A 72089-nucleotide genomic window follows, 5' to 3' on the forward strand; every position below is an offset into this window, starting at 1 on the left:
TAAGTTTAATCCTTTCGTCAGGCACTCGCCGAAAAGAATATCGAAAGAAAACAGCAAATACCTTCCCTTAAGCAGGACCGGTCTCTGTTTTCCAGATTGTACATGACATGTTTAACCTTGATGACATCATTGTCCATGACAATTCTGCATTTCCGCCACCCTATCTCAGTTTGGTAATTTGCGTTTTGTAACAAAGTCAAATCTTGTTTCTTGTCTTGTTTTTTTCACAAAATATGAAAAACAAGATCAACAAGGAAAGGCGGCGTTCAATGAACGCAACCCCCATATGACCCAGCAACAAGAACCAATGGCAAGGAGCCCAGGCGGACCCCAAACATAAAAAGGACAGGGCAACGACACGTTAATCAATAAATGACAAGTCACACGCGTTTTGTTGTTCTTTTGTATGTCGAAACTTGTCCAGCAACAAATGTGAATGAGGCCCGAAAACATCTGTTCACAAAAGAAGGATACGTCTATTGGGTCTATCCCTTCCTCGAATGTTGCTTATCTTCAACACACTAAGAGGGTTGCTTACTTAACTAATTTCATTTGGGGGCAAGAATTACAACAATCTCCAGAACTTCTAAGTCCAGCAGAGTGGGGGTGAGCCCTTATCGTCTGCTTTCCAACAATCTGCGTTTTCATACCAAGAGCTGCTAAAGTGTGGATGCAATTCTATCATCGGCTGTTGAGCAAGATTTAATTGTCAAAAAGCTGAAATGCTTTGAACCGTCTTATGCAAGTGTGGTGATTGTCAGATATTGTACATGTATTGTAGAAGAGAGTCAGGTATCTCATGCGTTTGTTACCTGATATACTTTTGTCTGCAGCGTCATCTTTGAACTGATTTTGATGATGTTATTTTCCACAGTTGAGATTTCAATTTCTTTAACTTATCTTAAAAAGGTATTGTGGAATGTTATAGCCTTGAATTGACATCTTTATTAAAAATTGAACAGAATGCAGATGGACCAACAACCTCCTCCGTGGTCGAGGGGTTAGAGTCGATGACTTCTAATCCACTTACCTCTCTGGCGTGGGTTCGATCCCCTGATGATGCTTTGGTAGTTTAGCGCGGAGGTAGGTAGTCTAGTACTGGTGTTACTCTCCAGGAACGATGTTTAGGAAACTATCCGCCTATATATGACTGAAATACTGTTGGGAAAAGGCGTAAAATGAAACAAACAAACAAACAAGCAGATGGACCAATTTGTAAGTTATATATTTGAAACTTAAAAATTCAGTGTCTTCACTGACCGGACCAAGAAATGCATAGCTCACAATATAGTGGTGCAAAGGCGACAACATCAGCTAATAAACACAATACACAGGACATACCCCAAGCCATAGCATGTTTGTTTAAAACATGGCTACTTTAATCTGACAGTCGCATCATAATTTTTGTCAGGGCCTTGATCTACCAAATTCGTGGCGCATATCAGCAACAGTCCCTCACTAAAATAGTATGTTTTTTTTCCCTTACAGAGATAAAGATTCACCCTCAAAACATATAAAGTCGAAAGAAAAAAGGAAAGTATTTCTGTTTTTGACAAGTCAAATAGATCAGTTTCATAGCGTTTTGTCAGCGTAATATTGTTTTTCTTTATCGTTTTCCACCGTTTTACATGGTTCTATATTTTATTTGTATGGATAAACCAGGAGAACTTTCGTCCTCGAAATGTCACACAAGAGCAAGTCGCAAAAAGAAAACAAAACACTGATATATAAGTGATATTTGACCAAAAAGAAAACTGAAAATTATCCCCCATCCACTGAAATTCCCCCTGCTGATGGAAGCGTCCTACTTACCCAAAATTGGATTTAGGCTCTTGTTTGTTCAAGTGTGTTAAGCTATATATCTACTGCAAAAAAATGGTTTGAATTAAATAAAAAACTCTCCAAATGCTTGTATGAAATAAATATGGTAGTAAATTGTCCAATAAACGTGTTGGAATTCCTATGGGTACTAATTGTGCACCCCTGGTCGCCGATTTGTTTTTGTACTGCTATGAAAGAGACTTTATGTTGAGTCTCTCTGAAGATAAACAACAAGATGTTATAGTCGCATTTAATAATACTTCCAGATACCTTGATGATATTTTTAATTTAGATAATCCTTATTTTGATCAAATGGTGTCTGACATTTATCCGCATGAACTACAACTTAATAAAACGAACTCTTCAAATTTTAGTACATCATTTTTGGATCTTCATATTACTATCAACAACAATTCTATTCACACGAAAATCTATGATAAAAGAGATGACTTTGACTTTTGTATAGTTAATTATCCACATTTAGATGGAGACGTACCCCATGCAACATCTTACGGGGTTTATGTTTCCCAGTTAATTAGATTCGCTAGAGCGTGTAGCAACGTAAAGGATTTCAACGAGCGGAATATTTTTATTACCAGCAAGCTTCTAAAACAGGGCTACCGCTATCATAAATTACGGAAATATTTTACTAAATTTTACAATCGTAACTTTGATTTAATTTCCAAATTCAATAGTGATTTAAAAACTCTTCTGCGACAAGGGATTAGCCAGCCTGGTTTTTATGGCGATGTGATTTACAAACTTCGTAAGATTTTGGGTCATGGTAATTTTTCTGCTGTTTTTACTAAAATCATTAAACGTTTTATTAAAAGAGGTTATGACCCTACTATTTTAAGACATACTGCATGTTTAGTGTTCAACCCTTTTACAGTTGGACACTACGCTTTCCTCTTTTGATTGCATCTGACGGACCAAGTGGGAAACTCTATGATGGATAGTTCGTAAAGCCCTTTGGGACTGAATTGTCTTAATGTTCGTCTTCTGCCTTGCTTCGTCGGGCCCTTGTAGGTGATTTTCTTATTGCTTTGTCTTCCTTTAGGACATTGAGTACTTTTGTTATGGTCATTGGGTTTACTTTTATATGTTTCTACATGATCATTTTAGTGTTTTACTTATTTAACCTTTTGTAACCATGACAACTGTTAGAATTTCACTTGGCGGGGATTCATTTTATTTACACTGTCTCGTTTATAGGAACATGGTGGGGCTAAGAGCGAGGTTTGGTGCACCATTAACCGGTTTAAACTCCCCAGCAGTCATTATTATGCTGCTGACCGTTCCAAGGCGGCGCCCCACTGTGTTCCTCAGATGTATGTCTTATGTTGTTTCATACTGTTTTGGTGACACTTTTGCTTGTGTCCCTTGTTGTTTTCTCGTCTACGGTAAGTATCTTCCCCATTGCCTCTAGTTTTTATTTCTTTGATTACTCCCACCCCCTCCCCCCGGTCTCCTGTCCACTGTCCACTTTGTGGGCCTATTTTTATTTTCTTTGAATTCCTAATCAGTTACTAATTAATTATCATTTAATGATTAACCTGTCCGTGCTCTGTCTTTGCCCTGTCCTGTTTTTGTTTGGGGTCCCCCTGGGCTCCTTGCCATTGGTTCTTGTTGCTGGGTCATGTGGGGGTTGCGTTCATTGAACGCCGCCTTTCCTTGTTGATCTTGTTTATCATATTATTTAGAAAAATAAGACTATGAAACATAAAACCAATATAAAATAGAGAAAATAAGAATCCCTGAAGAAGGTTCAAAACGGCAAAATAATGATTCTAGTGTTGATAAATAAGATAAAATATAAGTATAGTGAAAACTAAAACCACTCTTGCTTTCTTTCAGATGTTTTGGATACCTATTATTTGTATATTTTCCACAGTGACGTCATTATTTGACTTGCTTTCAATATGTCATCATAAATATATGTTCATTAGGGTCTTCAATCTTTAACACTAATTATAGTTGTTTCTAAACAAATCTTTTGAACGTTAAGTAGCTCACCTGTTCCTCATCTTCATTATATTGTGTATTAAGCTTCGCTATTAAAGAAAGCACATGGAGCTATTGCCATGAATCTCTTGGTGGCATTTACAGTGGTGTTAGTTCGCCTTTTATTTATGTGATACCACGTGCCATTTTTAAGGTTTTGCTATTTTCCAAAGAAAACGTTGTGTCATTATGTCATTTGACCAAATTTGCTAACTGCTCATCCATAACGTTTCCCTACTAAAGGTAGGGACACCTGAGGTCATTCTTTGTGTAATTGAAGTTGTTGGTTACTGTGACATGTAAATGTGTTAGTCATTTTGACAAAAGAACATGATTATAAATAAAGATTTGGATTGAGAAATTGGTATTTGCATGTTTATTAATTTGTTTTATAAGTTACATTGTCAACTAAACGAAGCTTTATTGTGCCCCAACTTTAGTGGCGGGCATTTAGATTTACCCTTGTCCGTTTGTCCGTCCGTCCGTCCTTCCGTCTGTGTCGCACGTTACTCAAAAAGTATTTGACCTAGAGTCGTGAAACTTTACAGGAATGTTGATCAGCATGTGTAGTTGTGCACCTGCGTATTTTCATCTGGATATTATTAGTATTTTAGAGTTATTGCCCTTGACTTAGTAAAATTTTGAAATATTTAACTTGTGTCGCATGTAACTCAAAAAGTATTTGACCTAGAGTCATGAAACTTTACAGGAATGTTGATCAGCATGTGTGGTTGTGCACCTGTGTATTTTCATCCGTATATTTTTAGTATTTTTAGAGTTATTGCCCTTGACTTAGTACAAGTTTGCAATTTTCAACTTGTGTCGCGTGTAACTCAAAAAAGTATTTGACATAGAGTCATGAAACTTTACAGGAATATTGATCAGCATGTGTAGTTGTGCACCGGGTATTTTTGTCTGAATTAATTTAGTATTTTTAGAGTTATTGCCCTTGACTTATACATATTTTGCAATTTTTAACTTGTGTCGCATGTAATTCAAAAAGGATTTGACCTAGAGTCATTAAACCTTACGGGAAGGTTGCTAAGCATATTTAGTTTTGCACCTGGGGTTTTGCTTTTGGATTTATCCAGTATTTGTAGAGTTATTTCCATTGACTTAGTAAAAACCATTTCATTATTGTGTTATTTGTTCCTTGAGTGCTTGATGTAGAATCAACGAACTTTACAGGAATAATGATCAACATCACTAAATTACAGGAATAATGATTGACATCATTGTGAAGCTATGCACCTGGGACTTTGCATGTGGATTTTTTTCAGTTTTGTGAAAGTTATTGTGCCCCCACGTTAGTGGCGGGCATTTAGATTTACCCTTGTCCGTCCGTCCGTCTGTCCGTCCGTCCGTCCGTTCACTTTTGTGTCGCACGTAACTCAAAAAGTATTTGACCTAGAGTCATGAAACTTTACAGGAATGTTGATCAGCATGGGTAGTTGTGCACCTGGGTATTTTCGTCTGGATATTTTTAGTATTTTCAGAGTTATTGCCCTTGACTTAGTTAAATTTTGCAATTTTCAACTTGTGTCGCATGTAACTCAAAAAGTATTTTGACCTAGAGTCATGAAACTTTACAGGAGTGTTGATCAGCATGTGTAGTTGTGCACCTGGGTATTTTCGTCTGGATATATTTAAATATTTTCAGAGTTATTGCCCTTGACTTAGTAAAATTTTGCAATTTTCAACTTGTGTCGCATGTAACTCAAAAAGTATTTGACCTAGAGTCATGAAACTTTACAGGAATGTTGATCAGCATGTGTAGTTGTGCACCTGGGTATTTTCGTCTGGATATATTTAGTATTTTCAGAGTTATTGCCCTTGATTTAGTAAAATTTTGCAATTTTCAACTTGTGTCGCACGTAACTCAAAAAGTATTTGACCTAGAGTCATGAAACTTTACAGGAATGTTGATCAGCATGTGTAGTTGTGCACCTGGGTATTTTCGTCTGGATTTATTTAGTATTTTTAGAGTTATTGCCCTTCACTTAGAAAATTTTTGCAGTTTTCAACTTGTGTCGCAAGTTTCTCTAAAAGGATTTGACATAGTCATTTAACCTTATAGGCAGGTTGCTCAGCATATTTTAGATTTGCACCTGGGGTTTTGCTTGTGGATTTATCCAGTATTTGTAGAGTAATTTCCCTTGACTTAGTAAAAAGATTGACAGAACAGTGGCGCGGTGGGGGCACCCGTGTCCTATGGACACATTTCTAGTTGCCCTTGCAACTTTCAACTTGTTCATGCATAGCTCTAAAAGTATTTCACTTGTAGGCCTGACAGTTAACAAGAATGTTGGTCAGCATGTGTACTTATGCACCTTGGGGTTTGCTTGTGGATTTATTCAGTATTTGTAAAGTTCTTGCCCTCTACTTAGTTAAGGAATTTTAGTTCAGTCCTATGGACACATTTCTAGTTTTCAATTAAAACAGTCGTGGATTTATTAAAAGTAATTTAGATGGATTCGTATTGTTCTTAAGTGTTAGAATTCAAGATGGCAGCATATGTTCTTATCTTAAAATAATTTCTAGAAACCACGATTTCGATTTGTAATGTACAGTAATCGCAGTACAGAAAGCTATTGTCTGATACAGAGTGAGTGACAGAGGTATAATTTACAGAGTCTTATCCACAATTTGTATGTTTTTATATTTATTTGTCATTGTGTACATAGTTTGGAGCTACATGTATATTTTTAAGTTGAGCATATATTGTATATTGTTTAATAAGTAAATGATTAGGTGGTCACTAGATGCAGGTACAAAATGATGTTTATAAATTTTAATATGTATTTTATGTGTAAATGATTTATTTAGGAAAGATATGCAAAGCTGTGCCACTTTTAGCCCTTTTTATCCATTTTTAAACTAAAAAACTATTCACTTCAAACTTGATAGACATTGATGCTAATTTATGCCACGTTGATATTATGTTGATAAGGTCAAGAAAAATGTAAGTTAATCAATCCAAAATTGGAAAATCTAAATGATTTTTAAATTGCTGGTTAGTATTTTTATTTTTCATAGTAATGTTCATTTGTTTTTAATTTCATGGTTGACTTATTTGTTAAGGTACATAAAAAAATCTCTTCAACATATAGTACTTGTTCACTGGCACATTTGAAGTGCATTTTGAAGTTGCACATAATCCTGAAAGCTATATTCGCTCCTTTTTGACTTGGAATATTTGCCCTTTTCTAAAAATAAAACAACAAAAAACAAAACAAGTTTTATTTTAAACTTGATTTTTTTCCTTTGCACTTGAGCATAACCATCCCAAGTTTTAGTGTTGTCTTTTTTCAACTAACTAGTTTTGAGAAAAGCATGATACATGTCCCCCCTAGACAGACAGGACTTGTTAAGTACTAGCAGTAAACTGTTTTCAAGATAAATTTACCAAAATGTATCATTTGCCAAAGGTTTCAATAATAGAAAATGATTTCCTTATAATTATTAATTGGTAACTGAACAGGTCAGTGTTATTTCTGCCGTGTGGCGGCTGTAAAAAAGTTTCCCTCGTATTTAATCAAAGATGTACAGTGTTTTTTTCTCTATTTTGGGAATGGTGCCGGTACCAGACTGATTGGGAAAAAATGCGTTATTTTGACTTAAATTGGGAATTTTCTTTTATGCACTTTTTCAGCTACAAATAAAATTAGTCTTCATGAATAAAGAAAGCTAACAGCTTTCACTGTCCAGGTAGAACTATTGAGTGGTGATTTATATGAATATGTTGAATTTAAATGATTTCAAAGAAATTACTCGGCCTTGTGGGAATTTTGAACAGCCGTTTTGGGAATTTAAACATTGGAAATTGGGAATTGTAATGTCTTTTTTCTATTGGGAACAGTACCGTTTTAGGGTAGTAGTTATATAAAGAAAAAAAACACTGATGTAATATGTTCGATCCTTGAAGATCGTTCAGCACGACATTATTTTTGCGTAAACATGTTATGTCGTATTTTTAAATTTCTTCTATTCGGTCTTTTTCATATTGGGCGGTTTCAGTATTCCTACTTGAATACTGTGAAATTACCGTTAGGATCTGTTGCCTGCTTTTTAAATTTGTCTTTTGACGTCCTGTCTGTAATATACAGACATCATAACCTCAGAACCAGAACCTCTTTAATAATTCAATTTTGTTAGTTCTACCCATTGTTTTATCCTTAAGCTCACACACAATCTTTTACTTGGGGTCATACGCCGCTTTTCATGTAATGGCACCACTGTGTCACTTTGAAGGTTCCATGGTAACCGCCGTATGAAATCTGCGGGTGTTTCTAAATTAAAAATTTCATACATAGCACAGCATACCCACGATAAATTTGTGATATTTTCTGACTCGCTTTCTGTTTTAATATCCATTAAAAATAAAAAATCTGACAATATCATGGTAAAGAAACTTCTTTTGCGATTTCATGATATACTTAAAACAAAATATGTTAAATTATATTGGATTCCAAGCCATGTAGGAATACGAGGAAATGAAAAAGTAGATGCTTTAGCTAAACAATCATTAAATTTTCAAAAAACTGACTTATTGTTACCTGCTTGTGATTTTAGACCGGCTATAAATAAACTCGTATCATCTGAATGGAAAGCAAATTGGGACAATGCCGTTTTTAATAAACTTCACGATATAAACCCATCTCTTGATATGTCACCATCTCTATCTCTGTCAAACCGCCGTGATCAAACAGTTCTACTTCGATGCCGAATTGGACACACTAAAATTACCCACTCTTATCTCCTAACAAATGACAATGCCCCTTTCTGTGTAGGTTGTAATGAAAATTTTACCGTCAAGCATTTTCTTCTTGAATGTCATGATTTTTCACAGGCCCGTAATAGATTTTATTCTGTAAATTCACACAAAGAACTTTTTAATAAAATTCCATCAAAAAACATAATTGATTATTTAAAAGAGATAAACTTGTATTCTAGGATCTAATTGACTCATTTTTATTGTCATTTACAATGTTTTACATAATATTTTAAGCCTATTATAGCATTCGGCACGATATGGCCAGTTATGTGTTGACGTGCCGTAAAAATCCAAACAAAAAAACAAACAAATTTCCCTTTTTACATGTAGAATTCTGCTTAAGCCGGTGTTAGGGGGCGTTTACGGTTACTTGAACTTTCCAGTACCGTCCATGAATAGGCTTAATCAAACCGACCTTGCAACAATTTTCAATTTTGTCGTTTTGGGCGTTCTTTAGGGATTCTTATTATCTATTATTAACCCTCCAATTAAAACTACAATGACATGTTTCTGTTAAAGTTCTAGTAATTAATAAATTTTCCGAAATCAAACGTTTGTTTTTAATTCGAACCTTTTAAAAATAACACCTATTTCAATTAAATTTTAAGAATAACTACATTTTCCTGAATATGAAGATCTCATCACAATTAAACATTATTGAAATGGGAATAGCAAAATAGTGGCTATAACATAGATTGATTAATACCTGATTACAGACAAGTGCTTCATTAAATAGAAGAACATTAAGGAGTAAAATGTATCATTTCACATAGCCTTTACAAAACAATAATGTATAATTTAAAAAAAAAAATTAACCATGTGAGTAATATTATTTTGTCAATCGTGGAGTCCTTATGCTTTGTTTTAAGTCATATTTACTGATACAGGCCGCTAAAATGCTTGTATAAAAGGACATAACGCTAGTATTAAATGAATAACTGTCTTTAAATGGAGTAAAGGACTAGTCGAAAGTAAACGTGGTATAATACCAACAAAAGGTAAAGCAAATGTGGCCATACTTTAAATGATAAAACTGAAATGTCGTCTTGAAAAAAACAAAACAATATGATATTGTAGCCAATATTACAGTTTAAATCCCAATATCAGTTTGTCTGAAATAATCAACAAGAAGGCCATGATGGCCTTATTATCGCTCACCTGAATATGAATAAATATTCTCCATGACAATAAACAAGTAATATTGTTTACTATAAATCAGATCTAAAAGTGTCATTATGCTCATATTTTCATAATAAAATTGAGCTGAACTGATTATATATTACAAAATACTGACTGTTAAAATGGTCTGACCAACAGTTCATAATGGAAAATATTTTGGATAAAATTTAAATCTGCATAAAATATAAAAAAAACTACCCACTCTTTTTTATGAACTGAACCTGACAGACGAATTCAAATGGATATTTACGAAAACATCGTTTGGATCCATGCGTTGTTTATTGTTAAATAAATGTGAACACATACAACTATTTCTTGAAATTAATGCAGACAGCTGGATATGGTTTAGTCTAGTGCAGCAAAAGGTAGCAAAATGCACTTGCTGTCAGGGTTTTCTAAAATGTTCTTTTTGTACAGGTTGTGCATATTGTCAGTTAGCACTCTGACTTGTTTCATCTAACCATTACATTTCACACTGCCCACCTTACCTGTTTTCATACGACTGTCAACATCTTTTTCAAGAAGTTCGATTATCATTCTCTTAAATTTCCTTGTCACTTTGTTTGTCTGCTGGTACAGGAGTTGAATCAGCAGAATGCCTTGACACCGTGGTTTTGTTTTACCAACTTTGAAGCAATAATGCAGCGTTACAACTTTATTTCCTTAAGATTTGTCCAGCAACAAGAATATGCAGTGCATTTGTCGATCTTCTCTTTGACTCTTCTTTCTTTTCATGCAGTTGTTCAGCTATTACATAACCGAATTTAATCTCATTTCTGAATACTTGGCATACTTGTTTATCCCGTCTAATTCATGATTGCTCGCCTTAACTTTTTGGTACTCTCTGCTCTGTTTTCAACTTTCTAGCTATTTAAATATTGTTTCTCTTTAACTTCAAGAGTGTTTCTCTAGCACTTTTCTGACTTTACCATGGTTTATATAGTATCTATAAAAATAAAAGATAACAAGTTATGAAATTTTGTATTGTTCGATACTTTATGATGCAATGTTCAAGTTTACTTAACTGTTAAAGTTCCCTTTAACTCTCGCATGCAAAGATTGCTTAAAATATCTTAGGCATAACATTTACTACCAGAAAAAATGTTTCAAGAATTGTTTTTAATTATTTCAAGGTGGACGAGGGTGAAATCAAATGAAATAAAACCAATCACCTTCTTCGTTTTTTATATCAAAATAAAATTCAAGGGTCGACTAAATTTATTTTTTAATTTCGCGTTAAAAACAAAATATCTTAGGCATAACATTTACTACCTGATAATATGGTTCAAGAATTGTTTTAAATTATTTCAAGGTGGACGAGGGTGAAATCAAATGAAATAAAACCAATCACCTTCTTCGTTTTTTATATCAAAATAAAATTCAAGTGTGGACTGAATTAAATTTTTAATTTCGCGTTAACTTAAAAAAAAAAATCAATTGTTCTCAATGCTCTAAATGCTCTATGCAATCATTGCAAGGAGACGATTTCTGCATATGTAATATTCGCTACATTTTGTATCAGTCATTACACGTACATCAATACCACTTAACACTATCGCCATTACAAAGTAATACTAGCAAAATTGCATAATTTTAAGATATCAACGAATAAATTATTGCATTGTTGCATAAAATATATCTGTATTAGAAAAGAAAAAAGTCGCTTACCTTGAACTTTTTGTTTAGCTTCCTGTAACTTCCACAAGATGGCTGATAGACCGAAAGTGTTTTTTGACATCGCTGGAGATTCGTCATATTCGTCACTATAATTTTATTGAAATAATGTTTATTTAAGTATTGAGTTCTTAATTGATCGTACGCAAAAAACGTGTCGGAAGTAACAACCGCGTGCAATACTCACATCTTCTTTTCTTTTTTTAATTCCGGAAAAGACTTTGAGGAGATTTTTTATTCCATTCGGTCTTGTTCATACTTAAAATATTTGCCATAATTTGACGTTACAACAAAATTAGGATCGCGTACAATACAAGCAAAACCCATTTACGAACCACTAGTGTATCTGTCAGTTACAGTAACTAAATTTGTGTGGTTTAACTTGAGCAGTTCAGCTGCAAAGTTTATAGACTTTACTGTCAAATTTAAACTTTGATCTTTTTTAATTGTGTACAAATAGTCCGTTTTACCTGTATATTTTTATGGTTGCATACATTTCAGCGGCGTTCCAAATCCGGCGTCAGCAAACTTAGTCTCCAAACTATACAGATTCACAATAATCAGCTCAGAAGCGTGGTACAATTTGTAAAAGCAGCTACAAAAACATCAGAAAAAGTTTTTGATTGAAAACAGTAATGGCAACTACAAAATACTTTTATTATTTTTACAGAAAGTGGAAATAGCGAATGTCTCGAACTTTACAAAATATTGGTAATAACTGATGGACTAGCCTAATTTGAATACTTATAACTAATATTATTAGTGCAGGGGTTTAGTCAGAGCCAATGCTAAATACATTTTATAATACAACGATCGATTTAAGTGGAGTCCCTTTGGCATCAATATCCAACTTCTCGTGAGTATGATTGAGTAATGAAAACTCCAAGTCGAAACTTAAACTCTTATTGATGTAAGAAAAATAATTAAAAAACATTAGAAAAAAAAAAACTTTAATCTACTGCACTCTTCCTATGTGCAAAACTATTAACTAACAAGCACTCATTCTGACAAGCGCGTGTCGGGGATATTTGGCACTTGTGACAACTTATAGTTTTACTTTCTTGAAAAAAAAAATGTATTTAATGGCTGAATAATGATTAATTTCATAACAAATATAGTACCTGATATTTTCAAAGTTTAATAAAATCAAAACTACACGGATACAGTATTTAATAGTATACAAGATCAACCAATATACTTTAAAATAAGAATTAAGGAACTTAGAAAACAGACACATATTTTGGTAAAATTTAGGCACTATTTGAGTAAGGCTCTCGAAGAAGGAAAACGATCAAATACATGTTAAATGGGTGGGGCAAGGTAACACTGTACTTTGAGTAGAAAGAATAATTGTGCTTAATATGTGGATTGTTAGCTAAACTGTATTTTTGTTCTTTTCATGTTAAATGGGAAACCATTTTTCATAATCCGAAGATGATTTTGTAGACACCTTAAAGATTTCTTAAAAAAAGATTCTTTTAAAATTCAAAACTTAAGTTTAGAAAGATGGCCATAACTCGTTTTTCGTACGATAAAGTATGTTTTAATTTTGCATACAGGTGTCTTTTAAGATATATATCTGACCTCTGTGTGGTCAATTTTTCAGTTCCTTATAGTACACGTAAAGGTGGTTATACCTTAAGAGCAATGGTCTTAATAGGTTCCTGCTTGAAAAATAAAATTCAATGACTTGTGGTTTTTAACATCATCAATAAGAGTTTAAAGAATATATAGATTACACCTCTGTATCAAGTAATGATTGCAAGTGTACCTCTAAATTAAATTAATCTGATTCTGGAAGACACATATTAAACCCATAAGTTAAAAACCATAAACTGTTAGAACAAATTTATACTTAAATATGCTCATCCACTTAGTATTTTTAATTTCAGACACTTAAGTAGGGATAACTAAAAGTAGGGACACTTCCGTTAAGCGCTGTTCAAGTTGGGGTATATAGTCAACTGTAACGGGAGAGGGTTCTGTCCTTGGGCTATACCCACAACACTGTCACTTATGAACTAAACAAAATGATAAGCTCTATTGACAAAGTACGATTGATGAGAGATCTCCTTCCAACAAATCCAGATGGAGAGGCCATCCTTGTCTGGAAAAAAATGCTTTGGCTCTTGTGCTCAGGAAGAAAGTTTGTAAAAGATCATAACTCTAGAACCATAGATTCAGCATTTTAACTTCTTTGTTCAAAGTTCTTTCTCCTAGTTTTAAGAAAGTTATTCTTGGAAGTTAGTCACCACTAGAATCATTATTTATAAAGTGCATAACTCGAGCAAAATGTGTATACTTTTTATGTTTCTCGCACAACTAAGCTTTTGTTGGAATGCCAATATATTTTTTTGATACCCGAGAAAACATGTAATATAATATCTATATCATTAATTTAACTGATTAATGTAAAAGCCGGGTAATTAATATTTTAGCTCACCTGAGCTAGCTCAGGGTGACCTTTTAGGATCGTTGAATGTCCTACGTCTGACGTCCGTCGTTGTCCACACTTGTTTGTTAACACTCTAGCGGTCACAGTTTTGTCTAAATCATCATCAAATTTTACCAGGATGCTGATCAAGGTAATGGTTCGGATGAGTTCGAACATGGGTCATCTCGGATGAAAAAAAAATTGGTCACAGGAGCTAAAAATAGAAAAACTTTGTTAAAACTCTAGCGGTCACATTTTTGCCTCAATCATCATCAGACTTTGCCAGGATGCTTGTCTAGGTAATAGATCGCATGAGTTCGAACATGGGTCATCTCGGATGAAAAACTAGGTCACAGGAGCTTAAAATAGAAAAACCTTGTTAACACTCTAGCGGTCACATTTTTGACGCAATTATCATCAAACTTTGTCGAGATGCTTGTCTTGGTATTTGCTCGGACGAGTTCGAACATGGGTCATCTCGAATGAAAAAATAGGTCACAAGAGCTAAAAATAGAAAACCTCGTAAACTCTCTAGTGGTCAAAATTTTGCCTCAATTATCATCAAACTTGGACAGAATGCTTGTCAAGGTAATTGCTCGGATGAGTTCGAACATGGATTATCTCGGATGAAAAACGAGGTCACAGAAGCTAAAAATAGAAAAACTTTGTTAACACTCTAGCGGTCACATTTTTGACCAAATTATCATCAAACTTAGTCAGAATGCTTGTCTAGGTAATTGCTCGGATGAGTTCGAACATGGGTCATCTCGAATGAAAAAATAGGTCACAAGAGCTAAAAATAGAAAATCGTTGTTAACACTTTAGTAATCACATTTTTGACTCAATTATCATCAAACTTGGTCAGAATGCTTGTCAAGGTAATTGCTTGGATAAATTCGAATATGGGTCCTCTTGGATGAAAAACTAGGACACAGGAGCTAAAAATAGAAAATTCCTTGTTAACACACAAGTAGTCACATTTTTGACTTAATTATCATTAAACTTGGTCAGAATGCTTGTATGTAAATGCTCGAAAGAGTTCGAACATGGGTCATCTCGGATGAAAATAGGTCCCAAGAGCTAAAAATAGAAAATCCTTGTTAACACTTTAGTGATCACATGTTTGCCTCAATTATCACCAAACTTGGACAGAATACTTGTCATGACAAGATAATTTCTCGGATGAGTTTGAACATGGGTCATCTCTGATGAGAAACAAGGTCACAGAAGCTATAAATAGAAAAACCTTGTTAACACTCTAGTGATCACATATTTGCCTCAATTATCATCAAACTTGGTCAGGATGCTTGTCAAGTTAATTGCTCGGATAAATTCGAACATGGGTCTTCTTGGATGAGAAACTAGGACACAGAAGCTAAAAATAAAAACCTTGTTTACACACAGGTTGTCACATTTTTTACTTAATTATCATCAAACTTGGTCAGAATGCTTGTCTTGGTAATTGCTCGGATAAGTTTGAACATGAATCTTCTCGGTTGAAGGAAAAAGGTCACAAGAGCTACAAAGAGAAAATCCTTGTAAACACACAAGTAGTCGCATTTTTGACTTTATTACCATTAAACTTGGTCAGGATGCTTGTCTAGGTAATTGCTCGGATGAGTTTCAACATGAGACATTTCGAATGAAAAACGAGGTCACAGAATCAAAAAATTGAAAGACCTTGTTAACACTTTAGTGGCCACATTTTTGACCCCAATTATTATCAAATTCAGGATGCTTGTCTAGGTAATTTCTTGGATGCGTTCGAACATGGGTCATCTCGGATGAAAAACTAGGTCACAGGAGCTTAAAATAGAAGAACCTTTTTAACACTCTTGCGGCCACATTTTAACGAAACTTGACAGGAATGATCAGTTTTACAATTTGGACTTAATTATCATTAAACTTGGTCAGAATGTTTGCCTAGGTAATTGCTCGGATGTGTTCGAACATGGGTCATCTCGAATGAAAAACTAGGTCACAGGAACTAAAAATAGATAAACCTTGATAACACTCAAGTGGTCACAGTTTTGACTCAATTATCATCAAACTTGGTCAGGATGCTTTTCAAGGTAATTGCTTGGATAAATTCGAACATTGGTCCTCTTGGATGTAAAACTAGGACACTGGAGCTAAAAAATAGAAAAACCTTGTTAACACACAAGTAGTCACATTTTTGACTTTATTATCATTAAACTTGGTCAGGATGCTTGTCTAGGTAATTGCTCGGATGAGTTTGAACATGAGACATTTCGAATGAAAAACGAGGTCACAGAAGCTAAACATAGAAAAACATTGTTAACACTTTAGTGGTCACATTTTTAACCCCAATTATTATCAAACTAGGTTAGGATGCTTGCCTAGTTAATTTCTCGGATGAGTTCGAACATGGGTCATCTCGGATGAAAAACAAGGTCACAGAGGCTAAAATTAGAAAAACTTTGTTAACACTTTAGTGGTCACATGTTTGACCCCAATTATTATCAAACTAGGTCAAGATGCTTGTCTATGTAATTTCTCGGATGCGTTCGAACATGGGTCATCTCGGATGAAAAACTAGGTCACAGGAGCTTAAAATAGAAGAACCTTTTATACTCTTGCGGTCACATTTTAACCTAGTCAAAATATATTGACGTGCCAAAGCTTGATTCTGAGATATTTTCGTTCTGGGGCAGAATTTCGCTTTAACGTCAAAACCGAAAGGAGACCTTTCTGTGGTGAAACGTGGATTTCGATGTTAATGTAAAAATGCAGACAATTTAAACTAAGAATCTATTCAACAATACAATTTTAAGGAATCAACAGCACAAAAAGTGCTAGACTATCAACTTAGAAGAAAGTAAACCACGTTAGTTTCATTTCACCGTCTCGTTTGTTTACCAACGCCGCCATATTGTGATGTTGCTACAGTAATGTAACATGTACGCTAAAAATCGAATTAGTAACGATTCGCCACACTAACGATTCGCCACATAACAATTCGCCACAGAGTAATAACGATTCGCCACATATTGTTCGGTACCGTGCGTGAATGTTGTCATTTTTTTTGCGTGGCAAAAAAAATATGAAAAACTGTTAAACAGTGCTTATTATTCTTTAATGTTGTTATTATTAATTATATTTATTGCTACATTAGAATAAATCGCCAGGAAATAATCTTTAACTATTTTTTTCTAATGGATTGAAATCTTTAAAATGACGCGGAGAAAATTTTAATTTAGACCTCTATTTTATAAACATGTTTATTAAAGGATAAACAAATACTGTATTTCAATTAAAATTTATATTGTCACCACTCTGTAGTATTATCTATGTTAGAATAATTAATGTTAGTTACAAATTGCTGCGTATTAAAATCAAGCAACTCCTTTCCTAGAAAGTTTTTGTTTTCCAAAACGTGCATTACGCTATGAAAGATTTTTTGAATTCAAAGGTAAATTCTTGCGTAAATTTTTTCATTCCTCAACAGTTTTCAGAAAAGTAAAACTCGTTACGTTCCCGAGCGCCCATTTTTCGTTTGTCTGCGTGTACATGTATACCATTTCTTCCGTGTAATAAAAGACTATAATCATAGCATGCCCGTAATGGCCTGTATATTTGGGGTGTTGTTTAAGCGATGTTCCAGAAAAGTTTTTGTACCAGTATAGAAATATATTCAACCATGTATTTATTTTTGAAACGTTACGTGTCAACTTTTTCCACAACGCCGACATCGGTACGCTGACCAATATACACTTAGGAAATGTTGACACTGCGCAGTTCTGTTTCTTCCTAACTTTAAATTCTTTGTGTCAACTTAAAATTTATAAGATTAAGTTTTAGATAAATTTGATTTATAGATAAGTATTTAAATTGGAGCCGTGATTCCTATCCGGAATCAGTTAAAACAATTTTCCATGCTGACATGGTCCAAGTTGTAAAGAAAAGTTATTTTTTAGATTGTAATTACATGTATTTATTTTTCAATTTATAATTATAAAAATAGTTGATGAATCATTTTAAAGACGATAATCTTATGCTTAAATTTCTTTCTATAATTCATTTATGAAAATTGTTTAAAACGGTGGTAAGAATTTAAATGTGTTACGGCCACGAGTTTCCTCGGTATTTTTTCCCCCGGGCTCTGATTAACGCAAGATATACCAATTTTTTTTTTTTGAGTTGTAAATTTTTAAAAATTTTTTGGGAACAAATTTTTCCTTGGTTTTCTATCAAAATTCACCAAAAAATTTTAAAAAATTTAAATTGAAAAAAAAAAAAATTTAAAAAGGGGCGCCGTGTTTTTTTGCCGTTTTTTAGAAATTTGGGTTTTCCAAAGCAAAAAAATTTAAAAATTGGGGGCGGTAGCAATCTTTTACCCTATTTTTGGGTTTAAAAGTAAACGTGTTGAAACCCTAAATCTTATATTTTGGGGACAAAAAATTTAAAAGAAATCACAGACACTTTGGGTTTTAGCTAAAAACCTTTAAAATCCCCAAAGGAAAGGGAAAATTTTGTCAAAGTTGGGGTCCCAAAAAACGTTTGAATTTGAAAATTTTTTGTAAACGGAGTAAAAGCGGGGGGCATAATAACTCTCGATGTTTATTTCGGCTGTTGCGTTTGTTTATAATGATGTGGAAGTTTAAAAATTGACCATCATCATGAAGAATTATATCTTCTGTGTCTGTGGGCCAAAGGATTATGTGAAAATTTGGAAAACGGAATAAAATACATGGTGTTTTTTGACGGTAGGTGTGCGGATTTTTTCCGGCGAACATTTTTATCTTGTGTATTATTATAGACGTTGAATATGATTTTTTTTTTCAAACGGCTTATATTAAGTATTCTTATATATATATATAACATGATCAGTACATGTGCTGGGATTGACAAATATGCATTTTCTTTATTTTAAATCGTTTTGAGCTCCACATCCTACACCTCTGTGGCGCAGCGTTTTGTTTATGTAACATTGTAAAATAACCGCCTTGATTCTTCAACGTGTATTTTATAAAAGAAAATAATTTCTAAGACGGCATAAAAGTGAAATGTATGGAATAAATCTTTACTGTATACCAACATTATGAAAGTCTTTTGCAAAACAACAAACAAACAAAAATGAAGGGGGCACCTGTTTCATGAAATAAATTTCCGAGTATTTTTCCCTGTAAACCACGGTCATTTTAAAACAATTTCATACCTACGTGTGTGTGCGTGTGCGTGTGTGTGTGTTTTTCTTTCTATAATCATTTTTCAGAAAGCTTTTGCAATAAACTAGCAAGAATTATGGACCTGCGTGGGATAAGAAAATAATTTTAAAAAAATCAACATGGAATGTTGTTTCCGCACATACATGTATAATGTCGAGGGCACCGCGTTTGATATTTATTCGTTTTATACCGCGTTTGACATTTATTCGTTTTATTATTGATAAAAAAATATTTTGAACATTGAAAATATCGTTTAATAGTTAATCAACATAAATAATAAATAACAGACTGTCAATTCCCTTAAGAATGGCGTCCTCTCGTAGTCGCTAAGGCTCTAGGAATCCGTTCGTTGCTCTTTAAACATATAAACCTTGTGTTCCTGCTATTAACATATTCCTATTTTCATCATAATCGTGGGGAAAAATCTATAGTTACCAATAGGTTCCATGTCCTATATTTACTGGGAAAGCTGAACGAAATAATTTTTTTATAAACTAGAAAATATTTTGTGAGGAGTCCATTTACAGAGTAGCTTTTCTAAAAAGATAATGATGACTCTGATATTTCTAAGAACGCTCTGACAATAACGAATAAGTTTTGCATCTACCCCAAAAAAATATTATTTTTATCCTTTCATAGTTTTTTTTTTTGCATAAATAAATGTCTTAAATGTAACATTAAACTTGATATTTTACTAAGAGTGTTTCGGCGTTTCTCAGTAACGCAGTACCGCATACACACCAGTGTAGTAATCAACATGTTTTTGTCACGTGACATTAGCGGCGATGTCTTTATTTTGATGGTTCATGTCTTTACTTTTCTATCAAAATCTTTATGTTAGGAATATTTTCACAAATAAAACATGAAATTGATGTAGAAATGAATAATCTTTAAAGGTATCGTAACAAATTTATTCAAATATGAATTCTAATACGATTTTAGAACGGTCCAAAGCTTGCGCTCAAAATCCCGGCGCAAATTTCACCACAGAAAAGGTACTTTTTATGTTGTACGTAGAGGCGAGATATTGCCCAGACACGAAAATAGCACAATATCTCGTCGCGCAGTACAATTAGTTGGACTAATTTAACCAAACTTGACAGGAATGATCAGTTTTATGTCTAGTTGCGCATACCTTCGGCATTGTTAAGTTAAATGTTCATGTAAGAGTTAGCCCTTTAATGTATTTTATGCTTGTGCAGACTTCTTCTTTAATACCACTGATGAGTTTAAATAAAACTTGAATGATTGGTAGCACAGTATTTGTACATATCACTCGGGCTTTCAAAATGAATGATTTTTGGCTTGGCTATGGCACTTGAATAAAAAATAAACACTTTGGCTTGGTAGTTAGTTTTGTGTAAAAACGGTTAAACATGCGTAAACAAAAAAAAATGTCTGCTTGCTCATTGCGTCACATAAGATTATAACCATGCATATCGAAATTTGATGTCTGATAAATTGTTTTGTATGTACACAATGTTAAATATATACGATTAAACTGGGTACAAATCTAAGACAGAAAGGATAGTTCCTGAAACTCACAAATTCCCCGTACGTATTAAATTGAAAGAAAATTAGCGAATCTTTTTTCACGATATTTTATTCATGCGAATAAAGCGACAATTAGATACTCGCGAAAAAATCCTGATAAACTGTAATTTTACTATTCCTTAAAATATACTGGATCAATTGCGTTTTATTTAAATAGGAATGATCAGTACCAAGTTTAAAAATGCAAATCCTTAGCATTTTACGGTATTTAATAGGGTATTTACAAGAGCTTATCACGTTTTGGGACAGGGTCTGACCCTAAGCGTTTGTTAGTTATCACTGTATCTTTAATTTGAACCTTCAAGTTTATTTTTTTCAAAAGGGAGATAATAGTTTATGAATTTATTTATATGTTTCCTGAGTTTCCTCCTATTTGATAATTTTTATATTTCCTGCTTTTATAATATATTACAGTATTACGTTTTGTATCAAACTTTGTATTTTTATACATTTTCTGTTAAGAAGGGTTTACATGAATGAATATTTTTGAAATAAAAATCTTAAATATACCGAGCTTGCTTTCGGAAAATCTAGTCAGGTACCCGCTTTAGTATAAAACAATGCACGAATGTGGTTAACTGAGATTTTCTGTCAACAGTAGTAAAGCTAAACAGTTGCCATAAGATATCCTTGACGAGGTCAGTGTGACATTAAATCAAACAAAACAGCAGTTTGTTTTGATAGGACAAATTCTGCTGGTATTTTCCTGTATATTTGAATTTTTGTTCTGGGATGTGTTCGTTAAATGCCGCCCTTCCCTGTTGATGTTTGTTTTTCATTTTCTACAACATTTTGGTAATGGATTAAAAACATGATTGACGATTATCACTGGAAAAAATAAGCACTTGGTGTGAAAGGTTAATCTTAAAAGAAAAGTTCATTAAATGCAGCCCTTCTTTGTTTTTTTAAGTTTTAAAAGAACCAAAAAGTAAATGAAGTTACTGTAGTTTTTCGGCTTACAAAATACTGAATTACAATAACTGTATTTAATACATGTATGATATTGTAAAAAGAACCAAAGAAAGATTCAAATAAATGTTCAGTGAGTAACAATTTTGAAACCATAACAGGACACCAAAAAATTATGTTTCTGCAAAATATTTTTGGCTAAATGGGCCTAAAAAGTATGATATTTATGTTAATATCATGTTTATAGCCGGATAATACTGCGAAATACACGTAACCTGATCTTATAAAGTATTAACGAATAACTTTACATAGTGTTATAGTACATTAAACCTTTATACTTATTTTCAACGACGCTTGTCTGTACTCCTTCACATTAAGATAGAATTGCATAATTATATAGATATGTAAATAAGTTGTAGTTTTTATTTTAATGGTTAAAAAACTTTCATTGTCGCACAATGAATGTATGATTGTCTTATTTTTATAGTGCACCATATTATAATTTACCTAACGTTTCTACATATATAATTTTAATACTTTTTCATTTTCAATAGCATTTTTGCTAATGTAGAGCCATCTTTAGTTTGACCCCGGTTCACTTTATTTCATGTTTTACACAAAATGATGTAAATGTTTTTAATATAATAATGTAATTTACAATGATGATGAAGATGAATTGGACATTTTTAATTATGAGTACAATGATAATTGTGGATATTTATATTTTATTCACACATACCAGAATTTAGGGGGCCCTAAAATTTAGAAGGCAAATACTATATTGTATACAATATTGTATACAATGAATATATATAGTGCATTTTTTATCTTTCTAGTTGAATGAGTTATAGCGTATATGTATACCAAAAATAAAGGCCCCGTATTTAATACAGATTTATATACTTACAACCAACTTGTGCACATTAATTTCTATAGCCTTTAAACGGCCTGTCGAGCCCCCTTTACAAAATTAATTAATATCTTCTACATGAATTCCATATATTTAAAGACTTAGTATAATAAATAGTCGCCTGTGATCGGCGAGCCTTTTTTGTCTCGGAATCAAGTATTTTCATGTTTAAGACTTATTATTATCGTGTTTAACAACATCATGTTTAAAATGGTTATTATTAAGGCGTTGTTGATGGTTATTACATGTACAATGATGATGGAGGTTGCAGTGTCATTTTGGAACACAGCCAGAAATTGACGGAAATACAGGTCCAGTGACGGTTAAGTATAGTTCATTTTGAAACTTAAACATTGTTTCTTTTTACCACATTTCCCGTGAGTAATAAGGATTATTATTATTATGTTTGTATACTTAATACAGTCAATTGATACGGTTATAATTTCAAACTTTTTACATAGTAATTTTGAAATTGATAATAGTGTTACCTTGTCCTGTGTGAAACATCTACCGGCTTATTAATAATGAAGTCAAACAGAAACAGATATTGTTTTAGTGGTATGTTACCAACTTACTCCCCCACTGTGTGTTTAATGTTGTAGGAATTGAACACACACATGGTAAAATGTTCTTTTGACTCCGGCCTTTGCACTCACAATTTTCACTTGGCAGGATATAATTTGACTTTTATAAATTACCATTCCTGAATATTGAATGTTTGGCTAACGGATTTTTATAAAAGTTGGTTTAAAGTACAATATTACTGAAATAATGTATTGTCTAACTTAATATTACTACTTTCTGACTGTAATTCAAATTATCATAACACAAATATTAAAGTAACTTTTCAATTTATACAATATGTGTTATTTCTTGCTTCAGTGGCCTTGGAATATAATTTCCGATTCTTTGTTGTGAAGAATCTCCCGTGACATTTTACATGGAGCATTGTGTGATTCATTACATTTGTTTGTTTATTTCTTTCTTTAATTCTTCTTTTCTTTCTTCTGCTTTGAGACGATTCTGTTGGCAATGCAAGTATACGCTTCTGTCCCAACCTGACCATATTTTAATACACTTCACTGTAAGAACATCTTTATTCAGACCCCTTCAAAGAGTTGTCGCCTATGATAAATTATCTCACAGGAAAAAACAATATGATCTGTACCTTTTGATAAATACATTTTATGTTGTTTTTGTTTGTTTGTTTGTTTGTACTTTTGTCTGTAGCAAACAGTACTAAAACGACCAAGAGAGGTAAACATATTTCTTTTTTTTCAAATACAGCATTTAAATAACATAAATACGTTCTAATGAGTAAGATTTGTACAGAGTTTTGGCTCTTTATCAATCTATTAAAAACAAAGAATAAATATAAAATACAAACCGTCTAATATAATATTCAGTATGCAGTTTTATAATAGACACGGTGGAGAACTTTGACCCGTAAATACAATTTCTTAAAGCTACATTAAATAAATATTTAAAAATATTTTTGCCGTCGGCCTTAAAACATGTAAAACCAAGCATTCTACAGTTTCATGAACATCTTTAACACTATCGTTGTAAATATCAACAAATATTGTTCATAAATAAGGATTTTAAATGGAAAATCCCACGGTAACACTAAAGTTCGTATACGAAATGAAGACTGTAATCAGCTCGTGTATGCGTTACGTCACAGTGTTATAGTTGCTATCCGGAAAACAGCAAATATAAGATTTTCTTGTACAAACACACTTTACCGTTTAAGTTTCAAGGTGCAATAGGCCTGGGGTTCAGAAAAAAATCAGATAAAATTTGTATGAAAATATCCGTTACAATGCGGAAATATACCGTTAAATTATGACAGCTACTTAAAGTCATATTTGTTGATGTAACATTGATGAACGGATGATCTGAAGACGGAGTTTTTCATGCAAACAGAAAATGTACTTCCGAATTGGCCATTAGGGGTTGCACATTTTTATGTTAATAAAACTCATTTTGGTTGTCTGGACAAAAAAAATAAGATCTGGAGTCGATATGAAACCCAGTTTATTAATGAAATGTCGCTATTTCTGTTTTTATGAAATTTATTAAATGTAACTTTTATATGTATTTTGTTTTGTTTTCAAGTGCCTGAATACGAGAAATAATAAAAAGAAACCAGTGAAAAACAATTTAATTTTTATATACAAGTGTTGTATTATAATTTATGGTTTTTTTTTTCATGCTTGTATATCACTCAGGGGTTTTCACGTTGCGATAAATCTACCGATGTATTGCTGAAATAAGCATAAGAAATAACATTAATTATGATAGCAAATGTTCATTTTTAAATTGGATATAATTCTGGCTCATATGAGCATTTTAGTTTGGAACCAACATCAAAATCAAGCTGAAAACGTTTCTTTCATAACATATGTCAGAGCACGATATTGCAACTTATCAGCAGCCCTCACCACTCGCTTTGTTACTTTAATATTTGCATTCTATAAGTATTGTATAACTTGTTTGGTTTTGTTCCTTAAATTCAGATGTTCTACTTTGCGAATGATAGAGGAACATTTAGGTCAGTTGTCAGCAGAGGCGATCTTGTTCTTCGACACATTCTTTTAGAACATTGGGATGCCAGTATGACATTTACTTATCCATACATGCTTTGTCTGCGGAAGCGCAGCAAAGACTGCAAACATTTCGGATTAAATACAATTGACGTAAAGAAATTCAATTCTCTTCAAAAGCAAGATCGTAAATTCTTTCAAAATGTAAATTTTGTATCAGAACGAAAGTCAAAGTAGCATCTCCTGATTGGATCTAGTATACAAAATTCGATATCGCTATTTGTGAGTTTTCATTGATTTTTCATACAGGCCGTTCTACGTTCCCATTTGTTACAATGTAAAATACATGTTGTATCGAATTCAGTACTTGAAATGAACAATATAATATCCGTTGTTTTTGTTTATTTACCTAGGCATAATTGTATTCTTATATTGTGATTTTAATGATGTTTGACTGTTATTTTTCTGTTTGTTTGTTGTTATAACCAGTTGCATATTATATGCCTTGGTTTAATAAAAATACTGAAACTGAAATATTATTGAATATTCCCACGGAAGAAGGTAACCTTTAAAAAATATTTAGTACTTGAATGTTCGAATATGGTATTTCCTCCGATCAAAAGTATCAATTGTAAGCATTACTTGTGAAATAGGAAAGTAACGAAAAGGAAAACGGCTTGCTCAAAAGAACATTATAAGTACAAATAAGTAATGAGCAAACAATCCTTTGTTTGATTTTTGTAGACATCTAATGTATAGAATGCGTACTTTTGATGAATATTATGTGAATTAAAACCGTGCACATTGGTTACATTCCCATGTAAAAATAAAGCAGGTATTGTGCAATAGTTACACCAAATCAGTGCAATATATAACATAATAAATGACATCGGTATCACATACATAGACATAGAAATTCAATGGAAGAAAAATACTCTCTCAACGATGCTTAGACAGTAATTTGATATTTCAAGCCTTACGGAAAATCTTGCATTTAGTGGTAACATTTGGGGATAGATTATTAAAATAACATGAATGGTATTACGGGTTTTGTTTTAAAAGTTACTAAAGTTATTTTCAATGTGAAAGTCAAAAATTCAAATGCAAAGGTCAAGCGTATTCTATTTATTTAAATGCTTCACTGATAAATACTGATGACTGAGTTGTGCTGCTTGAATTCTTGCCCTAGTCATACAAACAATGTACACAGCAGACTCGAACCACCATTATATTAAAACGAACAAGCAATTATTATAGTATTGCAAGCAATCCGTAAGTCCCCTACCGGTATGAAACCCAACAACATTCTGCAAGACCATTGGTGATTGAATAAAAGAATGAAGGACATGAATGAACTTAAATATTTTGATTCTTAATTTGTCTATATCATAGTGATGTCTCCTGCCTAGTTAGAAAATTGTGTTTCTACAACAAATAATCAAACGATCCAATTTTCTCAAAATGAATATAATTATATAACTAATGTTTCAACTTTTCGCCATTTCAAGTAGTCGGAAAAGTTCTTTAAATTGATCTCAGGAAACGGTTTTAGGAACGGACAGACAGGCGGAAAAAAACTGAAAGACACCCTGAGGGTTAATCTTTACCTGGTTGTTACCAGAAAATAACATTTTTAAAAGCAAACTTATTAAACCTAGGGGCGATAACTCTTGAAATAATTATGCTAGACTTATGAACATTGTCAAATATGATGTGAGTGTAAAAAAGAACAATTTTTAGTCACAAAGAAGAAAAGTGAAAAAATAACAATTTTTAAATTTACCTTTTATAGTTACAAAGAAAAAAATCAAATAGATTTCAAGTACAAAATTAAAATAATCATATAAAACCATGACTTTTAATCTAATCACATATGATGTAGGTGTTGATAATAAATGAATAATTTAGATTTGAAGTAAATCAATTGAGAAATAAGAAAGTGTAAAAATGAATAAGAAAAAAAGTCAATGTTAGAATAAGAAAAAAAGTCAAAGTTTAAGGAGGAGATAATTCTGGAAATATGAATGCTAGATTCATAACCCTTGTGATATTATGATGTGGGAATTTGAAGTAAATGCTATAAGAAATGATGAATTTTGAGTAAAAAATAATAATTTCTGGGGACATAATTCTGGAAATAGTTAAGCTAGAATATTGAACTTTCTTTCAAATGATATGAGTGATACTAAGAAACAGATATGTGCAGTTTGAAGTAATAAAGATACATTGAGAAATAAAGAAATTGTAAAAAGCATTATCCTTTTCACTTAGATTCTAAGTTTAAGGGTGTAATTTAGATATTTTTTGTGCTAGAGTTGTAAACCTTATCACATATGATGTGATGTGAAGTAGATACATTAAGAAATAAAGAAATTATATAAAAACATTATCTTTTTCACTTACATTCTACAGCAAGTTTAAGGGTGTAATTTTGATATTTTTTTGTGCCAGAGTTGTAAACCGTATCACATATAATGTGGTTGATGATCAGAAACATATATTTGAGGTTTGAAGTAAATACCTTAAGAAATAAAGAACGCAAAGTGTAAAAGCGTAAAAACTTGAATCAGAATTCATGACAAGGACGCCGACGCTGAATGAGTAGGACAGCTCTCATTATACTCCTTATAGTCAATTTTAAAATCATATGCTGATCTGCATCCTATCATAAATCAATAATTTACGTTTCAAAAAAAGTTATCAAAAATATTGTTATGTTTGCTACATTTCAACTATATGTGCCATAGCAACCACATTTTCAACAAAGGAAGAACAGAATAAGACATGCGCAATTTCGAGACTGCCATTAAACATATTTTAAGTTTCATTAAAATATTTTCTGTTTTTGTTGCGTTATCACTGGATCCATATTATTTGTTAATTTAGCCATATTTTCAGCAGTCTATTTGTTGTCATAGCAACCAAAGTTTTCAACATAAGATAAAAAGAATAAAAGACGTCCATAATTTTTATACTGTCATTTATGCATTTATTAAGTCTCATAAAATATTTTCATCACTTTTTGCGTTATCACAGGACCTAGTTTTGTGGACGGACGGACTCACGGACCTTTTAACGGAATAGTAATAATGTGGCTACTCTATTGTTCTCTCTATTGTTCTTTTTAGCCACACAAAATAAAATAACCACATAAAAGCATTACGGAATAAATGACATCAAAGAGAAAGAACAAACAGTTACCTATTGTCCACATTAGCTACATTTTACAGTTACCTATTAGCTACATTATTACTGTCCTATGAGAGCGGACGGACAGATAGACGGACAGACAGACGGAGGGTAAACCTAAAGTCCCCTCCGGTTAAACCGGTGAGGAACTAATAACACCACCAATATTTCAATCTCTAATCATTGATTCGTAATTGCTGTTGAGCAATATTTACCAATATTAAACTGAGATATTTCCCTTCAACGGGTTTTAGTAAGCTTTGGAAAGAAATAGGTTAAAACGTATTACATGTATGCTTTACTAGAAGTACATATATTTTAGTTTATAAATGACATAAATTTCCATTGAAAATTGTTTTATTAAGGAATTTAAAATACTCGTATGGTGGAATATGGTAAAAGAAATGCAAGAAAAAGTATGTGGCATATGTTTGCCCCTCGGATCGGAATATCCGTGGCTCAAAACGCCTCGTTACAGCCCACTGGGCGCGTCCCATCGGAACGGATATTCCGATCTGAACCGCAACATATTTCAAATATTATAAATCCATAAAAGCATTCATGTACACAAGTGTCCTGCGTTTCCATTCACGATTATCTAAAGAACGTTAGATTTCTGTTGTTTTTCGTCCGTTTTTGCAAAAGGCTGAAGTGACTAACAGAACAAAGGAATATTTGCATGTTCGTAAAGAATGCTTAGAATATCGCATTTACATATTTAAAGACAGTTTGTTGTGAGCCAAGCTGATGTATATTGTTCAATTTTGCAGTTTATATCACGGAAAGAGAAGCCATTGGATACTGCATCCGTACAGCAGACGATAAGATGACAGAAATAATCGAGTTTTCGACTTTCCCGGTTTTCATGGCAATACAAGCATTGAAGCCGATATAACAATATCTGGTAATGAAAAAACTGTCAACTAATTCAGTAATCATTTTATGGTTATTTTCAACATATTTGTCAATATACAAAATATTATAAAACAGGCATGTCAAGTTTGCTGATGTTCTGTTCTCTGTTTACTCTTACATTTTTTTACGTCAACTTTGTACCTCAGACAAAATTTTATAAAGATATATACGAGATCAAGGGAACGATTTTAAATTGAAAGTATAGGTACAGAGTAAGTAATAAAAAATACAGCGAGAACATTTGTTCTTACATTTCCTAATTTCGTGATAATCTCCCTTTCTGTAATGTTCATGTTCTGATAATGACTCGTAAGAAAATTAAACGGATTTTTTTATGGTAAATCATTAGCAGTTCAAGAATAATAACATTTGTTACGTATTTCAATAGTCTTCATTAACATTTTGAAGTTTTCGTGTTCATTGTAGCATTTTTCTAAATCATTTAAGCGGTTGACATGTTAATTGAAATATTGATACACTTCTAGACACTTCTAGACAACAACAATGTACCATGTTTAATTATCTCATCTTTTGCAATGTTTGTCCGGAGCATAATTGAGTACATTGCAAAATGTTTTCGTCTTGAAACAATTACTTTTAAGCTAGGTATCCTGCAAGTACACGAAATTGCAGATTTGTAGTAGTTTAAAATTTAAAATTAAAACTTTTTATTCATAAGTTAAGGTGACTAACATTATCCTTATATCAAGTTCTTTGATCATTATTATAAGTTTAAAACTAAGCCAAACAATGTTTTTTATAATTATATATAAATATGAATTCCTTTTATCTACAAATCTAGGTCACGAAAAATATCCTTATATCAGGTTCTTTCCATGAAATCTATGTTTTCCAAAAACAAGCAATTGTCATAAATAGATAAATATAAATCCTTTTTATCTACAAATCTAGGTCACGAAAATTATCCTTATATTAGGTTCTTTCCATGAAATCTATGTTTACCAAAAACGAGCAAGTGTCAATGAAATAATATAAGTGCAGTTGTGGTAGTATTTCATAAAGTGATAATCTCAAAAGACAATACCTACCTAATGTAACATAATACATATAATGTGAATAAAAGTAAGTAAAGGTCGTCGCTAATTTTGATATTGTATAATTATTATGCGAATCGTAAATGATACATGTACAAGGGATATCAGAGGTAATTTTACTCTTTCATTTTTATAAAGAAGATCATATTTTAACATAATTCTTTATTTTTTACCACTCTATTAAGCTGTCATTTTGGTGTCGTATATGTAGGCTAGCATATTACTTTAAGACAAACTGGTATCAACACAAAACTTGTAGATGCAGTTGTGAGAAAAGATTTTAAGATTTTACAATTACCGTTCCTTTTAATAAATCTGGATCGGATCCAAAGCTTAGACCTATGATTCTCTGTCATTTTGTCAGTTAAAAAGTAGGAATTAAGTCATAAAAGTATATAAGTGCAAAAGTTAGGTGAATGATACTCTTTATGGATAGTATATGGAAAGTATGCATGCCATTTTTACATCTGTTTGGCTGTTTATCTGTTATTTCGTTCGTTTGAAAACAAAACTGAACACTTCATCTTAAAAAGAACAAAAGATAGAATGATGAAAGATGTATATGGAACGGAACAGTTTTGGTGCAAAAATTACATGGGTCCTTCTGACATTCCACCTTGCCTTGTTACGTGTGGATTTGTCCATCTGATTTTACATATTGCATTGTTACGTGTTTATTTCACTGAATTCGTTTTGTTGTCTTGCAAAATGTTACTATTTTCCTAGGTAAATTTCGAGCGAATTTGCTGTATTATTCAAACTGAGATTCATAGTGTTTTAGCGATTATTTTGCTAAGTTTTATTTGAAAATGTGTTGGTCCTTCATGTCTGGCATGTATGTCTTTTATACATTGTGACATGTTAACAAGTGAATTTGACCATTATGCTATTTTGTGTACTGATAACTGTCATGTTTGAATAGTGTTTGGTGTTGATATGACATTCATAATAAGCTAATCTAATGAGATCGTGATTAGTTTATTTGATAAACCTGTCTACGCAATGGCCAAAAGAAAATATTTTCGTCTGAAAAAATTCTAGTTTTCTGTTTCAAGGGGAAGAACTCAAGTTCCCAATTTTACGGAGATTCACGATGATGACGTCGTTCCGTGTGCATTCCATTCGATGATTACGTCTTATATGTGCTTCATATAAAGTGTCTATATATATATATATTATCATATATCGTTTTGAGTGACACTGCAGTATTTTTGACAAGAATATTTTGAATGGAATACAATGAAATGATGTTCGAAACTAGGTCTACGCATGCGTTTTCCTTATAACTCCATTACCCCCCTTTGAAATGAAAACGACATTTACAGACACCGAAAATAAGCGAGGGAAGAAGTAAGTAAGTGAATAAATTCTATATCTAATCTGAAATTTGGCGTTGGAATTTTGTTAATGCCTCAGAGTAGTGTGGACAGGTAGCCCAATAAATTGTGCGCCAGGGCTTTTTGTAATGTACGACGGTCGGAATTACGGACATTTCGGACCACGGACGTTTCGGACTAGACACTTCGGACCAGATTTTAAGGTCATTTCGGACCAGATTTTGGGACATATCGGACCATAAAATGGTCATTTCGGACCATGATGGGGGACATTTCGGACCAGAAATTTTTATTTAATTGACCTTTTTTTATCTTTTATTTTTTATATATGATTATTTGTTATTTCAGGGTGTTATTACAAGATTTCCTTATAATAAATGCAACAAATATTTGACATTTTTAATTTTTGTGACATTCAAAATGCATGCAGAAAAGACCGGTCTGACGAGATTTTTTTTACATTTCCTGACAAGCTTATAGACCTCTATTATTATATTGATTATCCATGTAAAAATTTATATAATTCATTTATGAATTTTTATACGCTGACATTTTTTTATTATTGAAAAATGTTAAAACGATAATAGAATACCTTTGGAACTATATTGGTAAGTGCGAATGCCCTTCATACAGAATATGGATAATGATACGCTATGTTTAACTTATCTTAAAGAATTGAAATTTATTTACATACCTGTTTAATCAACTGTTTGATAACGTGCACTTTAATATGGAACAGAATTCATGCATTTATTCTATCTTGCTTGATGACATTCGAACTTGCATTGTGCTCGATTCCATCTTGCATGATCATATTGGAACTTACACTATGCTTGCTTCCATACTTCTTTCTGATAACAAAAACCTACCGTTTCCTGAATGACATCATGCATAATGAATACTGAATGCACTATCATGCAATTACAACTGCATGTGTTCATTTCTGAACTATCTAACTGACCCAAGGCGTTGTAAACTGACCCCATGAAATAATGACCCCCGGTCAATATTTAATTTACATAAAACAATGACCCCAGGTCATAATATTATGACCGGGGGTCATTATTTTATATACATTAAATATTGACTTTGGGTCATTATTTAATGATTTAGAGTCAACTCGTCCCGTGGTCAACTCGTCACCTTTTTGGTCAACTCGTCACCTTTTTGGTCAACTCCTCCCGTGGTCAACTCGTCAATTATTCGTCCCCTATATTTTATTAATATTATTGTTTTGAGGACGAGTTGACAAAAAGGAGGGGACGAGTTGACCAAAAAAGTGACGAATTGACCACAGGACGAGTTGACCACAGGACAAGTTGACTCATTTTATTAGGTCAGAAACATACAGAAAAATGACCCTCACACAGATTATCGACCCCTGTAGAATAACGACCCCCCGCCAACCCAAACTATAAAGCCCCTATTGGACTCTTTCAAAGATACACTGTCAATATTCTTATCCTCAGATAAGATATATTGTGTTACATGTGTTATGTCACTTGTGTCTGTCGTCTGTGCAACAATTTGACTGGATTTTCTCACTGCTATTGGACAGAATTGTTTCAAAATCTTGGGGATACTAGATCTAGTAGGTACTATAATCTAAGCCTAGTCACACTCTGCAGGAAAATATAAATGGATTTGATCTATACACAAAGAGTAATATCATTTTCTATAAATGACAATGGCTTTGGATATGCCACTCAACTGCAGCCGTTGTTTGTTTTTAATTTTGACTTGTGATTTATATGCTCAAAGTAAGGCAATCCATCTCATCAGTTCACCTTATTTAAGGGGTATATGAGTAGATTTTTTGACATCATTTCCATATCTGCCATTAAACATAGCCCTTTTCCATGCCTTATCAGTTGCCTTTAAAGGGCATTGAGGTTTAAAAGCCTCAAAACATAACATTTGAATTTTCTTTCAGAAGTGACCTGGGCCACATTTAACAGAAATATATCAGAGTTCCAGATATTTTTTTTACACTTGGGGTATTTACCCCAGCATATGGGAGTAAATTTAGATATATCGTAAATCTAAAGGGTAAAATTTAATGACTTACTTTTTTGCTGCACCACAGGTTTATTACATTACAATTAACACACCATTCTCTAACTCTGTTTATTATATGTATTTTTCTCGTAACATTCAATTCAAAACCTTTATTTTACAGTTTTTTCTTAGTCAATAATCTAGGTTTGTATGCCTCTGTGAGCCTCTTGTTCCTTCTATCTCTTCTTCTTAGCCATGTACTCACTGATTTTGATGGGTTGAAGTCTTTGACTGAATGGCCAAGAAGAAATACAGTCATAAGGGCTTCAAGAGATCTAAGAAATTGCAAGACAATATGACAAAGTTACTGTCAACAGTAATAAATTACCTTTAAATTGAGCAAAATTATTTCACAATAGCCCTGGTTACAATAGAGTTATTAGTTATTACTTAAACACTTCGTAATTTAATAAATAACAAATACTCATATAGTCAATGGAAGGTTCTTTTTATATGTAAACTGAAGAAAAGAATATTCCCAAGAGGATGATATTAATCACAGAGATTGCACACACATGCGCACACACACTGATGCTCATATACTAATATATTGATGTGTTTAATATAATAATACATGTACACATATTGCATTAAATATATTTTCAAGTCAGCTACTGACGTAAAGACTTAGATCAAACTGTTTTTTGTAGGGGTTTGGTTTACTTATGCTTTGATAAAACATAAATATCCTTAAAAATATTATCTTTAATTTGTTTTCACATGATCTTCTTTCTGCAACACATTTTAATGAGTGTCTAAGAAAATGTCAAACTTATTTCTCAAATGGTATAACTTCTCTTCTAAAATTAAAAAAAAATCCAAAACTTTTAATTAAATCTGTTCCTGAACTGTCATTTTTTATTGTTTGATTTCTGATTTCAGATTTCTTGTTTGGCAGCTATGGCAGAGAATAATAGGTATGAAAACTTAACTATTTTCAAATTCATAGTAAATATTTATTCTGTACAGCTCTTTAATGTTTGTGGTTGTAAATGTATCATTTTATCAAGTATAACTGTAAATAGAGTTATCTTGTATTTGGATATAAAAAACCTTCTGTAACAGTTTTGTCATTAATCAATACTGTATAGATAGTATTTGAAAAAGTGTGCTTGTCACATTTGGTAATTTTTGTCAGACACCAACATGAATCATTACAGCCCTACTATGAGTTCAAAACAACAATTTTACTGAAGCTATAAATACCGGTATGCCTTTGAATGCGACTCAGTGTATATCTTTTCTTTTCAACAAATAATTACATTCTGGAATGCTTCCATGAAATGATTACTATTATCTAGATTATTTTGTTGCAGAACATCAGACATTTTGGGTTATCTCTCTCAGAAATTTATGAAAGTTGCAAGAGATGTTGGGGAATACAGAACAGAGAACAGTGTTGGACAACTTGATCAAATAGTGCAGATCCTTCTGGAACTTGAACAAATAGATGGGTCATGCCAGTATGAAGAGGTTATTACTCTGATCATGACAGCAGTTAAGTTATTATTTTATTGAAAATAATTTCACAACTACCGAAATGGCTAATTTGATGCATGTAAGTACAAGGACAATAGCAAATAGAATTGAAGAGTATGATTTGTATATTAGAGACTCATATAGCAAAATGAATGATGCTGAATTGGATCAGATTGTATCCAAAATGGTGCAAGAATTTCCAGATTCTGGGTACAAAACAATATTGGGACATTTAAAGGCTGGTGGTTTAAGAATCCAGGAGAAGAGGATACAACAATCAATGAAACGAGTTGATCCATTTGGTGTGATGGTTCGAAAACTCTTCATGCAGAATCATAGAATCCAGCGGCGTCAGTACAATGTTAGAGCACCTATGTCTCTGTGGCATGTTGACTCCAACCATAAGCTGATCAGGTATGGTCACAAAGTTAAGTTCATTAATCAAACTAAATGCATATTTGTTAAGAACTTCTGGAGTTTCTATAACCCCAAAATTTACTGGAAAGTGAATATTGAATGATGTTATTGTGTTTACAATTGATGGTAACTTTTCTTAAAGCCTTAGCCATTTTTGGGTTTGATGTTTGTTAAATCCCTCTTTTAAAGCTGCACGCCTCCAGATGATTCACATTATTTCAAGACAATCAATATTGAGGGAATTGTACTAAATCTTAAGAAAAGTAAATATAATCAAGATCCAAGTAATATTTTACATGTTATGAAAAAATCAAAGCTGATAAAGATAAAAACGTTTTATTATGTTATCTCCGTTCTTTATGCTTGTTTCCAAAATAAATCGAAGAATGTCTTGACAAGTCACAAAAACAATTTTTCATCCCTTTGGACAGTTTTTATACGCCCATAAATGCCGTTGCTAGAACTTCTTACCAATAATCTACTCGTGTGTTTTCTTATACGAGGAGACTTATCTACAATATCAAAACATATTGTTCATTGAATAATGCATGTTATATTTCCCAAATTCCCCTTTGGCTCTACACAAAAATAGTTCATAAAGCTCAGTTAAAAAAAACAACAAAAAACAAACAACATATTTTTTGGGATAAAATGTACAGCCAGCTGATTCTAATGATGAAACGGTTATTTAAATGAAAGAGAAACTAAATGTTCCAATCTGAGATTTTTCTCAAGTCAGAAATTTAGAGTTTTCTCAGTTTGGCTTTCACTTTAATTAACAAATCTCAACATAAGATTTGAAATTTTTCTCAAATGTATTTAGACAGGTGTTTGGCTGTCTCGGATAAGGCTTCAGTGTAGCTATATATTATTTCTTAAAGGTATATTTCCTTTATGTTTGGTTATTGTAACATTTAACCATACATTATCCTTGTTGGGGGGGGGGGGGGGAAGGGGGAAAAAATAAGTGATTAAGACTAAATATTGGTGCAGTAAAAGCATAAGCTCTGCTTTATGACGTCAACAAATCATGACGTCACAATGTTTATGAACAAATTTAAATAATCGAATTTTGATGCATTTTTAAAATACTGAGGGCAAAAAAAAATTTGCTTCGCGTAAGAAATCATGCATATTTATTTTAAGAGGGTATAGTACTTATGCAAATTATATTCATTCTGGTTCAATTATTATCATCAGCATTCGGAAATAGTTCACTTAGAAATTGTCTATAAACAACAACAACAACTGTTGCCTCGCCTTTAAGTCCATTTCGCAAGTTTACATTGAATTAGCAAAGATCTACATACTTCGGCATAAAATGTATCTGTAGCATAGCTTAATCATATGGTTAAATATGACCATCAATGCCCATTTGAAGATAGCCGCTTATGTCTTTGTGAAAACAAAGTCTCAGTTGAGAAAGATCTCATGTGTTGAGAAAAAGTTAAGCGAAATTCAACTTGAGATTTTTCTCAGGTTAGAATGTATCTAAGTCAATATTATTTGAGATTTGTTTGTAAGTCACTAAAATACAAAACATAAAAAATGGATTTGGAACAATGAAATAAGTTAGCAATTCGATATTGTAATCAAACTTGATGTATTATTATAGCAAACTTATGTTTTGACACTGGTTTGTTATCCCCCGCCGATGGAATCGGGAGAGGGATATAGTTTTGGCGTTGTCCGTCCGTCCTTCCGTCCTTCCGTCCATCCGTCCGTCCGAATTTCGTTTCCGGAGTAGTTCTCTGCAACTACTGGCTGGAATTCAACGAAACTTTATGGGAATCATCAATATCAAGAGGAGATGCGCATATCGTCGGCATGTTCCGGTCCGACCCTTTAACTCATAGTTATGGCCCTTGATTAGTTATGTAGTATGCATATAGGGTAAAAATCGTTTCCGGAGCAGTTCTCTGCAACTACTGGCTGGAATTCAACGAAACTTTATGGGAATCATCAATATCACATATAGCCAAAAATCTACATTAAATCTGTATGGTAATTGTCTAGCCTCATTTTTATCAAGTCTTTTTTATACTTAAAACTAACAAGGTTTTGTCAAAATGTGTAATTATAGTGATATTACTTGAGCTAATGACACATTGTTAAGTAAAAAACTGATTCTTTTAAATAATAAATATTTCACAGTGCTTCAATATTTTGCTCCAACAAAACTATGTGTTTGATTTTTTATTACAGAGATAACGTTCCCAATTGAGAAGGGAATGAGACGATATACAGTTATAATATAACTCGTGAATTTGAACATTACAATATATCACATATGAAATAGAATGCATGCATTTTTTTCATTTTTGGTTGTGTTGTATGATGTGTTCTATTCCAGTTTTTAATATACTCTTAAATCTACCCGAGGTTACAATGTGATCTACTGTGTATTCAAACCAAAACTTAATGTTACATTTAATAAATTTCATAAAAAACTAAATAGCGACATTTCATTAACAAATTTGGTTTTATATCGACTCCAGGTCTTATTCTTGTGTCCAGACAACCAAAATGAGTTTTATTAGCATAAAAATAGGTAACCTCATTGTGGCGAAATGAGAAGTACAATTTTGTTTGCATGTGAAACTCCGCCTTCGGATCATCCGTATTATCCAACAACATTGACCTGGCACTCTTGCATATGACCCTGTAGTCGGTATATTCCGTAAACGTGATATACTTGTAAATCGATATGAATGTAAATATCAATTTCGTTAAAAGGGTTTATATTTAAAATCATTAATAGCGTAGTTGGTAAAGGAGCTTCACTTGATGAATGTTGATGTTAACTGGTAGGTTCGAATCCTTTTTCAGGGATTTCTTTTTTATTTTTTATTCTAATTTTAAAATTGCCATTCTCCTTAAACTATTGCAAACCTTTTGTTGTGTATTAGTGTGTATGTGCGTGCGTGGATACGTGTGTGCGTGCGTGATATCTGTGTAGTATTTTTAATTAATAATTGCCTTTATATGCGCTAAAGGATATACGACTGCATAATAACACAAAGAGAACCGTTGAAAGATACTGTATTTAAATAAAAATATAATTGTGTATTCTAAAACCAGGTGAAGAAAAACGATTTCAAGTTAATTCTTGCAATTTGATTTAAAAAATCATAACATGGTTTGGGGAGGAATCGAACCAGAGACATTCAGATCGGTAGTCCGACATCTATACCAATACACCATACATCACTGACGAGTTTAGTTAGCAAATATATCGATATATTCGTTAGATATTGGTCAGTGTTTATTCAAATGACCTTTACGAAAGTTAATGATGTGCCAGGTCAATGTTGTTGGACAATACATCAATATTAAATCAACAAACATGACAATAAGTGGCAGTCCTAATTTAACGGTATTGTCCATTGTATATATTTACGGATCGTATAAGATATAGAGGAAAAACTAATAAATTATATTTGTATTGATTATTGTCGTAATGAAAGGACATTAAAAGTTAAGTTTTTTTTTTGCATGTAATGAACGTTAAATTAATCAAACTTAGGATATAAATATATTTAGAGGTATTTATTAACAAACTTAAAATGCGGAAATCCCAATACTTATAATTATATGCCTAATTAATTGGAAAAATCAAAGACTACATTCTTGAATTGGTCAAATCCCGGGATCCCTTTATGTTTTAATGCGATCCCAGCTTTTCTGAAAACTATATTCTTGAACTGGCCAATTCCTGGGATCTCTTTATATTTTAATACGATCCCGGCTTTTCTGAAAACTATATTCTTGAACTGGTCAATTCCCAGGATCCCTATTTGTTTTAATAGGATCCCGGCTTATCTGAAAAACATCTTAGACTGGTCAAAATCCGGGATCCCTATATTTTTTTAATAGGATCCCGGCTTTTCTGACAACTTGTGTTTTTTTTAGGACTTGTGTCTGTCACTCATTCCAATACTAAATAACATTTTACAACTTAACTTCGTATAAAGAGACATCCCTATGAATTCTACCTATCTAAGATTTATTTGGTCAAGGTCAACAGGCCATACAGTAAATGTGCATAGACATATGGACTTCATTCTATCTGTTTACATGCATCTTCATATATACTCATATTCCTCTTTGTTAAACTTAGAGAACTGGCTTCCATAACTTTATTTCACTTTTATTTTGATGTTCGCTGAAGTCTCTTCAGCTAACAGAACTATCATTTTTACATTTAAACGCACCCCTGGAAAAAAATTACGAAGCGAGTCGCTACTAGCTTTTTTAAAAGCTAACCTTGTTTTGGTTATTCTGGTCAGCCGAAATAGCCAGTTGTCGTGGTGATAAGTAACATGAAACTCTGTGTCGCAGCTCTAACGAAACAAAGGGGTCGTTGACTCTGCTGTGAGTTCTGGACCTGGGGTAGAGGGGTCTGTAAAAAGACAAGTATGCGCTACTCAAAATATTTATTCTTCCCTACAACAAAACCGTGGCCTGCGCCAACAATTTCTCAATTCAAGTGCAAAATATGAAAATCACAATAATCGGTGAATGGCAAAATATATATGAATAATAATAGCATCATCTGCAAAATTCTATTTACCTGTAAAAAGACAAGTATGCGCTACTCAAAATATTTATTCTTCCCTACAACAAAACCGTGGCCTGCGCCAACAATTTCTCAATTCAAGTGCGCATGCGTTGTGCAGATTAGCGGGGAAATTGAAATATTAGCGAGAAAAGTTAATCGAAGATATTGAAAAGGTTATAAAGTACTATTATGTATAGGTAACGTCTATTGGATATGAGATATGAGCTATGAGTATATGAATTAAAGAAATAACTACGGAAAACAATAAGGGACATGGACATTAACATATAAATATAGACAGGCATGGTCACGAACAGACCAAAAATATACAGCACTTGGCAAGACGGACAATATATACTTGACCCTGTGACATATGTAACATGTACATCATGGAATAAACTAATGGTCTTTTGTACAGGTTTTACTGTATCATCCAATTCAATGTGTTACAGCTGTTCTGGCTCCCCCAGCTGTCTGGCTTACTTCCCGAGCAAAACTGATTCTATAATGTAATGTTACGGGTTTTTTTATGTTTTTATATTTTTATTAGATGTTTCAGTTTTCTTCCTTCCAAAGAAGTCATATGTGTTTATTGTAATTAAATGACTATAGGGACCTCTCTTTTATTACTGACATATGTGTTTTGTGTTTGTTTTTACTTCTGAATGTTTATAGATAATAATATTTTTACCTACGAATGTGCTGCGTCAGTTGCATAACATGTATTAGATTTACGAAGTATGGTCTACTTGCGTTAATAAAACTGCTTTTTCCAGTACAGAAATTTTCAAAATTGAAAATAAACGGTAACGAAAGCGTTTTATGGGTAGTAAAATCAGTTTTTTTTTATAAAATTCGTCATAAGTTTATAAAATTTCAGAATATTCGATGTGTCAACAACATGTTTACAATTTGCTTTTTGAAATGTGAAATCAGACATAATTTAAAGATAATAATGTTGTCGTGTTATCCTGCTACAATTAGGAAAAGAATATACAGAACCACTACTGCAGAGCAACACTACGGTTGCACAGCGGTGACATTTGTACGTTTCTATTTATCTCGTGCGCACAAGATACTATGTCGTGTCCACGAGAGACCTAGTGGTACGCAGGGAATAATTAAGTGGTGCACACGAGATACTATGTAGCCACGAGTTACTAAGTCGTGACCACGAGTTACGTAGTCGTGTGCACGAGATTATTAGGTAGTTTCATAAGAGATACATGTCGGGCCCCGTTTTTCCTGATTTAAATTTTTTTCTTTCTGGCACGACTTAATTTATCGTGGCCCCAAATTAGTATTTTCTGTTTTGGCCACGAAAATTTTTGTATTTTGTGCGCACCACTTTATTATTTCGTGTGTACCACTTAATAACTCGTGGTCTCGACATAGTATCTCGTGCACACCACTTAAATATCTCATGCGCACGACTTAGTAAATCGTAGCCACGACATAGTATCTCGTGCGCACGAGATAAATAAAAAACATACACATGGCCCCCTTTGTGCCACCGTATAACACCTTTTGAGAGATAAAGATTTTGATGTTGCTTAGAGGTATTGCTCTAGAGAGGGTAAATTTATGGTAATGTCTTAATTTTAAAAGATGTGACCACTTTTAAAAAGTCAATGCTCTGAAAAGAGCCATAGAGAGAGCCATTTTGCACAAGTTAACTTGGAATGTGTATATTTAACCTCAAAGCAGATTTTATAAAAGATAAGCATAGCTAAAATGTATGTAAAATGAATTCAAATTCGTTCCAAATATCAATTTAACCACACTCTGGTATACATATACAAAGTAACTGCTCTAAGTAAAGTAATGTAAGGAAGGGACATTATCACAAACATATCATATTTAGGAATGTGTATGAATTTTGTACTAATAAAGGCCCTTAATTTCAAATGATAATGTCATCACTGCAACAATCTGTCATCACAGCGCTCTTTTTTAAATTCAATGACGTATATTTTCCTCACAATAATAGATAAACATTGATATAATCTTGCGTTGAATAATAATCATACCATTTTAATGACATTTGAACCTTTTCAAACTTTCGGCCATTGTCCGCATATACGCAACGTAGTTTTGTCTTGGCTGACATTTGACATGTTCTATTTGCGACTGTTTTCCTATCAAATATGACTTGTATGAAGTTTAAAAATTATCTTTATAATCGTCATGGGATATATACGCTAGAGGAAAATTTCATTACTCAAGTATTTTGTCTTTTCGTAGATAGCGTTGCAAGAGAGACAAAAAAGGTTCGAAACAGAAATTTGTCCATTTTTAAAGCCTTTATTTTTGTATGTGTTCAGGTTTCTTCGCAGTACAAACTTTCATCAAAATATGTTACTAAATTTTATCAGATTTAAAGATTCGTTACAGATACTACTATTCTACCCTTCTTTATTTTCATAGAAAATACAAAAACGACTTTACTGAAAACTAGAAAAACAAAAAGAGTAAAGTGGGTTACAATTTTGTAATATACATATATAAAAGGAAACTTGACTCCTGCAAAAAAAACGATGTTTTAGCCACATTTGTAAAGTAGATTATTGTATCTTGTTTTCTAACTATAGGGACAAAAATCTTTGGCAAGCCTATTCAAAGAAGAAATCTTATTATAGGAATTTTTTTTTCATTTTCATGGAAAATGATGTAACAATTGATAATATAAAGCTGAGTAGCTCCTGATAGGTTGTACATTTCATTCTTATTGGACTTTGGAGAACACACGAGTCTCGTTAGGACCCATTACAGGTACGTGATAAATATTTTGTATATGTAGATTATCATAAATGTTTGTTAACTGTTGAAAAGTAATTAATTCATATAAATTTATTATTAAATTTTAATTATTTAAATCATTAAATGACAAATACACATACGGTTGGATAAACATTGAAAAATATCTTTAAATTTTTATTTTTCCCTAAATAGCTGTCTTAATATACGGGATAATTTCCCCTTGCATTTTTTCCCTTTTTTATTGTTTTCACAAAAAATAACTTAGATAGATTTTAAATTGCAAAGCAAAAGGTAAAAAATTTAGTAATTTTTGAAAAAAACTATTTTTTCTAAACAAGGGAAATTTTAATTTAAAGGGGTAAAAAGCTAATGAAGGGATTTGGTATTTTTATTTTTTTTTTATTTTATAAACTTTAAAACCCAAACCAACACATTGGGGGGGCCCCCAAAAAAAAAAGCGTTTTTCGTAAAGGGTTGAAAGGTCAAAAGGGTTTGGGGGGCTTGATAGTTTTAAACATATTTTTGGCATATATTATTTTAAAAGATTTTCAACATACGAAATATTTCCAAACCCTGCGGAAGCCCCTAGCTTATAAAAATAGGTTTTTTAATTTTCCTTTTTCAATTGGGCTAGGGAGAGTCATTTTGTAAAATTCATAAAAATGTTTGGGCTTTGGGACAAAACTGGTTTTCACGTTTGGGGTTAATGAAAAACAATAAACACGAAAGGGAAAGGGCGGGCGGTCAAGAAAACACCCAAAAATTCCCCCTGCAAAACATTATGTTTGTTTGTTTTGTTTGAATTGGGTTTTTTCGTCACACCCAAAAAAAAGTTTTAAATCCCTTTGGGGACAGGGGGAAGACCTTCCGTGCATTATTCAGAAGGCCCGATGGAACGATCGATGTTCCGTAAACTAGCTTGGGGGTAGCTTTTTTCCCCAAAAGGGCCCGGGGAAACCAAAAGGGCCCTTGGGCGGGGTTGGGAACCGGGGACCCCCTCGGGGGGGGGGCAAGTTTTTTTTGAAAGGGGAATGGCCCTTTAAAAACTCGGGCGCCCCAAAACACATTATTTAAGGGTACAAAACCCCAAGCATAGAATTGGGGTGGCATGTAAAAAGTAATTTGTAGATTCCTACAAAATTTTTAAACTATCATTTACACTCTGGAACAAAAAATTTTCCAATTCCCCTTTTGTAGATTAAGGAATTTGAAACCTATGTTATATACTAAAGCCCCTTTTAGTTGGCAAAACATTGCCCAGTCGACACCCAAAAAATTTTTTTTGAATTATTTCATTTAGGGAAAAAAATGCCCCCAAACCCTTTGGGGCAAAAGAGAACATAAGGTAATAAAACAAAAAAAATGTTAGACAAATTTCTTTTATTGAATCTCTTTCCCTTTTTAAAAAAAAGTTTTTTTTTAATAACTCAAAACCCAAATTTTCAATCGGGCGAATATTTGGGCCCCCCTTTGCAGTGCTTTGTTTTTTCCGAAACTTTCAAAATTTATTTTTAGCTATGTATAAATTAATATGGTACTAAAGATGGAAAAACGAAAGGTTACTGGCTTTAATGCTTATAAAACTTTTGATAGTGATTTATTAAGACTGTGTAAATTCGATGATGGTTTCCCCATGATTCCTGTAATAAGAATGATAAAGGCATATTTAATCTTATATTGAACTGTTTCACGAGATATATGAAAAAAGAAATGATAATTATCGAAATGCGACGTACACTGACCGCAGCATCGGACAAAATCCACAATTGAATTAAATCCCTGACATTGAAGGTTTCTATAGTGCACCATACTACAATAAACTTAACGTTATTTTTTTCCTCTATGCATTTCCTGTATTAACATATATAATTTAAATACTTTATGTAACTATCAATAGCATTTTTGATAATGTAAAGCCATGTTTTAGTTTATTAATTTATGCAGTCTTTAACGGCCTGTCGCACCAATTTTACCATCCATAGCATTCTAAAGTTAATTAATATTTTCTATATACAATCCATATGTATAAAAAAAACTTGAAGTGAGTATCTTAGTCATTTTTGATCGAAGAGCCTTACTTAATATTGTCTTGGTATACAGTATTTACATGTTTAAGAAAAATTTAATAAAATGTTTTTTAATAAAATGATATTTACAGACATGGAAATAATGACAGCAGGAGACAATTTTTCAAATAGAGCTCAATCTGGAAATGGAAGCCAAGAAACTACCAGAGGTAATGATGGCAATGGAACACTGCAAGAAGACGACACAAATGCTGGTAAGCTAACGTTCATTTTAAACTTTGTAATCCAAACACATGTGTCAATGGCATAACTTCTCCACAGCTGATATAACACCCCGAAGACTTTTTAATGCTTCCGAGAGATCTTTTTTCCAGATATTTAGAGGTAAACGGTGTCATCTCCTTTTACATACTTTGAGAAATATTATGTAAAAGGTTTAGGAAATCAGGACAGTAAATAAGACAAGTTCTGTTCCATAAATCTGCTGCATATGTAATAGAATAGACAAAATAAGAATCCCTAAAGAAAGTCAAAAACGGCAAAATTGAAACTATTGCAGGCTCGGTTTGATTGACCCTGTTCATTGACAGTATTGTTAAGTGCAAACTACCGTGGCGCTCCCTAGTACGTACCGACTTATTTAACATTTTAACTTAAAAATGGTGAAATTCTTAATTAAGAAACGTCCGCAGGTGTGTTCATACGGAGGTTATCATCAAACCTTCGGTGTGACTCTGTCGTATGCATCCATACATGTAGTAAAAAAAGCGTCGTGTGATCCCTAATAAAGTCGGTTCCCTAAACGGTATACAATATGAAAGGAAATTGAAACTACTTGGAAACAATGTTAATCATAATGAGACGATATGTACATCGCATGTTTTAGTTTAAACATATTCATTGAAACACTAATGTAATCAGATAACAACATACAAATATTTTAGCAACCATCTATCATAATACATGCAATTGATTTTTGTCGGAAGCACTAGGGCGCTTATTAAAGTCAGGTTTTGAAATTCATTATGTTAAGGTCTTACATAATCATTTTGTCTACATTTATAAAATGTTGTTGGCCTGAACAAAACTATTATTAATCTTCTCATAAAGCGATAATGTGTAGAGAAAAAAAACAATTTCAAACAAAGCTTATCTGTCGGTTTTAAGATGGAAGAAAATATATGTATGAATGCAAATTTCAAAGCACTATGAATTGTATCTTAATAGTGCGTTGCATTCCAAACATCATTGAATTCCACGTTAACTGTTTCCTAAATAAATAAACATATTAACATAAGTTTTTGAATTTGTATTTGAGGATAATTTATCAAGGTGAGATTTTGTGATGGCCCATTGTCCGTCGTCCATTTGTTTATCCGTGCGTCAACAATTTGTTTAAACAACTTCTCCTCCTTAAGCACTGGGCCAAATTTGTTAAAACTTGCAAAGGACGTTCCTTGCATGAAGCTCTACAAAGTTGCTCAGAAAAATTAAATTCCATAAAAAACTCTGGTTGCCATAGCAATAGAAAAGGTGTTTTACAAAAATGTCTTTAAAAATGTCCAGGTTAAGAAAAAACCGAAGATCTAAAGCTAAGATATTTGGAATGAACTATATTTAAGTGAATTTCTATCTTATACTCATAAAATCTTTTTTGGAAAGAAAAAACATTGAATATACTCTGATATTTACTAGTTATTTTTACAAAAAATTACATATTAACCAATCTTAGAAAAGTCAATTTTAAAGCTATTTATAGATCATACAGTAGGGTAAACGTTTGGTTGTCAAAAATATCGTTTTTGGTGCGTCCGTTTTTCGTGTTTTGGCCGTGCGTATATCGTGCAACATGCGTTTGATGAAAAACGCTTTCTCAAGCGTGCATCGTTTACAAGCGTTTAACGGTTATCGTTTTCGGTGTATCGTTTTTCGTTTATTGTGCGTTTGAGAGCGGTGCGTATGCTATCGTTTTTAGCGTGCGTATGCGTCCGTTTATCGTTTGCCCAGAACGTTTGAATTATAAATAGCGTGCGTCTGCGTCTGTCATTAGTTTAGAACATATAGTCTAAGCGAAATGATGGTAAACTTTATATTGATAATATTTGACAGTTTTTGGTTGTTGTTTTTTTTTCAAGTAAATAACATAAATTTTTCGTGTTGTTAACTCTAACATTCGATCTAGTTTGTGACCCTATGATAAAGTTATGAACACCGGATCATTGGACGCGCTCACACCGGAGATAAGGAAGATGATATTTTTTTACAGACGCCAAGGTCAATTGCAAAATTTTGTCATTAAAACATCCTGCATTAGAAGTAGCAGGACAGGGTGTAAGAACATTTTTGCAGAACTATCAACAAAAGGGGAACGTAAAGTTTACTTAAAAGTATGATTGTTTTCGTTTGTTTTGAAAAGCTATAGGCAACTGATATGATTGTACAGTAAAGTGACAGTCTACTCTTACTTGTTTTTTAGTAAATTTAGCTTGAGAAAGTTACAAAAATATTTTTTTTGTCAATTAGGCCGCATTATACACAAATAAAGACTTCAAAATATCCCCCTCGACATTGTTTTTTCAGACACGCCTTTCTTATTTGTGAAGGGTAATTAACGGCCGGTTTTACCCTTATCGTAAATGTGTGAAATTCAAAGGACCAATTAAACCTTTTACATTACGATCAATTGATCAATAAAAATAATCGCAAATATAAAGTTTTGATGTTTAACAATCAAGACTATTAATTTACTACCTTTATTGTTATCTATGAATATAATAGGCAAAATATTGCTGTTGAACGTTTTGAAACGTTTAGAAGAAACGTTTTATTTTGCGTGCGTTTCAAAGCGTTTCGATAGACGTATATCGTTTAGTGTATATCGTTTTTCGTTTTGCGTGCGTTCGCGTATTTCGTTTGGTAAAGCGTACATGTGCGTTCGTTTAGCGTTCAACGTGCGTGCATTTTTTCTCGAGCGTGTGTTTTGCGTGTAAACTGAAACGTTCACCCTACTGTATAATAATTTGAATTATCTAGCAAGATTTATAATGTATCGCGATCACGTATTTTCTTCCACAATTTAATGACGATGTGTTGATATAATGATAAAAAAGAAATTGACATTAATTGCTATAATGACGCTAGCTATAATGCTATATACTGTATAATAATTTGAATTATCTAGCAAGATTTATAATGTATCGCGATCACGTATTTTCTTCCACAATTTAATGACGATGTGTTGATATAATGATAAAAAAGAAATTGACATTAATTGCTATAATGACGCTAGCTATAATGCTATATACTACTGGTTATCATGATGGTGTTGTTGTTGATCCCATGATGGTCCGTTGTTGTTTTTGGTGGTTGTTGTTGTTGTTGGTGGTGGGAGTGATTATTGTTATTATGATCACCATGATTAGTATTGTCCTTGTTCTGATAATATTAATACGTATCAGATATTGACATCAAGAAAAAATGGACCTAAAAAAGGTGCATGGTAAGTATACAATTCATATTCTACCTTAATGTCAAACATATGGTGTTTTTTTTTTTCAAAATATTACCAACGGTATAGTATCTCTGCAAGTAATATATACTATGGAACCTTTATATCCATTTTAACGACGATTGTCTGTACTGCTTCACATTAAGATATAGTTGCATAATTACATAGATATTTGACTTATTTGAAGGTTTTATTTTAATGCTTATTTTATTTGATTGTATGAATGTCTTGTTTCTATAGTGCACTGTAACACCGCACTTTGGGGTCAAACGTACTTTGGGGTCCGACCCCAAAGTGCGTTAAACTTCGCACCGCACTTTGGGGTCAAACGCACTTTGGGGTCAAAATCGAGAAATTGACCCCAAAGTGCGTTAATATGCTACATATCAACGCACTTTGGGTTCCAGAGGTCTTAAGGTGTAATCTGATTTCTGCTTAAATGCTGAGATCTGACTTATTTTCGATCTTCGACATTGAAATATTTGAGGTGGAGTTCAAGATGGCGGTCAATACTTTGATGATGCTTAAGTGATAAAAGTTTCATTAATTTTACCATTTAAAATATCCAAAAATAATAATAATTGTTCATATAACAAAATTACGGTGGCATAAAAGTGACATTTGCATTTATTTTTATTTAAGTTTTGCATACATATTTTTATTTAAGTTTTGTATACATATTTTTTTCAGTTTTGCATTCATATTTTTTTTTTTTTGAGCTTTGCATTCATATTTTATTAAAGTTTTTCGTACATTTTTTATTTTGGATTTTCGTACATATTTTAGCCAATCAAAACAGCCTTCACATCTCATAACAGCCCATAGTTGAGTATAAAACTAGCACAGTAGTTTGGTTACATTTCGGCCCATTTTTGGAATCGGCCCAGTCGTTTTTGGCCGCGCAAGTCTGGTTTCGGCCGACCTTTTTCTGCCCATTTTTTAAATCATATGTATTTTATATAATTAGTGTATTTTTTTCAAATTATTATCTACTATCATATTAGTGTCTATTTGGAAAGGGCTGTTGATTTGAATGAATATGCATCACTCAACCCAACCCCCTGAGTATAGCGGAGGGAGGGGCATTGACTTTAAACCAAGCCGACCACTGGTAAAATCTTCGCCCTGCGGGGGATATTCAGATAATAACAGTCCTGCCTTATGCCCCGGAAAAGCGTAGACATCACACGATTCTTTTTTAACCCGCACTCCCCCGGGGGCAAGGGAGGTGATTACAAATGACTGGTGTATTACAATAATGCACAATGAAAGATCTAAATAGGTCCTTATATTCCACTGATTTAGAAAATATATGTACATGTATATATCAGAGACATAGATAATATCCAACCCACGTGGGTCAGGTTAGAGCGTTAAAAGTTCACAAAAATTGTCATAGTTAACTCTGGAAACGTTAAAGACTTGTTTCAAACATACAATATCCACAATTCTGTTATTGTAACTTCCAGGATTTGTCTGAGTCACATGGCTTGTTTTAAAACTATTCGGGGATTCTGTCGGCGTCTAAATTTTGTTCAACATGTATAGATATATTTATGTTTCAAACCGAAAATATATAGAATTTATACAGAAATTCGTGCTGAGATTTAAAAAAAATGTCGTGTGTCAAGTGCCGTGTGGCAGCCGTAAATTGTTGCCCCGTACTTCACTTCAGTGTTTTTATATTTTCTTGTCCTACGGGATCATTGATGCCAACACTATACAGTGTTGAGAATTGAGTACCGCTCAAGCCGGTGCTAGGGGGCGTGAGGGATGTTGCACTAATTCATTATCCCTCATGTACAGACTCAATCAAACCGAGTCTGCAATTCTTATGTTATTTTGTTGTGATTAATGCTTCCGAGGGATCACTTTGTTTCCAGAATTTTAGCTTGCTGTGAGTACATAAGATCATTTTCAAATTTTTGTCATTATTTGCCTGAGTATCCCTTTAAATAAAATTATATTTACAGAGGTGGAAATTATAAGAGCAGAAGACAGTTTTACAAATGGAGCCCAGTTTGGCAATGGAACACGGCAAGGAGACGAAACAGCTGGTAAGTTAACGTTCATTTTAATCTTTGTTATTCAAACATATGTGTCAAAGGCATAACTTCTCTACAGCTGATATAACACCCGAAGACTTTTTAATACTTCCGAGGGATATTTTTTCCAGATATTTAGAGGTAAACGGTGTTATCTCCTTTTACATACTTTTGAGAAATATTATGTAAAAGGTTTTGGAAATCAGGACAGTAAATCAGACAAGTTCTGTTCCATAAATCTTCTGCATATGTAATAGAATAGAGAAAATAAGAATCTCTAAAGAAAGTCAAAAACGGCAAAATTGAAACTATTGCAGGCTCGGTTTGATTGACCCTGTTCATGGACAGTATTGTTAAGTTCAAACTACCGTTTGGCACCCTAGTACGTACCATTTTGTTAAACATTTTAACTTGAAAATGGCGAAATTTTGAATTTAGAAACGTCCGCAGGGGTGTTCATACGGAGGTTATCATCAAACCTTCGGTGTGACTCTGTCGTGGCATGCCATGAAAAGCGTCGTATGATTCCCAAGTAATAAAAAACGTGTGCCCTAAAGTCGGTTCCCATACGGTATACAATATGAAAGGAAATTGAAGCTTCTTGGAAACAATGTTAATCATAATGAGACGATATGTACATCGCATGTTTAGTTTAAACATATTCATTGAACATAATGTAATCAGATAACAACATACAAATATTTTAGCAACCATGCTATCATAATACATGCAATTGATTTTGTCGGAAGCACTAGGCGCTTATTAAAGTCAGGTTTGAAATTCATTATGTTAAGGTCTTACATAATCATTTTGTCTACATTTATAAAATGTTGTTGGCCTGAACAAAACTATTATTAATCTTCTCATAAAGCGATAATGTGTAGAGAAAAAAACAATTTCAAACAAAGCTTATCTGTTCGGTTCCTAGATGGAAGAAAATATATGTATGAATGCAAATTTCAAAGCACTATGAATTGTATCTTCATAGTGCGTGCATTCCAAACATCATTGAATTCCACGTTAACTGTTTCCTAAATATTTGAACATATTAACATAAGTTTTTGAATTTGTATTTGAGGATAATTTATCAAGGTGAGATTTTGTGATGGCCCATTGTCCGTCGTCCATTTGTTTATCCGTGCGTCAACAATTTGTTTAAACAACTTCTCCTCCTTAAGCACTGGGCCAAATTTGTTAAAACTTGCAAAGGACGTTCCTTGCATGAAGCTCTACAAAGTTGCTCAGAAAATTAAATTCCATAAAAAACTCTGGTTGCCATAGCAATAGAAAGGTGTTTTACAAAATGTCTTTAAAAATGTCCAGGTTAAGAAACCGAAGATCTAGAGCTTAGATATTTGGAATGAACTATATTTAAGTGAATTTCTATCTTATAACTCATAAAATCTTTTTTGGAAGAAAAAACATTGAATATACTCTGATATTTACTAGTTATTTTTACAAAAAATTACATATTAACCAATCTTAGAAAGTCAATTTAAAGCTATTTATAGATCATACAGTAGGGTTAACGTTTTGGTTGTCAAAAATATCGTTTTTGGTGCGTCCGTTTTTGCGTGCGTATATCGTGCAACATGCGTTTGATGAAACGCTTTCTCAAGCGTGCATCGTTTACAAGCGTTTAACGGTTATCGTTTCGGTGTATCGTTTTTCGTTTATTGTGCGTTTGAGAGCGTGCGTATGCTATCGTTTAGCGTGCGTATGCGTCCGTTTATCGTTTGGCCCAGAACGTTGAATTATAAATAGCGTGCGTCTGCGTCTGTCATTAGTTTAGAACATATAGTCCAAGCGAAATGATGGTAAACTTTATATGATAATATTTGACAGTTATTGTTGTTGTTCTTTTCAAGTAAATAACATAAATTTTGTGTTGTTAACTCTAACATTCGATCTAGTTTGTGACCCTATGATAAAGTATCATGAACACCGGACATTGACGCGCGTTATTCACACCGGAGATAAGGAATATAATAATATTTTTACAGACGCCAAGGATTTAATTACTCTTCAATTGCAAAATTGTTGTCATTAAAACATCCTGCATTAGAAGTAGCAGACAGGGTGTAAGAACATTTTTGCAGAACTATCAACAAAAGGGGAACGTAAATTTACTTAAAAGTATGATTGTTTTCGTTTGTTTTGAAAAGCTATAGGCAACCTGATATGATTGTACAGTAAAGTACAGTCTACTCTTCTTGTTTTTTAGTAAATTTAGCTTGAGAAAGTTACAAAATATTTTGTCAATTAGCGCATTATACACAGAAAAAAGACTTCAAAATATCCCCTCGACATTGTTTTCAGACACGCCTTTCTTATTTGTGAAGGGTAATTAACGGCCGGTTTTACCCTTATTGTAAATGTGTGAAATTCAAAGGACCAATTAAACCTTTTACATAACGATCAATTGATCAATAAAAATAATAGCAAATATAAAATTTTGATGTTTAACAATCAAGACTATTAATTTACAACATTTATTGTTATCTATGAATATAATAGGCACAATATTGCAAAGCGTTTCGATAGACGTATATCGTTTAGCGTATATCGTTTTTCGTTTTGCGTGCGTTTGCGTATTTCGTTTGGTAAAGCGTGCGTTCAACGTGCGTTCGTTAAGCGTGCAACATGTGTGCGTTTTTTCTCGAGCGTGTGTTTTGCGTGTAAACTGAAACGTTCATCCTACTGTATAATAATTTGAATTATCTAGCAATATTTATAATGTATCGCGATCACGCATTTTCTTCCACAATTCAATGACGATGTATTGATATAATAATAAAAAAGACATTGACATTAATTGCTATAATGACGCTAGCTATAATGCTATATACTACTGGTTAACATGATGGTGTTGTTGTTGATCCCATGATGGTGCCGTTGTTGTTTTTGGTGGTTGTTGTTGTTGTTGGTGGGAGTGATTATTGTTATTATGATCACCATGATAAGTATTGTCCTAGTTCTGATAATATTAATACGTATCAGATATTGACATCAAGAAAAAATGGACCTAAAAAGGTGCATGGTAAGTATACAATTCATATTCTACCTTAATGTCAAACATATTTTTTTTTCAAAATATTACCAACGGTATAATATCTCTGCAAGTAATATATACTATAATGTAATATATGAATGTCTTGTTTCTTTAGTCGCACTGTCATTTACAAATATGGCATAAAGTACCGCATCATTCACTAATATACATGATCAGTATTCTGCAAACAACACATATGACAAAGGATAGAATTTTAATATTTTATATATACATTATTTATATATTTTTATGGCACTTATTGAGTAACCAATATATCATTGAACTTAATTTGAGAAGTTATGTTGAGAAGTACTAAATCTATTTCAGTATAACATAATTTACATTCAATTCTTTTTGTAATATTTTGGATAAAAAAACATTGACAGGCTAAAATTTCACAACACCTTTTCTTCTCATGAAGCGATTGTATGTAGAAAAAATAAAATATTTTCAAACAAAGCTTAGCTTGGAAAAATATATGTATGGATGCAAATTTCAAAGCGCTATGAATTGTAAATTTATAGTTCGTGCATTCCGAACATCATTGAAAGTGCAATAGCTTAGATTTATTTGGCATGAAACATATTTTAGTGTATGTCTACCAAATTTTAATAAAAGCCCCAGGGTCAAAATTGGTATATAATAATGAAAAAAAAGCATCTTCTTGTGACAATCCAAAAGTGCAAGAGCTTAGATATTAAGCATGAAACATCTTAAGTGGATGCTTACCAAGTTCAAATGAAAGCCTAAAGGTCAAATTTGGCCCCGCTTCAGGGGTCATTGATTTTCATTAAATGTAGATAGTAAAAGTTTTAAAAAAATCTTCTTGAGGTAGAGCTCAGATATTTTGCATGAAACATCTTCTAGGAGATGTCAACTAAGTTTTATAAAAAAAACTATGGTCAATATTGGACTCGCCCCAGGTTGTCATACATGTATATAGTAAAAACTTAAAAAGCTTCTTGTGAGAATACAAAAAGAGATGGAGCTTAGAAATTTGTCATGAACATCTTTTAGTGGATGTTTATCGAGTTGTTCAAATGAAAGCCCCGGGTCGAAATTGGCAAAATTTGCCCCCTCCTAAAGGGAGACAGTTAAATCCCCAGCCAGGTCAAATGTTTGTTTTCCTTCTCTTTTATTGGCTGACCTCTCACTTAGGGATTAATAAAATGATTGCCACAGCTAAAATGAGAAAACAACAACATCCAAACAATATATTAACCACTGGTTCAATTTTGAAATAATATCCAAAAAAATCCTTGGTAACGATGTACAAAAATTGTTTAGATTAAGCTGTCCCTTGTTTTCAAATTGTGCTTCTGGAGTAAAAAGGGGCTACACTTTGACCTATTTCTCAGGTATGCGATACCACAAAGAAACCAATCAACTTAGAAGACGGTTGAAGATTGTCTTCAATTCAGGGCTCAAGTGGAGGAAAAACACATGCAATTTCCGTTTTATGTACTGTTTCGTATTCTTTGTGCAAATCATCAAGGTTGCTCTAATAACTCACCAGGTTGGAAAGTTTAAAACATTTTGATATTTTATCTACAAGTTATGTATCATTATTATCATTTATGGTTTTTCATATGCTTTACTCTTCTCACGTATATCACTCAAGAGTTTTGACACTCTGATAATTCTACCGATGTATTGCTGAAACAAGCATAGGGATTAAAATAAATTATTAATGCAATGCTTATTTTTAAATTAAATTTAATTCAGGTTCATATGAGCAGTTTATTTGAGTTTTCAACCAACATCAAACTCAAGCTGAAAAAGTATCTTTCATGAAGATGTCAGAGCACGACATTTCAACTGATCAAAATCCCTAACCACTCGATTTGTTAGTTATGCCCCCGCCATGTAATGGCCGGGGCATATAGTGTTACCCTGTTCCGTCCTTCCGTCATTCCGTCATTCCGTCATCATCAGTTTCCGTTCATTATCTTAGTAACGGTTGCACACATTCAACTCAAATTTTACATATGGATATGTCATGACAAAATACAGGTCAAATCGAATTTGGTTATGATTCGATGATTTTTGGCAGAGTTATGCCCCTTTCACTTTGAAAATAATATGAAATTTTCAGTTTCCGTTCATTATCTCCCCAACGGTACAACACATTCAATTCAAATTTGACATATGGATATGTCATGATAAAATACAGGTTAAGTTCTAATTTGGTCATGGTTCGATGATTTTTGGCAGAGTTATGCCCCTTTCACTTTGAAAATAATATGAAATTTTCAGTTTCCGTTCATTATCTCCCCAACGGTACAACATATTCAACTCAAGCTTCACATATGGATATGTCAAAGGAATGCGCAGGTCAAGTCCAAATTTGGTAATGGTTCAATAATTTTTGGCAGAGTTATGCACCTTTCACTTTGAAAATAATATGAAATTTTCAGTTTCTGTTTATTATCTCCCCACCACTGACCAGTACAACACATTCAACTCAAATTTGACATATGGATTATGTTTTTGGAATGCCCAGGCCAAGTTCTAATTTGGTCATGGTTCAATGATTTTTGGCAGAGTTAAGCCCCTTTCACTTTGAAAATAATATGAAATTTACAGTTTCTGTTCATTACCTACCCAACAGTGTTACATATTTAACTCAAATTTGACGTATGGATATGTCAAAGGAATGGGCAGGTCAAGTTGATATTCATGGTTCGATGATTTTTTGGCAGAGATATGTCCCTTTCACTTTGAAAATAATATAGATACATCTTAGGAATAAGCAGTTTAAGTTTGAATTTGGTCCTGTTTCAATGATTTTGGACAAACTTATCTTTCTTGAATGTTGGAAAAAATTTGAACTTTCAGTTTCAGCACTCATACTTTTGTGGAAATGTATGTAGCCATTATTTTGGCTACAAATATGAAATATGCTATTTTCAAAAGGTTAAGACTGAATAATTTCAGTGCCTTGAACATTGTATGGAAATGGTTTGTGTTAACATTGAAAAGTTTTAAGGGCTTTGAACTGAAAATGAAAAAAATAATTTGTGCAAACAAATTTGGAACTAAATATTATAACATCTGAAATTTTGGCTGCATGTGGGGGCATCCGTGGCATGATGACACATTTCTAGTTTTATTTTTACATTCACTAAGTATTGTTTAACAGGTTTTGTTTTGTTCCTTTAATTCAGATGTTCCACTTCGCGTATGATAGAGGGGAATTTAGCTCAGTTGTCAACAGAGGCGATCTTGTTCTTCGACACCTTCTTTTAGAACATTGGGATGCCAGTATGACGTTTATTTAGCAATACATGCTTTGGTTGCGGAAGTGCAGCAAAAAATTGCTTATTTCTAATTTAATACAATTGACGCAAAGAAATTCAATTGTCTTCAATAGCAAGATATTATTTATTTGATCGGAAAGTTTTTATCACAATGTAAATTTTGTATCGATACAAAAGACATAGTAACATTTCGTGTTTAGATCTAGTTTTCAAAAGTTGATATCGCTATTTGTGAAAAAGCATTTCAGTTTCCATTGAATTTTCTAACAGGCTGGGAAACGCTGCCATATCCCCGTGCACAAGGTGACTTTGCTGTGTATACGATAAATGAAGTTGAAAATGGTATCAACTATGCTGTGAGAAACGTAAGTGCCTTCAAATATTATTTAACATGCCCACGGCATAATGCAACCTTATTACCTGAATGCTGGAATGTTGTTTTCCTCCTAATAAAGTTATCAACAAACATATATTTGAAATTTGAAGTAACTACCTTACGAAATAAAAAAACTTATAGTGTTAAAGCCTAAAAACTGAAATCAGACATCTTGACGAGGTAACTGATGCTTGGCAAGTAGGACAGCTCTCTATATACCACATATAATCAAAATTTAAATAATGTGTAACTGTGTGTCTCTTACTTACCGACGTTTCAGCTTGCTCATTTATTTGGATAAATATTAAAACAACCGACGTGACGTGATAAAAGTAACGTAACTGTGAAAAGGCGGAAATAGTACAATACATTTATAAGCACTTACACAAACACTAGCTCTGATAACTTTAATGGTGAAAAATAACTGAAGATTATTGGTTTGGGTCTATGTGTAACCAGAAAAATGTACAAAAATTAATTCTTTTAATGAAATTCTTCATTTTACAATGTGTTCAGTAATGTACCTACACGTTTTATCATTTAATTTTATAATCATTGTACATTTTTAGTTATGCAGTTTGTATGACTAGAAATGTTCTTATTTATAATTAATATGCGAATCCCGTTTTGTATAATTGAAGAGAATATTACAGTATAACAGTTGAGTTTTGCGTATGACAAATTTCGCGAATTTGGCAGTAATATAATTTTTGCGATTTTGTTTTGCATGTTTTCTTTTTTCAGACCAAACTTTTTGTTAGAAATTTTTTGTTTTCACAGGTAAAACTTTGTTGCAATTTTCCTATAGATAATTCGCTTACAAGTATGTGTTCGGTATTGTCTCGACCTTATTGTTAACATGTTATTGTTAGTTGCATATGTTTGTAAACCTATTTGTGTTAATATCTTATTTTATCGGGCAATAGGTCAAATAAGCGTAACAATACGAGTACATGTTTGCTCACTGTGCCACTTAAAATTCATGTAAAAAACAAAAAACACAGAATATTTAATTTTACACAACCATGAACATAGAAAATTGATTTGTAGGTATCACATTGTAAACTATCTAAGTCTAAACTCTGCTAAAAATCGACAGAATTTGACTCATAATAACCTCTTAAAACAATTCAAATGTTAAACAAATTAAGAATATGCATAACTTGTTAATATTTTGTGACACCTCCTGTTTTTTTAAAAAGTCTTAGATCATTAAATGTAAGTCTATATGGTCAGGATGTTAATGCTTTGTGGCAATCTGTTTTAAAATATGATTAGCTGAAAGTGTTTTTATAGAGAAGGAGTGAAGTAATACAATTTTTTTGTGATTATGTTATGGACAAAATAAGTTTCTTGTATATCAGACTGGTGTTTTCGTTAATAAATCCTTATGCCGGAAATTTCATGTGGCATAGGAGGTGCCAAATGAGTCGTGTGCTATTTAATGACTCAATTAGGATGACGTAATTTTACCGTTATGAGTGAAGTTGTAATTTCATACGCTGATGTAAGAAAATAGTTACGGGTGTAATGACAAAAACTTAAATTGAATATTATTTATTTTTTTATTTAGGTAAGGAATTTAAAATATGATGGAATTTGGTTGAATATAAAAGAAAAACTTTCTGGCATATGTTTGCGGTTCGAATCGGAATATCCATTCCTCGAGAACCCGTCCAATGGGCGTGTCCCCTCGGGATGGATATTCCGATCTAATCATATAGCAGATAGTATGAATCTATAAAAATCGTTCACGTGTCTCGGGATTCCATTGACAATTAGGTGAAGAACGTTTAACTGATGTGTTTCGTCCTTTTTTGCAGAGTAACATGTCAACAAAAGGGTTAAGTGACTAACAGAACAAATTAATATTTACATTAGAATATCGCATTAACTTATTTTAAGCCAGTTTCTGACGTATATTATTCAATTTTGCAGTTTTATAACGCAGAAAGAGAAGCCATTGGATATTACATTCGTACAGCAGATGATAAAATGACAGCAACAATCAAGTATTTCGACTTTCCTGGTTTTCATGACAATACAAGCATTAAAGCCGATATAATAATATCTGGTAAGGAAAAAACTGACAGCTAATTCAGTAATCATTTAGTGGTTATTTTAAACATGTATGTCAATATATAAAATTTTATAAAACATTATAATATTGGTACACTTCTAAACAACAAAAATGTACCACAATCCCATTCTTTGTTTTCAGTAAGTAAAAGTCATCGCTAATTTTAATATTGTTAAACTATAATGCGTATCTTGAATATTAAAAGGGATATCAGCGGAAATTTTTCTCATTCATTTTTTACAGTAGATCATATTTTAACATAATACTTTAATTTTCATCTCTCTATCAAGCTGTCATTTTGAGTCGTAACCCATTATGTAGGCCATGCGCGTAGCTGCCTCTACGCGAGTACGCAGCTGAATCCACATTATTTTGACAAAAAAAAAAAATTTTTAGTAAAAAAATGTGGTTTGAAATTTAGCCGCGTTCGCCAGATCTGATAATTACCACACTGAATACTTTATAAATCATATAATCCTAAATCGTACACCATTACGTAGTATTTTTTTGAAAAGTTGTCGGCCTTTGCAGCTCTTCAAAGTCGGAAGTTTGCACGCGCCGTATTTTCGAAATGTAAACAAATGTTTACATCGAGTTCTTAAAGAAGTCATCAGCAGAATCAGCGATAGAAAAGAGGTAATTATAACTAAAATGTTACTATGTATGCCTAGTGTTTATTTGTTTCGGTCTGTTTGTACAGTAATGACATGTTTGACCATGTCTGTGAACCGATTCTAGCGAGACTGACAAAATTTTGAACTAACCAACCTGAATCAGTGAATTCATGATGCAAATGTGAAAAATTCTGGTGCATTTGTCGTATTACTCTGCATTTTTGAAATAATTCCTTCTTGGTAGATTAGTAATATTGATACATGGAATTTTTATGAAAAAAAACATTTCTGGTAAACACAACGCTCGTCATTTTTTTCATATACGGAAGCGCATAAAGGTCAAAAGTATTCCGATTTCATACATGTACGGAGCCACAATTTATTCTTCCAGGTTCTAATTACGCAAGAAATATGGCACAGAAGAGAATTGACAGCTTCTTCGGCGTAGGTCCAAAAACTGGGCTGTCTGAAAAAGGCACCGATGTAACCGAGCCTAGTACATGTATGTTTACTTAAACATGCTTTTAACATAAAAAGCTACAAACAATAGTCAGTACATGTTAAGTTATACATGTATAGTTAATGATGACAACAATTGTAACTTTTAATTTTGTTTAAACTTTTCAAGATTCAAGGACAGTATGATTTCAAACTTTTACATTACATTCATTGCAATCCATGCTTTAAATATTCGAAATCAAATTGATTCTATAGTCAATTTTATGCAACAAAAATTCTAACACTTGTCCAAGTATCGTCATATGTATTCCATATGTATATTTATAGCGCCCGGTACGTCTGGTGTGAAGGAGGGTCCTGAAACCTATGACTTTAGATAAAGATGAGCTCGTGGGGATTGCGTACAGTCCGATGACTTGTATCCTGATCCAGCAAGTTTAACAAAGGCTTCAGATGACTCGATAAAAGTGAAAGTGCTGCAAAACAACAAAGAATGGGCCAAAACTTTTAAGTTTCCGTCAAGGTAAACTGATTCTGATTCATTTGATTTAAAGATGTGAAGTTATAACGGTTGCAGATCAAAAGAAAATTTGTAAGTTTTGTCAGAAAAAATACCGTTAAAATCTCTAAACACAGTCCCGAGGTCTCAAAAATCGATGGTTTATGTTGAGGTCTTTTTGTGAGTGGTACATGTGGGAAAAATAGACGCAAGCCCGTCTCTTACCACTCGATTGTAAACCCATATTAATATTACTGCTTCTTCCACTTGTTCGATGTTTGGTTCCATTATAATTATATTAACGCGCTTTGACATGTTTACTATATAATTAAGACGAATGAAGTATAGTGAATATACTCATATATCTGATAACGTTATTGAAGTACCAGTATCATAAGTATACTAGTAAGATACTAGATATATACTATTAAAATTGAATCATTTGCTTCCCTGCTTTCCGGATTTCTACGTATTTGGTTGCAAAATTGTTCCATTTCAAGTTCGTACACTATTTCTTTATTTTATTATTTTAGTATTGAGTATGGAACGAAGCGTCAGTTCTCGGTAGATTGGCTAGAGAAGTATGACTGGCTTCGATATTCAGTTTCCGAGAATTCAGTGTATTTTGCTCCCTGTATTTTGTTTGGTGCTTCATCTCCAAAGGAGAAAACATTCATCAATACCCCAGTATCAAAATGGTCTGACCTTGGAAAGTACATCAAGAGACATACCGAGCCTGGTTCGAGTCATCATAGCTGCTGCGCTAGTGCTAGTAGTTTTTATGAAAATCATCGAAGGGAAACAAGCAAGCATTACAGCACAACTGTCGAGAAACAAAGTCGAAACTGTTGCTAAAAATAGACAGGTGTTAGATCTGTTATAGAGGCCATCATTCTGTGCGGTCGACAAAATATTCCACTTAGAGGTCATTTGATGACAACAATAGTAACTTTACTGTTCCTGTTGAAAGACAAGGCCAACAGGGATGAAATCCTGAAAACACACCTGTCCTCTAAATCTAAGGTTACTTACACTTCGCCTATGATCCAAAATGAATTAATCACTTTGTTGGGAAATAACATAAAAGGCAAGATAGTTCAGCAGTGCAAACGATGCCTATTTGTTATTCATTTCTTGCAGATGAAGCTACTGACGCGAGCACTAATGGAACAAATTGCTATGTGTGTAAGATATTATTCTGAAACTGAACAGGACTTGCGTGAAGACTTTGTAGGCTTTGTGCAAGCAGAATCTACAACAGGAGAGGCTTTTTTAACAAGTTTATTGAGGGACAGCGGGACGCAGGATTAGACATCTCCAAGATGAGGGGACAAGGGTATGATGGGGCCAGTAATATGTCTGGTTGTCATCGAGGTGTGCAAGCTCGGGTCCAGCAAGTAGTTCCCCAAGCAATGTATGTGCACTGCAAAGCTTCATAGCCTTAATTTGTCAATTGTGTATGCCTGTAAAGAGGCATCGTCAGAAAACTTGTTGGACACAGTAACAAAAAAATCGGATTTGCTTTCCAGTACTCTGCCAAACGTCTTTTAGCTTTTTTTTTTTTTTTTCAAAAAAAAAAAAAAAGAGGGGCTTGGCAACGATCCCCCGTGGCACAGGAAGAGATGCAGAAGAGAACACGTCTTCAAAGTCTGTGTGAGACGCGATGGGCTAGTCGGGCTGACGCACTTTACACTTTCAAAGGCTGCATACACATCAAATTGTAAGTGCACTGATGTGCTAGAACGAGAAGGGAGACTCAAAAGCACGGAGCTACAGATGCAGTATCCTTGGGGTTCGACTTCATCATCTCTCTAGTTGTGGTTGAATTCGTTTCCTCCAGGGTGTTATGCTTCTAAACAAGCTGCTACAGAAGCAGAATACCGACTTGATCGAAGCAGCCAAGGAGAGTCGAGTTCTTATAGCTACATTTCGTGCAGAGAGAGCCGATGATGCTTTGTGGGATGGGGCTTTACGACAAAGCATTTGCAATGGCAGAAGAACAAGGAGTAGAGCCTTCAAAGCCTAGAACAGCTCGACGCCAACAGCACCGTGCAACGTGCCTGCCGACTCTGTTTTCGGAATACTGGAGAAAAGAGCATTGTTCTATCCTTTTCTTAATCATCTAGTTGTGGAAACTAAGAAGACCGTCTTGTATCAGCAATGAGAGGTTTAAGGCTCAATATCTCATCCCAAGCCTCTTCCTGAGCTCAGCCGAGATCACGAAGGATTCCATCTTCCAGGAGTATGAGAGTGACCCTCAGTGGGGATCGGGAAGCCTTCCAAAATGAGGTTTCTCGATGGAAAGTAAGATGGGAGCATGGAGAGGACAAAAACCCTCAAATCTTACTGACACATTGAAGGCTACGAACAAGACTCTGTATCCAGACATCTTCACCTGTCTAGTTGTACTAATAACGATGCCAGTGTCTTCCGCTACCGCCCGAGAGGCAGTTTAGTATCATGAGACGCCTGAAAAAAACTACATGAGATAACGATGCTCACAGAACGGATGTCTGGACTAGCCCTGTTGCACGCCTACAGACACATGGAAATAGATATGATATTATCATTAACGAGTTTTCGGCCAGCCAAAGGCCGCAAGTTAGACTTACTGTGAAATGTAGACTAGTTGAAATAAACGAAAGTAAAGCTATTCATCTCCATTTTTATCCTAAAATAAATGGATTTTCGTTGGTCAAGAAAGCTCTCCGGAGGCCCCAAAACGCACCAAATTGCACCATTTATTTCAAAATTTTCAGGGGGGGGGGGGGCATGCCCCCTGACCCCCCTTGATTATTTTGAATCCACATTCTTTATAGGCTGCCTACGCGCCTGTAGACTAGCATTTCTAAAACTCTAAAACTAACAGGTATCAACACACGAAACTTGTAGATGCAGCTGTAAGAAAAGATAAAACAATTACAGTCTCTTCAAAGAAATTTGGATCTGATCCAAAGCATAAAACCTATGTTTGCTTGTCATCCTGTTAGTTAAAAATAAATCGGGTTATGCCATAAGTCTAAAAGTACAAAAGTAAGGTAAATGATACCCCTTATGGAGAGTGTATGGAAAGTATGCATGCCATCTTATTTTTTCATTCGTTTGTCTGTTTATCTATCATTTCGTTCGTTTGAAAACAAAACTTGGCCCTTCATAACTTAAAAAGAGCAAAATGTACAGTTACTGTAGTGAAATGAAACATTTCAAGTTGATGGAGAAAATTTATTTCCTACATAATATAAATTTTCAACTTCCTAAAAATTTTACAAGCAATATTCCCTCCTGGCTACAAACTTATTAAACAGTGGCTTTTTTACAATGTTAATGATCTTTTAAATTAATGCCCTGATAAACACGTTTCATATGATATCCGTTCTGTATGCTTGCTTTCTAAATATAAACATACATTATCATTGTTGGGAAAAAGTAGAAATAATAAGCGATTTAAGCGAACTTAATATTGCGCAGTCAAAGCATGCGTTCTGCTTTATGACGTCATCAAAGCATGATATCACAATGTTTATGTTGAATTTAAAAACATCGAATTGTGATGCATTTTTTAAAATACTGTATGTAAAAGCAAATATTTGCTTCTCGTAAGAAATCATGCATTTTTCAATTAAGAGGGTGTATAATGTGTGAAGTTTACATTTATTATCGTCCAATTATTATCATCAGCATTCGGAAATAGTTCACTTAGAAATTGTCTAAAAACAACAACAACAACAACAACTGTTGCATCGCCAATATGTCCATTTCGCCGGTTTACATCAAAATAGTAAAGTTGTACATACTTCGACAAAAAAATCTTTGTTGCATAGTTTAATCATATGGTTAACACCAATGCCCATTTGAAGCCGCTCATGTCTTTGGGAAAACAAAGTATCAGTTGAAAAAGATTCATGTGTTGAGAAAAAGTTTACTGAAATTCAACTTGCGTTTTTTTTCTCAGGTGAGTAAGTATCTAGGGCAATATTGAGACAATCTTATGTTGAGATTTGTCTCAGTTGGGAACGTTAGGAAAGCCCGGGCCCCGCGGGTCAAGATTTAAATGATATTCAGTATTTTTTAAAAATAGTTTTTTTTTGGGCTATAAAAATAGTTAGGAAATTTGAATTGTAAACCAAAATTGTTTTAAAAGGGAAAATTTTGGAAAAAGACCCCCGGTTTTTTTTGGGTTTTTGGGGGAACCCCCTTTGGTCAAAGTCACTGTAACTTTTAAAAAGAAAAAAAAAGGTTTTTAAGAAAAAGCTTGAAATTAAGCAATCCAAAAAATTTTTTACTGTAAATTTAAAAAAATTGGGGAAAAAACAGCAAGCTTATGTTTGAGAAACCCTTTTAAAAAGTTTTTAGGAAAGAGATATTGTAAAAAAGAGGCATTTAGAAAGCTAATGAAGACACCTAGCTTTGGATTGGTGATGGATCCCTAGCTTCAAATTCAAGGTCACTATTACTATAAAGAGAAATATGGTATTTAGAATTAAAAAAATATTTGTACACAGTTGAAACTTCTAAAATTATAGGTTCTACAAACAACTTATTTCTTAGAAAGTCAATGTTGCTAGTGGGAGAATTGATAACCTTTGTGATAGGTCTTGTTTATTGTTTTAGCTGAAGGTTTTTTAGGGCAGTAATACATGCACTTATAAGATAACAAACATCTTAACAAAATTTCAAAATTACAGTATAGAGATTACTTTTTCAGTCATAATGTATCTAAAGGTAAAAAAAACCACACACTTAAGTTTATATTCGGTAAAAGTCTAAGCAATGTCTAGAAGGGATGAGTTATGTGTCTAAATGAATGTGACATATGAATATTTATCGTTTGCACTTTTTGATCTCTCTGTTTAGATCATAATTGATCAAGTAAATTTAACCTCGTTTTCATTCCACAAAGCCAAATCTTCATTAAATATACGTATATTGTAATTATTTAGCCTCATTTTAATTTTCTGAGTCAAAGACGCCCGTATCAAGTTCATTTTATACTATTGGTCAAAACGTTTAAATATAGTGATATTAAAAGGTCATGACACATTGTTGAGTACAAAACTGATTCTTGATATATATATTTTTAAAGAATCAGTTAATTGCAGCCTCACTGCAATATCTTGCTTTACCAAAACTATGTGTTTGATTTTTATTGCAGAGATAACGTTCCCCATTGAGAAGGGACTTATAGCAGAGAAAACAGTTGAAAATGAGACGATATACAGTTATAATATAACCCGTGAATTCGAACATTACAATATATCGCATCCAATTAAAAGGTGTGATCTTAAAGACGTTGAAATAACAATGTTAATACTTGTGTATATATCAGATACGATATAAAATAGAATGCATGAAATGTAATATTTTATTTTTTATTCATTTTTTGTTTTTGTTTTGTATAATGTGTTCGATTCCAGTTTTTATAATACTCTTAAATCTATCAGAGGTTACGTTTTTATCTACTGTGAATTTAAATCAAATCGTAAGGGGCAAATGACAAATACGCATTGCAGACATTAAACAAAAAACATTGCTTGTACAACATTGAATATATCGAGTTGTTTTAAAGTTCTAACGAAACCCTGTCTGTAAAACTTTATATATATTCAGTGTATTGTTATCAGAATTTTGACTTTTGTTTTATCTGTTTACGCTGATTCTAACACATGTTTGGGCTAGTTGTGGCCGTCTAAACTCATCACATTACTAAAATTTCGTTGAAAGACTAACAAGATTTCAATTGTTTATATTTGGACAGGTAATGTTGTCAACAATAACTTTACTTCCAAAACTCCATTCTGTACGTTGGCAACGAAGACGGCGTAAAAGGAAACATGTTCTACAAAATAGAGGGAAGTTGTAAGTGCAACGTTTTTTATGACATACATGCATTTGGAAACTTTGTTTTTAATTGTTTTAATTTGTATATCAAATATATACATTTTACAATTCATCTTATTCTTTATCTGCAATTTCCCTTAATTACAAACTGATTACAGTGAACGCAAATGTTTTTTTTGAATGATAAAGCACTAGCAGTTAATATACACTTTGGACAAAAAATGTATATTTGTTGAAAGGTGAAGGCGGTGAGTAAGGCTAACAGGGAAATTTCTGTAATGTTATCCGTCTATTATAAGGAATGTCGCACCTGTTAAAATTAAATAAACATCCCCTGAAATAATTAAAAATCTGTATCAAAATGACGAATTCTTTTAGTATGAAAATTTCATGGTTCTGTTGTAAATTAAGTTCCATCAAATGTAAAAATATTTTTTTTGGAATGGTTTTCGGCAATGTTTACAGGTACAACTGTTTAATACCCCCAGTTGCCTCCTACTTAAAAATTTGTTGTTATGGAAACACTTGTCTGTGATTTGCACAGTCTTTTCAGAAACATTTAAAAACCCTCTCCTTATTTATTTTTAACTTCCGACTCCTATTTTGTTCTAGTTTAGAAGCACACACAATTCGGATTCACTCAGGTACCAAAAAGTACAAAACGCCGCTTGTTTCCTGATCTATTTAAAACCAAATATTCAAAAATTATATGTAAGAACATTGCAAGATTATGTTTTAAATAATTGTCAAACCTTTCTGATGAATTCAGTTTTTAAAGTTTCAGTGGCTGGCAAAGGCGTTTTGACCTGTGTCCCAAAAAATGTCAAATTTCTTTTAATCCAAAACAACCTCAGAAAACATTCTACAGGTTCCAACAGCCCATCCGTGTGGAACTAATCTTTTATTTTTCCAATATTTGATTTATTTTTATATTTAGTCTTTGTTTGGTTTTGCAAATATTGAGATATTCATACCAAAAAGTGTATGAGTAAACTAAGAATTTTTTTAAAGATTTTAAATAATCACACATTTCAATAATATTTTGTCATCTAGCAAGAGATATATTTGACAAAATAGTTGACAAGCGTGGTTTAACGCAAACGTAAAATGGCTGCGAAGTAATGATCAGCAGTGCACTACAAACCTTTAGAAGAGTCGAATAAAATGTTACCTAGGCAATTGTCTGTTAAGATGTGCACATATTATGTTGAAATTAAAGGGGAAGTGTTACGACACTACCGTACTAGTAGTGCTCGTTTTATACTGTGAGATGGCGGGTACGCTTCGGTAATTGTCGTTATGTGCACCATGTGTTTTATTTATGTAAGGCAGTAATGCTCGTTTATCATAATGCTTTGAATGTAAAATAATTATATCCCGATTAAACGATAATATATCAAAAATTTATAAACAAATGACCAACGATAAAACATAAAATGCGAGCATAATCGTAGTATATACGATATAAAGGCATCAGACCCGTTACCAAATCTTAACCAGTATAAAATAGCACATGTACGTGTGGCCTCGCATTACTATATAAAAGGCGATGTTTTAAGTTTTTAAAAACATAACTATGCCCGTTCGCACTATCCAAGTAATTTCAAAAGAACAATTATATTAAAAATATTAAAAGATAAATTCGATCAAACAACTTGTTTCTTAGGTTCTTATTTTCAACGTTTCCATTGTTTCTAATATTCAACAAATGGATATATTGAAGATTCAGATACATAATGAGGGTACAATGCAATACTTCTTACAGAGATTCGTTTTGTTAAAATGCGAAACAATTCTCTTTAGATAGAGACAGCGTGTTTACGCACGATTTAATTGTAGCTTGGTTCCACGATATTTAATCTCGGTAAACTACAAACAGTCGCAAAGTCAATTATTTGCATACTGATATTACAAAACATTTTCTTACCATTAACAAAAATGTGAATTAAATGTTTAGCAACAAAGCCAGAAATTTAAAATTGGTCATGAAGTGTCAAGCTGATGAATGTGAATGTTGTTTATGTACTTGAATGTGTTTTTATGGATGACTCGTGTCCATGAATAAATCATGTCATTCGCAGTCGAATAACATTCGTTTTGGAATTTGGAGACTTTTTTTGAAGCTGTAGACTTTACTATTTCAGTTAGTGTTTGCAGATAACGACAATAATGGGCAAGTTTTGGTTGACCTTAAAACAAGTTCTAAAAGAATCATTTGCAAAGATATGAATTTATCAATATCAGGTTAGTGAAAGAAAATTAAATTATTACACACATGGTTTCTAAAGTGTGTTGAATATTCATTTTCTTCATAAAAAAACTCATACAGGTATGAAAGTTTGTATTCTAACTTGGATATTTTATGTATTCTTTTTGATTTTAGCATTTGACTTGATAGTCATAAATATATTGTTCCTCGTTCAGCTGTCATATACAAAAAAGATAAAAAAAAAATAAAATGAAAAATAAATAATTAAAAAAAGCTTCCTTGCTCAATAGTTTCTTAGGCAGAGGATATTACCCTTTCCCTTAGTTTTACAAACTCTAAGTGGGGTATCCAGAAGCTGCCAGCCGTATTATATTATCTAGTTGTATATACCAACATTCGTTACAAAAGTAATAACAGGTCCTTTCCAACTGGTTTATAACTAAACTGATCATAAGAAATATAAACACATAAAAGTAAAATGTTTGCATCCTAATTAATATTGAAACGGACTGTGGAACAAAGTATACGCATTAATGCAGGCCTGATGTATATCTATACTTACACATTTTTGTACAAATGTGTTACAAATGTGGTCAGTAGTTGACCAATTTCAAATGCCGATGATATAATTTTTAATATCATCATTTTTGCTCGTGTAATTGAAATATGATGTGTCAAATGTGATTTCAAGCAAATACAGAAGAATAGAATGACAATGTAGTATTCACATGAATTTAAATATTCCGGATAATCCTTACTATAGTCTTTTTTTCAGAGGATTTGTTTGCGCATGGTTTATACATGTGAGTATACCACAGATGATTTATATCTATTGTTCAGGAATAGTGGAACAATGTTTTAAAATTTATGATATCAAACTTTAAATACTTTATTACAGACTGGCAACTACAACACAATACAGTTGATGTTGGAGTTTCGGTGATTATACTGTCTTTCTCATCAATTGTGCTCACTGTTGTATATTTGGTGTTTGTGCTGAGCACTTACTGTGTAATTACTTTTGCTTTATCTTTATCATTTAATGCGTCAGACTTATTCCTTTCCTATGGAACGCCTGGACTGTCTTATGTTAAGAATGAATGATATACCTGGTTAAATGTCTTTCTGTTGAGTCCGAGATACAAAATGCTGGGTGGAAGTCCTAGTGTGCTCAGTTATTGAAGTGCTATGTTGTGTGCTGACTGTATTTTATTTAGTCAAGTCAATGTATTTTCGGGTGCATAAGTCGTTATGTTCAGTTCTTAAAACAAATATGCATGTGGTAACACAATTATGTTGAGTTAAAATGATATGTTGTAGGGTGTTACAGTTATTATGTTCGGTTATAATAATATGCTGTTTGGTGCTCTTCTCATCATGTTCAACCATGAAAATAAACAGTTGAGTGGTACTATCATTTTGTTTGGCTGAGGCAGTGTACTATTGGGTGATACTTTTATTATTTTCAGTTGCAATGACATGCTGTTGGGTGCCTTATTCCTTCTGTTCAGTCGTGAAATAGAACTGTTAAATGGTACAATCATTATCTTAAATGGTACTATCATTATCTTGTGTGCTGTTATATCTTCTTCAGTCAAGTCAATGTGTTGTTCGGTGCAAAGGTCGTTATGTTCAGTGGTTTTTGGTACTATCATTATGTTCAGTTCAAATGATAAACTGTTCGGTTGCAAAGAGGCCATTATGTTCATTTAGTTAACACAAACTGTTGTTTGTGATACCACACTTATGTTGGGTTCATTCGGATATCTTCGGGCAACAAAAATGGGAGCGACTAATTTCCATAGATCACGTCGAGGCTAAATGACCACTAAATTGCCAAAACAATTTTTTCTTCCCTGTAAATATCACCGGGGGCTTAAGAACGTTATTTTCATAAATTGGACTTTTAAATACCAAATGGGTATTTTTATTTAGTTAATTCATGACTATACTATACTGTTACCGTCATAATGGGTACAGTATATAAAACTTAAAAAATATGGGTAAGGGTAGCCTGTTAAAGTCACACAATGACCACCGTAAATAAAACTTAAAATTTATCTGTTTGGTAACCTATAAGAGTCACAAATAGACACAGCAAACGAAATTTAAAATATAAAACATTATTTACAAGTGCGGGAACCCTATTTGAGTCACACATGGCCGCAGTATATGGAGCATATAAGTAAGGGTAGCCAATTAAAGTCACATATGACCACAGCATATGCAACTTTAAATATATGTGTTGGTAACCCACTTGAGTCACATATAATCACAATAAATGGAACATAATATTTAAGTAAGGGAAACATATTTGAGTCACATATGGCCACAGTATATGGAACATTAAATATAAGTAAGGGTAGCGCAATAAAGTCACACATACCCACATTATGAAGAACATTCTATATAAGTAAGGGAAACCTAATTGAGTCACACTAGGCCAAAATATATAGAACATTATGTTTAAGTAAGGGAAATCTTTTTGAGTCACACATGACTAAAGTATTTATAAAGAACATTATATATAAGTAAGGGTAGCCTAATCAAATTAGACTCAAATACATTTCCCTGACTTAAACATTATGTCTAATATATTGTGGCCATGTGTGTCCCAATTAGGTTTCACTTACTTATATAGAATTTTCTTTATATTTTGGCCATGTTTGACTTTATTAGGCTACCCTTACTTATATATAATGTTCCATTTACTGTGGTTATGTGTGACTCAAATGGGTTACCAACACATATATTTTAAGTTGCATATGCTGTGGCCATATGTGACTTTAATAGGCTACCCTTACTTATATGCTCCATATACTGTGGCCATCTGTGTCTCAAATGGGGTTTCCATACTTATATTTAACGTTCCATATACTGTTGCCATGTGTGACTCAAATAGGTTTGCCTTACTTGTATATCATGTTTCATATTTTAAATTTCGTTTGATGTGTCCACTTGTGAGTCTAAAAAGTTACCAACACATATATTTTAAGTTTTATTTACGGTGGTTCATGTGTGACTTTAACAGGCTACCTTACCCATATTTTAAGTTTTATATACTGTGCCTAATATGACTGTAACAGTATAGTATAGTCATAAATTAACTTGATAAAATACCCATTGGGTATTAAATATGCCCATAATACCATCTGTCCAATTTATGGAAATAACGTTTTTAAAGCTCCCGATGGTATTTACGGGGAAGAAAATTGTTTTGGCAATTTAGTGGTCATTAGCCTCGACGTGACCTATGGAATTAGTTGCTCCCGCCCGCCATCTTGTTTGACGCGAAAATATCCGAATGAACCCAACATAATTGTATGACCACTCAACGCATTGTCAAATGACTTGTGC

The sequence above is a fragment of the Ruditapes philippinarum genome, unplaced genomic scaffold, assembly GCF_026571515.1.
Source record: "Ruditapes philippinarum isolate M1 unplaced genomic scaffold, ASM2657151v2 ctg2252_1_1_1_1, whole genome shotgun sequence".
NCBI classification, from domain to species: Eukaryota; Metazoa; Mollusca; class Bivalvia; order Venerida; family Veneridae; genus Ruditapes; species Ruditapes philippinarum.